General features: G+C 44.9%; 1 pseudogene; it reads left to right on the top strand.

Moving 5' to 3' along the window:
* Positions 1 to 36,247: 36,247 nt before the first annotated feature.
* Positions 36,248 to 36,363, top strand: LOC120615693 (uncharacterized; annotated as a pseudogene).
* Positions 36,364 to 72,089: the final 35,726 nt, after the last annotated feature.

The following is a 72,089-nucleotide window of genomic DNA, read 5'->3' as shown; positions in this document are numbered from 1 at the left end:
CTTATGAAAGATATTTTCACCTTTTACTTATGTATATTTTCTAATATTTTAATAAATTAAACCTATGTACTTTATCAATATATTTTAAAAGCCAATGGAAAATAAATAAATATGAAGAAGGCAGTGCCAATCAATGTCTGTCTCTAGCCCCTCTTCTAAGCTTATCGTTCTTGACTCATAAGCTGGGTGTTCACGGAACAGAGCTGTAGGCTCTGTCAGCTTACCTGGGTTTCAAGTTCAGAGCAGAAACTGAAATAAAGTAGAAATGTAAGGTTCTTTATTATTGGGGAGGCAGTGAAAGCTCTTGTAAACCTGTAATTTCTTTTTTTTTTCCCTTCTCTACCCTAGCTTCAAAAAATCTAGTAGAATGTCTGAGTAACACTGGCATTCAGAGAGTTTGCCCTCCATTCAAGGCCAAAGGCAATAGGTAAAGCTAGGGGGCTAGATTCCTAGGCCTGTGAATGCTCCAGCTGGGGCCACAGAGTATGGTCTTTACAGGTGTCTGGAAAGGGGAAGGAGCTTTCTCTGGCCATTCTCCTTGGAAATTCTTTACAATGTCTCAAAGAAAAATGACTCAATCAGAGTCAGTGGCTGGGATATCTGGACTTTTTTTCAGCACAGGGAAGGGATTTAGCCCAAGTGAGCTAGCTGTGTGTCTCTCTTGGTCTAATTCCTGGGAACAAAAACATTGATGTCAACAGATTCCAGGGATTGAAAAGCCACTATAGGGACAAGTGTGGGGCTCCAAGATTGGCTCTTAGGTGACCAAAGTCAAATAAACCTCCCTGCCACCATTACCTACACTTCTCCCCTATAATTCTTGCTAGCAACACTGTGTCAATTTGAACAATTGGATGAGGAAAGAACATGAAGGGATAGGGTATGAAGTCTCTACTTAGACATACTATGGGTAGCCCAAACCCAGCACATTTAGGATTAGACTCGCCTATCCCAACCCCTACTTCTCCTTCATTGTTCTTTTTTAAACCATTCACCCAAACTAGAAACCTTAAGGTCCTCCCTCATCACCCCTAGAAACCCTTGTTTCAGATCTTATTTGAGATTCACTTAAATCTATGTCTTCTGTTTCCTCATGGCCTTCCTCATTGACTTGCCATACTGACCTTCCAACCTTCCCCTCACACACACCCATCTGTCATGCTGGCCCCAAGAAATCTCATTGTGTCAACTTCATCCCAAATGCCTGAAGGTCCCTCATGGCCAACAGGGTGATGATCAGCCCTCCCAGCACTGTTAGATTCCATGGACATCACCAGCCTCACTTCCTGCTTCCCCTGGCTGTGCACAGCAGCCAGTTTCTCTCCAACACTGGAGAGAGCTGTAGGATTTGGCACCTCTATGCTCTGGTGTGCACGCTTTCCTTTCCCTGGATTCCACCCTCTCCACCTCCTTCAACACCTGGCATAGAAACCTCGTCTTCTAAGAAGCCTTTCCTTTCCCTGGTCATTGCTCTTGCTATGCTTCCACAAGACTTTGCACATATCTGTTTTTACTGTTAATCATTTACTATGTATAAAATATCATGCTAAGTACTTTAAATAGCTCTTCTAATTTAATACCCACAACAATCCTGAAAGGCAGACACCATCATCATCCACATTTTATTGATGGATAAATAAGCATAAGTTAACTGATCCAAAGTGTGAGATCCATACATAATAGATTTTAATGCAAGTCTATGTGAGCTGCTTTCATAGCATCCGTCTGTCTTCATCCGTAGGCTATGAGCTTCTTGAAGATGGAGATCAGTGGTGCTTCACAGAGAAGCTCAATCCTTATTTATGAAGATAGCAGCAATCCCATTTTCTTTACCATGGGTTAGTGAATAGGCTTAAGCAGTGTATGAGGAGTCTTCAGTCTTCTTTTCTTAAATGCCACCTGAGATAATTCATTGCAAATATTAAAGCATATTGAGTCTTCATTATGGGGCTGCTCGCAAAGTTGAGCAAACATAATTCCTATTTTCAAGGAGCTCATGTCAAATAATAATCTAGCTAGAGAGTTGCTGGAGAAGTGGGGCCGATACCCAATGCTGCCAAGGAGAAAAGCCTTCATTGTGTGTTAGGAATGATAGCAGGAATGGAGGCAGGAATGTGCCAAAGGCTACTGTCAGGGTCAGAAACCACTCTCACCTTACCCTGTTCTCCTGTCCCTTTAGAAATGGGTCTTTCCTGCCCTGCAGAAGATTCAACACTCTTGAGCACATACCCAAGGGATTCTGTGGCCATGGCAAGTCAACAATAATTGCTGCTCTGTGTGTAGCAGTCTGAAACAGGAAGTCAGGCACATTCAGGCACAGTGTGGAGGGTGAGAGCTTTGGAGCAAGACTAGCCTGGTGTGAGACTCGGATCCCTGCTTCCCTGCTCTGTGACCTTGGCAAGTTAATTACCCCCTCTGGAACTTCATTTCACCTTTTCTAAAATGAATAGTATAATAATGTACTCCTTCCATAGGGCTTTTGGAAGATTAAAGAGGTGTTATGTGTAAACTGAATAGAATAGTCTCAAGAGCCACCCTAGCATGTGGCATTTTTGTCCTTGATATCAGGCGCTGTGAAATGGGGCAGTGCGCTACAGTGAAGGGAATTAGAAGAAGGTTTTCATGGTATAATAGTTGTACTCTTTAATTCTCAGAATAGGATCAACTCTTTCCCACGTTTGCCTTCACATTATATTAAAATCTAGGAATCTCTGTGGCTCTCAGTTCTCATGCCCACTCCCCAGTATAGAGGAGCACATGGCTGCTCAAAACCAGAGACATAAAGACCAGGATGAAAATTGCCAGGCACAGTTGTGTGGCCTGCAGATTCCTGGAGGACAGAGTGAGAAGGGCTCAGCTCAGACTGTCTCTTCTTCTATGTCCTCCCTGCCCCACCAGAAAGGGTGGAAGTTCTGTCCTCTGGCGATAACATCTGGACTTATCCCCATCTCAATACTTTGTACATTGAATTGTCATTCTCTTTGCCTGCCACTGGTCCATGAGCTCTTTAAATCTAAGGACTATGTGGTCTCTGATTAGCATTAGCTTTGACCATGGTGCCAGAAAAATAGTAAACAAACACTCAATAAATATTAGATGAATGAAGAATGAAGAATGAATGAATGAATGAGTGAATTTTCAGGGTAAAATTGGAAAGATGAGGAGTGGGGCCACAACAGAGAGAAAATGCTAGTGATGAGAGCTCCTTCATTCAAAACGGCAACACACATCTAAGTGTGGAGCATGGCAGTTTGGGGAGGGAGTGAGCATACTTGCAGTTCTTGGAACAGTCACTAAAGAAATGTTAAGTCTAGTGTTTTGTTGATTAATATCTAAATATAATTCATTTCTAGTTGTGTTTAAAATATGCGTTTGCAAGTACCAATTTAACAGAAATATTAAATAAAGTCGAATGTTTACAAAATCTTTTAGCTGGACCCTTTGGGTCAGAATTTTTAGGAGACTCTGGGAAAATCTATAGCTCAATCCCTTGAGAGTCTGAGAAATGGCTCCATTTAAACAGGGAGAGGCAGAGATCACTAGTAACTATTGCAATAATGCCGCTCTCTGTGCTGAAGGACCTTGCCTTAGAGAACACCCCAAGGCTTTTCTTGGAGACCAAGAGACTGGACAACAACATAGGCCCAAATATTTGTGAATTGCCCTGCAATTTAACTCTGAGGAAGAAGGGGCATGCATGCTTGTGCCATCTGCCAGGTAAGAAAAGTGAGGATCCGTGAGATTTAAGTGCCAGCTACTGCAAGACTAGACACCTAACTCCAAATCAAGGACCCTCCACGCCCCCACCCCCACCCCAGCCTCAGTATGACTGCAGAGACCAGTTAGGTTGCTGGGTGTTTTCTAAGTGTGTCAGGGCCTGCCTGGAAAGGGAAACCATAGGAAGCCTCTTTTCATTTTTCTCCACTTCTCTCTGGCCCTCTATGGGTAGAACCAAACAGGCTGATGATAACAAAGGAGCCCCAGCAAACAGCAAAGGGCAGAGAGCAGTGAGAAACAGATACCAGACCCCATAACCAGCACAGGAGGCAGAGGGGCCACGGGTTGGAGAGGTGAAAGGGAGAACAGCAATAGCTCCCCAAAGCTCATGAGAAGATGGGGCTTCCCTGGTGGCTGGAGGAGGTGAAGTAAAGTTCATCTTGGACAGTGCACACTCTCCAGGAAGGAGGGAGCCAACGGCAACCCTCAAAGGCCAAGAGAAAAGGTCTAGGTAAGGGAGCAGTGCAGAAGCTTCCAGAAAGGCAGACCTTCCAGGTAAAGTACCTGTCTGAAGCTGGCCAGGGCCCTGCATCCACCCTCAGAGCCCAAGACCACCCACCTGGGCACAGCCTGTGGCCCAGTGAATCCTCTCACCTTCAGTAAAGGGTTTTGTCAAGAAGATTTTTATTTATTCACTCAACCAACATTTATGAAATGCCCACTCTGGCCAGTCAGAGACTGGCCTGAGAGATGTGGCCAGTGACAACTGCCTGCACAAGGGAGGAGAGTGCTATGTTAATGGATGCAGCTGGTGCCAGTGGATCCCAGCCCTGTGGACTGGCAGTGAAGGCAGTGAGCCTGGGGGAGGTGTGCTGGGCCAGTGGAGAGTCCTCCCCAGGGATCCAGAGGACGTCTGCGAGGACACGGCAATAGGGCCTTCCTACTGCCCAGGCCTTCCTAACGTCCCAGTCATCTGCAGCTCGAGCATGGCCTGGCTGAGGTCCTGATGACACGGAGCCCAAAGAGAGAGTGAGCTCTTCCCAGGCCTTCCCTGGGCTCAGTTCACCAACTCTCATAGGCTGCTGCGCTGCAGAGAAACAAAAACCTCGAAAAAAAAAAAAGTTTTTTTTTAAGGAAGAGGAGGAGGGGATAAAAAATAGCACACAATTAGGGAGCCGCTGAACTTCTGTGCAAACTAATGAATAAACCAGCCCTTGACAACTTCCCCCAACTGCTGCCGACAGGATAATTGTGCCTAATTTCTTAATTTTAATGCCGTTGTTGCATTTGGCTTCTGCTAATGAGATGTAAATATGTGTTGCCAGTTTGTGGATTTGTTTAATTGCAGGGTAGCTAAACTGCGATTGGCCAGAGGTTAGTCTTTTATTTATTTATTTTTATTTTCATATGCCCTCAAATGGTGCAGAAAATAAAGCTAGGGAGGGGCAATGCTGGTGTCTGCCGCCTTTCCTGTCCTCTCTTCCTTAGGAGGTAGAAAGACAGTGCCTCCTGAGGGGTGGTGGTTTGGTATATGGGGAGGAGGATGAAGAGGAGGGCTCACCAGGCCACTGTGCCCTCATTGGCCACACTGATCTGAACAAGGCCTGTCTAGTCACTGATGGAAAAGGAGCCTTGTGGCTGGACCATGTTGTGCTCAGGGGCGGAGGCAGGATTCATTCCAGAGAGGAGTGAGCATTGTGGACATTGTGGGAATGTCCACGCCTCATGGAGCGATGCTGCGGTGACTGAGAGCTGGGAACATTCCAGGAAGCACCTCGCTCTATCCTCACCATGGCCCTGAAAGGAAGGGCTTGCCCTTATCCCCACCTAACAGGTGGGGTAAAACTCTCAGAGAGGCCCGAAACTTGCTCAAAGTCACAGAACAAATCAATGCCAACGGTTGAACCTGGCATGGTCGGACAGTAACATTCATGCTCTCTCCTGGGCCACTTTTCCCCTCTACTCGTCAACCCATCTCTGCTCCCTGTGCTGAAACCCACAGAAATGGATGCCTGGTCCTGGACACTTCACCACTGGAACTGTCATGGCCAGAATCTGAGGAGCCAGAGAATGTTCCCCCGGTTCCCCAGGCTTAGAGGCCATTTAGTCTACTTTTCTAGTTTCTCCCATGGCAGGGATGTACCTGGTCATCTGACAGCTGGGACTTCTCTCTGCATCTACCATGTCCCAAAAGGAGCAGGTCGCCTGCAGCTGCCATGCCTGTGCTTACATCCTTCATGGGTAGGGAAATTTTCCATTATGTCTGACTTGAGTCCTTAATCCATGGTTTTGAAGTAGAACCTCTTTTCCATCCTCTCTCCAGAACAGTCCTTCAGATACTTGAATGAAGACACAGTGCCTCCTCAGCCTTCTCTTCATGGGGACAAACAACCTTGATTGCTTTCAGCCCCGCCTTTTCATCTAGGTTCTTTTGCCACCCCCTGCTGATGCCACTTGAATCTCGTCAAAGCTGGAGACTCCTGACTGACTAGAAAACACACTTTATTTAGTCAGAGTCAGAAAAGCAAAAATATTCTATTACTTTTTGGTCTTAACAAAGAGTCATGCTTAGAAACTGGCAATATGCCTCTCTGGAGCCTTCTCCCTGCCTAATCACTTCAGCTCTCTACCCCCACCCCACGCTTCTAGTCAAGCCTTGCACTGTCAGACCACTTTGCTCTCTTTTGGGGAAAGGAACTGATAAACCAATTCCTCCTTGTGTATTATTTCTTTCAGAGGTATCTACATTTAGACTGAACAGCTTTACAAATCAAAGAAATGAATATCTAAAAGCAGAATTTCCTAGTCAAATAAGAATAACAAAATTAATTTTACAACAAGAAAATTCAAAGAAATTTCATGTCAGGGAGGGGCACAAGCACAGACCCACCAGTAAGGATGGCTCTGTCCACATGCCAAGCAAATACCTGTGTTTTCTCTTTGGGGAACCTTTTTTCTACTTCTATGATTTACCTCATGTGAGCTCTTCACTATTTGCTTTTCTTCTTTATTTCATAAAAGCATCCAGGAGAAGTGAAAAGTCATGAGAGCATCCTCTAGTCCCTGATGAGATGGCTAATAGAAGTATGAAGATAAGCACATCAGGACATTTTTTAAAGACAAAAGGGCCCAGCATTGGAGAAAAAAGCCATCTGGTCACCCTCCCATCTGAAGTCTGAATATTTCACTACACATTGCAGGCAAGTGCTTACCAGCCTGTGCTTGAATCCTTCTAACAACCCACTTCTTCCCCCTGTAGTTCCTTCCATCCACAAGCTTAGGATTTCTTTCATTACCTTAGCTGGAAATGGGTCTCCCAGTGGCTCACAGTAGGTTCTGGCCCTCCCTTCAGAAGCAGCCATGTGGCCAAGTGGGAAGAACAGGAGTCATGAGGCCTGGATTTGCCCTTCTCAGCAGCTGTGTGCACTCTGGCACTCACTGGTGTTGGTCTGCCTCCCTTTCTAACTTCATGATATGGATTATCTGTGAATGATAATCTCCATCTGCAAGTGGTGATTGTGAGGATAAAATGAGATTGTGTTTGTAAAATGCCTGGCCTATGGAGGAGGGCAATTAGTGTTCAATCTAATTCTCAACATAAGGCCTCTTGAATTGTGTGGACAGCATAATACCCTCACCTCCATTCCACTGAGCCAAGCTTCATGTGAAATGATTCCATGCCTTGTCACAGTTTCACTTTCCTCATGAGAATACTATGGGAATAAACTTACTCATTCCTCCTTTCTGACACTGTAGTGTGACATACAGTGTCAAATACAATCATAAACTTGGCAGGTTTGCAAAGGGCTATACTACAGTTAAATATTATTTCTTTGAGTTTTCATTCTCTCTCTATTTCTCTTTAATCTTGCCATTCCCCCTTCTCTCCTTCTTTCTTCAGCTACCCCATCCATTCCTACCAGTCCTGTCTCTTTTCTCTTCTCTCTCCAATGCCCTCTACAACAAGAGTCCCCAAACCCCAGGCCATGGACCCGTACGGGTCCATGGCCTGTTAGGAACCGGACTGCACAGCCAGAGTCGAGCAGCAGGCAAATAAAAGAAGCTTCATCTGTATTTGTAGCTGCTCCCCAGTGCTAGCATCACTGCCTCGGCTCCACCTCAGATCATCAGGCATTAGATTCTCATAGGAGCAGTGGTCTCTGGTGCCAAAAAGGTTGAGGACCACTACTCTACAGCTCCACTGGGCTCTTCACCCAACTGCTTGCTAGGGATTGAAGCAGAATCTGGAGGCAGATTCAGGGGCTCCTCTTCCAGCCTCTAAGAGAATACATAGCTGTTCATTTCCAAACACATTTGGTGGAAAAACTATATCAGTCTTAGTTGAGTAATAATAATAGAAAACAATATGTATGCTAATAAGAAAGCCAGTTAAACACTGTAAGCAAGATGATCTTCTTTAACCAGCCAGGCAGATGATGAGACAGTTCTGATGTAATTAATGATTTCATCCATCTCACCAAAAAACTGCATCTCCTTTGATTGGGTATCTGGACACTGTAACCCCATTATCCCAGCTTTTAGCAAAAGAACTTGGCTGGAAATCTACTCCATTCATAAGTCCTCCTGACAGACATAAGAAGTAAGATGTGGAGGAGCACCCTATTTTTTCTATTCTCTGGAAACAATGATCTGCAACCTGAGATGCTCGTTAAAATTACAGGGAAATTGTCTACAGCCATGCCACCTGAATAAGCCCGATCCCATCTGACCTCAGAAGTTCAGCAGGGTCGGCCCTGGTTAGTACCAGAGAGACCATCTAGGAAGACCAGGTGCTATAGGCGTAAAAAATTTTAAAAATAAGGGATTGTAAACCGACAAGGTCCTTGCAATCTGTGAGGTCAACCAAGGGTTGCCTTACCTAAAAAAAAAAAAAAATTACAGGGAAATCTTTCCATGCTAACACCTGGGTCTTATGCTAGATCAATTACATTCGTCTTTAGGCTTCCTGTCTGGGTATTGTTGTTTGTGACTGAGAATTTATAAGAAAAACTACACAACACTTAGATGGCTCTCTGAGAAGAGGGCTGTGGTTCTGGGTCCATGAGACACTGGATACCAGAACAAGTTTTTCCCATGACTTTCTGGAGCCAGCTGGTGCCCTGGAAGAGACCATGTGCCCTGGGATCCTGTACATGAAGCTGCAGAGCCAGGTAGACAGCCCCTAACTAGGCTCAGCCCAGAGGATGGCTCATCTTCCCTGGAAAATGATAAATCAGGTTCAGGCATCTGGGCCACACTGGCTCGCAGCAGGACTACACCAACAGCCAGCCTCGGGATGAGAACAACACAGAATCAGTGTTCAACAGCAGTATCACGTGGCGGTGGATGCAGGACATCAGAGATCATGCCTTCATTCTAACAGCTGTGTACGGAAGCAGAACTGAATCCCCTGTGAGCTTCAAATGCCCTATAAAATTCTCAGACAATTCACAAAGAAAGCCTCAGAAAAGTAAATAATAACTGACTTTCCTACCAATAATATTCCAAGTGTCAATATTTGATTGGAATAATGAATTAGCTGTATCTGTATTTGCACCTTGAGTTTGCAGAGCATCTCATACAAATTACACAAAAAGAACTAGCACAGCCCAGCTCCATGTAATTTAGTATTTAACCTTGCCTGTGGCTTCCACAAAATCAACTATGTTTCAGGGCAGTAAATCTCAAAGTTTTTGACCGCAGTTGTGTCATTCCTGCCCTCTATTCCCACTTGGTTAGTTCTGATGTCAATAGAGGCCATCGGCATGTCCTTCTTCACAGAAACTTACATCTGGGCTTGGGGACTATTAACAATGGCATCCTGGCCTGCAGCCTTCCCTGCTCTGTTCCTTTCCCTCCCCAGACCATAGCACTTTGAGAGGCCAGGCAAGAGCTGCAGGAGCTGATAGAGTCAGATGTCCAATCCAGCCATGGTTTCCCCAGTTACCTGTGCTTCTATGAAGTGAGTCCCCTCGATTCTCTGGGCGACAGTTCCCCCATCTATTAGAAAAAGAAGGTAATGTGATATGATCTAAATAGAAGCCTCATTAACCCGAATTGTCTGTGGTTCGTCATGAGAAGTGCTAATAACAGGGTTGGAAAGAACCACATCAGGGTCCATTTCTCCATTCTTGTGTTTGCACCATACTATCCCGAATATTTAATCACTTCTCCTGGTTTCTAAAACTTTCATGCAAATGAGCTTTCTAAAATTCTCATACATTTATTTCTCCAAAATCTTGGTCTCATTGGTCCAGCCTCTACACAGACCTGACATATCGAAAAACAAATGACAATTATAATCTATTGACCCAAACTTCCACCAGCAAAATAACCTAAAGGCTGTTAAAATTTTCATCATGTCAATCCCTGTGTGTTGAGCTTTCCTATGAACTGTGCTCCCCATCCTTTCCCTGGATGATGGGATCTTGAGAAGTACTGAAATGAGGGAGTGCCTGTAGTTGGAGCTGGGGACATGGCACCGTGTACCACACAACAGAGGTTTTGCAGCAGAAGGATAGCAATTGCAGTTCAGGTCCAGGTAGGCAATTCCAAATCAAGTAGCCAGTGATATGAAATTGGGCATACTAGATAGAAAAGGCTGTTCAAGTAGCAGACAAGCAAGTAAGAGTTGATGAAGACTAGGAAAGAAAGAGATTACAAACGAACAATGGAGCATAGAACCGGGATCTTTGCTTTGACTGCAGTGGCTGTGGAGGCATTTTCTCTGGTCCCTGAGGCATTTAAAGGGGAGATACCAGAATGGACTCTGGGTGTGTTGGGCATAGACTTACTTTTTTTTTTTTAATTATCAGAGAAGAAAGCTTTGTCTTAGATACAAGCCCCAGTCTACCTAGACAGCCTGAACCTCAGTCCCGTGGTTAACACAGAAGAACTCTCCTCCACAGGAAAGCCATGTATTTGTCGTACTAAGTACCCACAAATTCAAGCCAGTGTCAGATATAAGCACCACTGTTCGCCTCTAATCAAAAGTGCTGGAATTTCAGTGTATTAAAGTGATGTATGAGCCCTGAACACCTATCACTGGAACCATTAGCTGCATCCATGGAAACCCTCCTTGTCACTCATTCCCTAGGCCTAGGGGAAGGAAGGTTCACTCTAGGGAAAAGGGAGAGGCATATGGTCAGGTTTTCCTAGCTGACATTTTTAATAAACATTTTTGTTGTATTTATTTTTTAATTAATAGACTTTTTGAGCAGCTTTTAGGCTTATAAAAAAAATGAACAGAAAATAGACAGTTCTCATGTATGCCTTCACCATCCTTACTAGTTTGTCCTTTTATTAACATCTTGCATAAATGTGGTATATTCGTTACAAATGATGCCAAAAAGGATACATTATTATTAACTAGAAGTCTATAGTTTACATTAAGGGTCACTCTTGGTATTGTACATTCTATGGGTTTTGACAAATGTATCATACAGAATAATGTCACTTCCATAAAAATCCCGTGGGCTCAACCAATTCATTCCTTCATCCATCCTCCCAAGCATCTGGCAGCCAATGAACTTTTCGCTATTTCTGTAGTGTTTTCTTTTCCAAAATGTCATATAGTTGGAATCCTACATCGTTGCTACATTATTTACCATTACATGTATGTCATACTTTTTATAATTGTCCCACAGTTCTCGGATATTCTGTTCTGTCTTTTTCACTTTTTCTTTGTTTTTTGGTTTGGTGTTTTTTTTTTTTTTTTTTTCAGTTTCTCAGTTCTGGATGCATCTATTGACATTTCCTCAAATTCATTGATATTTTGCTTAGCCGTGTCCAGTTTACCGATGAGTCCTTCAAAGGCATTCTTCATTTCTCTTACAATGTTTTTGATTTCTAGCATTTCCTTTTGATTCTTTCTTAGATTTTCCATATTTGTTCTTTCATTACCCATCTGTTCTTGCACGTTATTCAATGTTGTATTATTAGAACTATTTGCATATTAGTAAATTTTAAATTTCTGGTCTGATATTCAAGTCTAGTTTTGATGCTTTTTCTGCCTCCTCAGACTTTGTTTTTGTCTTAGTATTCCTTTCAATTCTTTATTAACAGCTAGATACAATGTACTGGGTAAAGAATTGAGGAAAGTAGGCCTCTAATGTTAGGTTTTATGTTCTTCTGACTAAGGGTTAAATAATGTTTACTGTTTGATATTGCTGCAGATATAAGAAGCTAAGGTTTCTTCTGGTGGCCTTGTTCTAATATTTCCCTGTTTCTTTAGATTCCCCTAGAAAATACTTCTTAAATAGAATCTGACCCATGTCGTTCTTCTAGCTGTGACCCCTGACTTTCTACAGGAACCCTACTGAGTTGATGGTGAGGTATGGAGTGAGGCAGCATTCTACAGCCTTATGATTAGGTTTCAGTCTTTTAGGGATCTGTGTCCTTGGACAGTGACCTTCACAATTGCTTCTTGGTTTTGTTTTGTTTTGTTTTGTCCCCTTGGATGAGACAGGAAGACAGGAGGGCCTGGATTTAGATATTTTTCTACCCCACATGGAAGGTGTAACAGAGCTGGAGTTGGATATTTCTCTTCTTCTAGATCAATTAGGCTCTGATAACACCCTAGCTGGTTAGGCTCTGGTGAAACCCTACTTGGTTAGGCTCTGGTAAAACCCCACTTGGTTAGGCTCTGATAAAACTGTTTCTATTGCGGGAAGGCCTTATTAAGAATAGAGTTCTCTGGGTGGCTTTCAAAATGGCTACATTTCCCCTCTCCCTACCAGAAGCACAATAAGGCTTTTCTTCCATCTTCACTGTGAAAACCTGGTAGGATCTTCTACGTGAGACTCACAAAAATGTGTGCTTCCCTAAAACAAGGACCCTGGAGTTTTTAATTTTTAGCGTCCACACAGAGCCTTCCACAACTCATCAATTGCAGTTTAGGTTTTTCTGCTCTTGTATTATGGCTCCTGCAGAGGTTCTGCCCATGGGTTTCTGCTGCAGGAAGATGTGATCCTCTGGATCTGCCTGTCTGTCTCTCTAAGTATTAGGGTAGCAGTTTGGCCTGTGACCTCAATTCTTTTGATGGACCTTAAAAGAGTTGTTGATTTTCAATTTGTTTAATTTTTTGTTGTTGTAAGGATAGACATTATCATTTCTAAGTGCCTTACATGCCAGACCAGTAAACAGAAGTCCTTTGATAATGTTTTAACTTTAGAATAGTTTTAGATATACAGATAACTTGTGAAAAGAGCACAGAGAGTTCTCATATATCCCATATATATTTTTTTATTTTTAACATCAAATGTTATATGTCATATTTGTCAATAATATTCCTATTATACTATCTTATCTTGTATTTTGTATTTGTCACAACTAATGATCCAATATAGATGTGTTGTTGTTGTTATTATTAATTAAATTTCTTTGCTTATTTATGTTTTCTTACTTTTTCCTAATGATCTATTTCTGTTCCAGGAGCACTTTACCTATTGCCTATGATGGTATCTCAGATTTCTCTTATTTTTTATTACCCTGACAGTTTTGAAGAGTATAATTAATGTATTTTGTATAATGACTATCAAATGCGGTTTGTCTGGTGATTTTCTGATGATTACACTGGAGTAATGGAGCTTTTTGAGGAAGATCGTGGAGGTAAAATGCCATGCCCATCACATTATGGCAGTTATACATACTGCCAACATAACTTGTCATTGTTGATGTTAAATTGGACACTGGCTTGAGGCAGTATTGGTCAAGTTTCTCCACTGTGGAGCTATTTTCATCTCCCTGCCCTCTTTGAAAGAAAGTCAGTACTCGGCAGGACTTTTAACTGAGGATTCTCAGAGAGGACTCCCTTACCCGTTTTCCACAAGAGAAGGTATACCAGCAGCCAACATGCTTTCATTCACCCTCTCATGTCTTCCTTCTTTCATTCAATCATACATTTATTCAATGGACACTTATCTGGTGTCCACTGCATGCCAGACCCACGATAGGCCTTATCAAGTGCAGAACAAAGCAGACCAGGTCCTTTATCTAGTGGGAAGACAGGTACTAAACAAGCAAGCACAAAATAAACTCAAATCACAGTGGTCATGAGTAGTGATGCAGAGAACAAGAGGCTGTGGGAGAAACGAAGGGGGATCTAAGCTAGATGGGTTGGGCAGGAAAGTCTGTCTGTGACCCAGAGTATGCCAGGGATGTAAGCAGGCGAGCAGAGCAGAGGCTGAGAGCTGTGCTCAAGCAGAGGACTAGCACATGCAAAGGCCTGAGGATGGGAGATGAAAGTAGCTAAACCAGTGTTGCTTTCACTGTTTTTTTCCATCAGACTTTACTCAAGGTCAGATGCCATGTCTTCTCCTCTGTGTCTTTACTTAATACAGAGCCTAATTCTGTTGATGGACAGAATCAGGGTAGTTATGGAGATTTGCACAGTTTGTTTGGGGGCCATTAAATAATCCTGTGGGCTTGCATCTCTGAAAAAGTTGTGTTTACGAAGAGGGAGGGGTAGAGGGTCTCACTGCTGGAGAGAAAAGGTAGTTGGCAGTCAGCAAGGACACAGGCACCCACAAATGAGGCAATGAAACAAGGTCCAGGAGCAGATGAGAATGTGCTTTGAGAGAAATAGGTCAGATTTCAGATTCCTGAGCTCACCTTTCAGCCTTCTAGAACTTGACAGAGCTGCAGTTTAACAGAGCAAAGGACAAGCAGATGTTATCTAGATGTGCTTAGCTTCCAGGCACACAGTCCTTGTAGGTAGCAATGCAGATGCCCTGGGCTTGCTGTGTCTATATCTGCAGTCCTGCCTCTGATATGCTCATGGAAACCAGAGCAGCTGTGAGTGGGTGAAAAGAGTTGGGAGAGAAGAAAGAAGTAGAGACTTTCCAGTGCCTGAGCCTTGTATAATTAAAGCCAACTTCCCTCCAGCTGGGACCAAATGAGGTGTGTGGACTTCTGATTCAGTTCACAGTGAAGTTAATAGAGGGAGGGGGATAGAGAGAGAACTTTCAGCATTGAGTCCTTTGTAATCAGGCCTCAGGCTCCTCTCCTACCCCATTCAACCTCCTTACCCTTCTGACCACCTCGGCCACTTTGCAGTGCTCCCTTCTTTACATTCATAAACACACACATACACACACATGCATACACACTCACACGTGCACAAGCACATACTCATATATACATGCTCACACACACACACACATACACACACATCTGGACTGGCTCCTCCTCGTACTCTCTATGCAGCCTTTAGTCTTTGGCCCAGGTGTCATTCAAACCTCTCCTCAACATATATGGATCCTGCCTTCTCCAGACCTATGACAAGTGGTGGCCATGCATTGTTTGCTTCCTGTGTCTTGGACCTGGCAATCCCAAGATTGGTCATTGTTCTATTTCACAGATGAGGACACTCTCAGAATAGTCAAGTGATTTAGGCCAGAGAATGAGAGGACTGCAATGCAGAACAAGTCTATCTCTTCCTAAAACCCACGTCTTTCTACTGCACTCATGAGGCCTCTCAGTGCAGTGAGAGAACAATTAGTAAAAGGGCACATTTCTTCTAGAGAAGAGAGGATTGGGATGAAGGAAATGATTGCCTTTGCTGTGCCAAGTCACAAGGTGACAGACAGCATGACAGTGCATGACCCAGAGCCAAGATGGGAGACTAGTGAGTGAATGGTGTCAGAGTTCAACAAGTCCCCGGGCTGGAACTGCCTACACCAGATCCCAGCTACTCCATGTATCTGCTGTGTGGCTGGAGCAAGCTGCTTAACATCTCTGTGCTCAAGACATGGGGATGCTCCCCACATAGTTTACTGATAAGAATTAAAGAAAGCCCTTGATGCAATGCCTGGCACAGGGAAAGTACTCGACGAGTGTTGGCTCTCACAGTTATTATCACATGTCCTCAGGCACCCAGCTGCAGGGAACTTCCTAGGGAGCTCTCCAGGCCAAAATGGTGCCGACATGAGGAGCCTTTCTGGTCAAGGTGGGCCACTAACACTGCACCCATCCATCTCTGAGCTGTCAGCATCTCCTAAATGCTAGCATAGCCCATCATCAGCACCACTGGGGAAATCCACTACTGGGTAGGCTTTCTGTTTTTTTTGTTTTGTTTTATTTTTAATAATAGCACACAATGAATGCAGGAATGAGTGCAAAGTACATTTCCACCTCGGATTCTTTAAGCCTCACTGTGAGCAGGCAGATCTCTTCATTAGCTCTCCTTTACAGAGCAAGAAGCTGAGGCTTGGAGAATTGACTAAGTGATTTTTAGAATTACGCAGCAAGAAAGAGTCTCCATTTGGACTGCTGCTTCCAAGGCTGAGAAGTGGGAGGTGAAGCAGTCACACTGGCTTTGGAGGGGAACAAACCTACTAGCCCTATTGCCTTAAGCAAGTCTGTTAACCTCAGTTTTCTCATCTGTGAACTGGGGCTAATGATCCCTCTCAAGGTTATTTTGAAGATTAAACTAGGCAATGTATATGACGTGCCTAGGACCTAAGAGGGCTCAGCCAGTGACACCATACTAGAGCTAACATGAAGGCTGACTCATGGGTCTCTGCCAACCTGAATCCCAACAGAGGGAATTATTTTAACTCCACCCTTGCTGGGCCCTCTCAAAGATGGCAGCTTTTTTACCCCTCCTTGAGCCCTCCTCCCTCCAATAAATGTTAATTATAAATGAAGCTTCTCTCCAGCAGCAGGGTTATAATTAATTTATGTTGGGATCATAATAGATTCCAACAGAAACTCTGTTTCATTGTACCCAACTGTACTCTGCCCGTTGTTTGCCGCAAGGCATAATTCCATAATTCCCTGTGAGAGCTGGCCTCTTGCATCAGCTTCCGGGAAGAGAAACCAATAGAAGGGAGAATGGAAGCAATAGGCTCTCTATCAGTAGAGATAATGGGAAGGTTCTCAATTCCCCACCCTTCCTTCCTGATAGCGTGATCCTCTTTAAGAAGGCCCCTGTGCAATGGGTCAGAATGGAAGGTGGGCTAATCACCATCCCTAAAGAGGAGAGAGACCCTGCCTGAGCTCCCAGACAAGGATTATGCTGGCTGCTACTATGTAAGGTCTTTCTAGGGAGCAGAGAGGGGAAAAAGGAAAGTTTTTTCACTTCAGAAGAGATTCCTGTCACTCCCAGATTGCAAGGATCTAAGGAATAATTGACTCAAAAGTAGAAATAGCAAACACAGTTTGTAAACAAGGAGGGGGAGGGTGGAGGGAGGGGAGTTGTGGCTGCTTACTAAGAGGGGTGTGGGCAGAGCAAGGATGGTTGGAATGAAAAGGCCAAAAATATTTGCTGGCCAGGTAGAGAGGGTCAGATCAGATATGCAAGTTCCTTGAGAGCCTGAGAGGGTCACGTTCTTTCTGACAGGCCCCCACAACCACCCCAGAGCTTTGTACAGGTGCTCCTCACCTTCCAGGAGCCTCCATTGAACTCATTAAATTCATTTTCTCTGAGCATTTCTGTACTGTTACCCACTCCTCAAACAGCACACCCAAATGTTGAGCCATTTTATCTTCATTTCATTATGCATTAATATACAAGTGTCCTTGAGCACCTAATGCCTTTTGTGCCTAGTCAAGGTGCCCTCAGCCCTGGTCGCCAGTTCCTTCAACCTCTAGTCTTCTTCAGGGACTTCATGTTTCTGAACTTGTTGCTCCTTTAACCCTAATTTAGGTGTCTTTAGAGCACCTCTCAATTTCTGGTGTTGTGGCCGCCAGCCCCCGAAAGACACACGGACCACCAGAAATCAGTGAGTTATAGAAAACACGCTCTTTATTCAGCCAGCTGGGTCTGCCAGGGGTACACAGACCCCAAATTAAGCAGCCCCGAAATGTAGAGGTACAGAGTTTTTAAGCCCTAAATCCCATTCCTCATTCTGTCTTAAACACAAAGGTCTATTTTTCTCCTATTCACTACCTGTCAACCTGCAGTTCAGGTGTGCAAGTGGGGGTACAGAAGCAGAAAGCTTATTGTTAGAATGTTATGTTCCCATGGGTGATAGCCTATGTTCCTATGGGTGATAGCTTATGTTCCCATGGGCGATAGCCAAGCAGTAATTTTCCAGCCAGCACATTCCCCACTGGTCTTAGCAGAAAGTCAAATCCTTGATTCTTCATGTGGAATTTGCTCATAGCTTCTATTTTGTAATACTAAAAGTTTAATAGAATTAATTCTCTTCCTTATATATGCAAACAAGAAATCGAGGAAACATGGGCCAAAAGTTAACAAGAAGAAGAGGAGGATTAAAGGTCCAGCTATAGCAGATAGAAGGGTTGTTAGCCGTGGGGACCAATTGAACATTCTATGAAACCAGTTATCTGATTCTAGTCTTTGTTTTTCCCTGGCATCTAATTTCTCTCTACTAGTCATAAGCTCTCTCTAATTGCTCCAGAGTTATTAGCAGAGAAGCAACAGGTTTCACCTAGAGCCATACATAACCTATCTTGTTCTAAGAATAATAAATATAAACCTCTTCTATTTTGGAGGACTACTTCTGCTAGTGAATCGACTTGAAGTTCTAGCCTGCTGAGCTCAGTTAAGTTTAAGGGAGTTTCTACCCCAACATAGTAAGGGGGTTTTTGGGTTTAGGCACAACCAGCAATCTTGTCCTATGTCTGGGGTGGTCTTATTTAAGACCTTGTGTATTGTTGTTAGCAAAGTTATTAATGCTCTTTCTGATTTTGGTTGTGGCTGGTCAAATGTCTAGGCTAAAGAGATAAAAAGGAAGAAACAAAGGTTTATACTTATATATGCTTAAGTCTTAGTCTTAAGAGTCCAGCTTTCTGAGCTGTCCACTCTCATGCTGCCTTCACGTGGGAGTGATGAATCCATGATGGGATGCCATCTACTTTAACTGCAGTGGGTGTCGTCAGGTAGACAGTGAAGAATCCTTTCCATTTGGGTTCTTGTCCCTTGGAAGTGAACTTCTGGATCCACACAGAGTCCCCAGGCTGAACCTGATGGGGAAGTCTGTCCCCTGGGGCTGAGTGGGCAGCACAAACTCCAGACCAAATCTCCTTCTGTACACTTTGAAGGGCCTGTAAAGATTTAAGTAAGACAAGGTTACGTAGTTCTGCCTTTTTCTCATCTTCTATTCTAGGTACTAAAGGTAGGGATTTTCCAAAGAAAATTTCAAATGGAGTGAATCCATTAATATATGGCATACACCTAGCTTGGAGAAGAGCAAAGGGGAGAAGTTTTACCCTGGTCCCACCGGTTTCTAATTTTAACTTGACTAATGTCTTTTTTAGGGTCTGATTCATTCACTCTACTTGGCCCGAACTTTTGGGGCCAGTAGGCGCAGTGGAGTTTACATTGCAAATTTAGGTAGCTAGCCAATTGTTGTGATACCTTTGCTATGAAGGCTGGCCCGTCATCCAACCCTAAAGTTCCAGGGAGACCAAATCGAGGGAGAATTTCTTGTAGTAGTTTCTTAGTAACTACTAAGGCAGTCTCTTTCCTGGTAGGGAAGGCCTCTACCCATCCTGAAAATGTGTCTATAAAAACAAGTAAATATTTGTAGCCGCCTCCCCCGCCCCCGTCACGGTCGGGGTTATCTCAGTGAAATCTACTTCCCAGTGGTCCCCCGGATAAGTTTCTCTTTCCCTATTCTTAGGTACTTCTATCTTCCCCTTCTTTGGATTAATTTGGGCACAAGCCCGGCATTGTGAGGCAATCTCCTCTGCAGTTCTTCTCCCTTTTAAACAGTGAAAGTAGGAGTCTAAAGCTTGGAGCATCTTAGTTCACCCTAGGTGTGTGGTCTGGTGTAGTTGGTGGAGGAGAGTCCTTCCAAGAGCCGTGAGAGCCCGATTTTTCCATCTAGGGTTGTCCACTACCCCTATTGGTTCCTAGCGGCTCCCTTATCTTGAAAATATATGTTCTCTTCTGTCGTGTAGGTCGGAGACGGAGGCAGTTCTGGGTAAGGGACAAGTCAGTAGATGTGGTGGGGGCCTCACTGGCCTTGTGGCCACTGTTGTCTCTGCCTTGGCTCGTCGGTTTCCCTCAGCCTCAGGACTATTCCCTTTTTGATGCCCTTTACAAAGAACAACAGCAAGAGTCTTAGGCATCTATATGGCTTCAAGTAAGGCTAAGATCTCCCCTTTGTTCTTGATGTCCTTCCCAGCTGAAGTCCGAAGCCTTCTTTCCTTGTAGATGGCTCCATGTACATGTGCAGTGGCAAAGGCGCATCGGCTGTCAGTGTATATTGTGACTGCTTTATCCTTTCCCCATCTTAGTGCCTCATTGAGGGCAATGAGTTCTGCCTTTTGAGCAGAAGTCCTTTGGGGAAGAGCCTGTGACCAGATGGTGCCAGTTAGAGTTAGGATCACTGCCCCAGCATACCGCCTTCCTTCCTGCATGAAGCTGCTCCCGTCTGTGAACAGAACTTCATTGGCTTCAGGCAGAGGGAAGTCTTTGAAGTCTGGCCGCGAGGAACACACAGCATCAGTGAAATCTATGCAGTCGTGAATGAGGGTCTCGGGGTCTGGGTCTGGCAACAGATTGGCTGGGTTGATGACAGTAGCTTTGGATTTAAGCCATACATTTGGGGTCATCCGGTGCCTCCCTGTTGTTGAACACCTTCTGGGCTATCTCAACAAGTTGGGACAGGTTCATCCCTGCAAAACCTTCTAATTTTTTGCAATTTACACCGGATATTAGGGGCTGCCTGAGTAGCAAACGCTATATTAATTGCCAGCTGGGCCTCAGAATCAATGGGGGTATATACCCGGTACGCCTCATTCAAGAAATGCTCCAAGGGATTCCCGAGGTCCCTGTATAACTTCAGTTACCTTAGAAAGGTTAGTTGGCTGATGAGCAGCCATCTTAATTCCCCCAATTAGAAACTGGTGGTACCAATCTAATGCCATTCTCCCTGTCTGAGAATTGTGTCCCCAGTCTGGGCAGGTGGAAGGAAATTCCTCCTCAATCTGTTCCCCTGCTTCCTCAACTCTCCTCCCTCCCGCAGCTGTCTTTTGTGCTTCACTCCGAATGCGTCCGTGTTCTTCCTCCGTGAAGGGGGTAATGAAAAGCTGTTGGCAATCGTCCCAGGTGAGGCAGTGAGTCTGAAAGACACTTTCTAAGAGTCCTATTAATGCCTGTGGTTTCTCAGAGAAAGGCGGATTCTGTGCCTTCCAGTTGTACAGGTCACTAGTCGAGAAAGGCATGTAAACCATAAAGGGCCTGTCTGTGTGATGCCCCTGGGGTGGTGCTTCTCGCAAGGGGAGGATGGCTAGGGTGGTGGTCTTGGCTGGTGCCCCACCCAGAGCGGGAGCAGAAGGCCCATAGGGGTTACCTGCCCGCGTCTGAGGAGGTGAGGCAGTGCTATTTGGCCTCTGTTGTCCTGGATGAACAGGGGAAGGTCACTGGCCTCCGGTGGAGATTGGAGGACTGAGGGACTGGGCTGTCTTGGAGATTCAGTTGCTGCATGTTTCGGCAGGCCCACAACTAAGACTCGCGCCCCTAGGGAAAGGGCACACAGGTGGAGCCAAGGAGGGGGTATCTGAACAAGGTTTAACCATTAATTGATATAGGGAAACTGATCGGGATATACCGGGTCTCCCGTGACATCTTCCAAACATTCCTCACTAAACCCCTGTCAAAAGAACCCTCCAGAAACTAGTTTACATTAAAAGACAGCCACTCAACTTTACACAATGTTTTTAGTCTGCCTGGAGAAAACTTTATGCCATAGTCAGCTCCTTCTACAAACCCTTCTTTGAAATGTCGCAGGAGACAACCCAAGGGTGTCTTCTGTGAACTCAGGCTTCCCCCCATCGCTTGCGCAGAAAACACAAAACAGACACTCAGACAAGAACAATCAGACACTCAGACAAGAACAATTACTGGGGTGTAGGTGGACCCAGAGAAGTCCACCACCTACAACCTAGACAAGATCAGCAACAATAAACAGAACCTGACAACAGGGCACAGGAGGCGGCGTTCCGCGGCCTGGCTATGGTCCGGGAGATATGACTGCGTCCAATCTCTCCACGGACCCCCACCGATCAGCAGAAACAGGAAGGTACCTTTTATCCAGATACCGAGGCCTCGGAGATTCCAGATTCCCGTCGGGACCAGGAACAAAGAGTGTGTCCTAAAGGTTGCGTCCTTGACAATTGTACTGACCTCTCACAGCATTCAAGGGCCCTGGAACGTCTCAGGGTGGCCACCCCTTTGAATCCGTAACAGGGACAGCAACCGCTTCGGAGGCCGATCCGGTCTTAGATCCCAGGGCCACTCCCTGAGATCTCGCTGGGGCCTCCAAATGTTGTGGCCGCCAGCCCCTGTAAGACACACGGACCACCAGAAATCAGTGAGTTATAGGAAATACGCTCTTTATTCAGCCAGCTGGGTCTGTCAGGGGTACGCAGACCCCAAATTAAGCAGCCTCGAAATGTAGAGGTACAGGGTTTTTAAGCCCTAAATCCCATTCCTCATTCTGTCTTAAACACAAAGGTCTATTTTTCTCCTATTCACTACCTGTCAACCTACAGGTCAGGTGTGCAAGCAGGAGTACAGAAGCAGAAAGCTTATTGTTAGAATGTTATGTTCCCATGGGTCATAGCCTATGTTCCTATGGGCAATAGCCTATGTTCCCATGGGCGATAGACAAGCAGTAATTTTCCAGCCAGCACACTGGTAGTTTAAAACATATTTTTGTTGTTGTTTTTATTTGGTTATGCCCCAGTAAAATGTCAGGTTTGGGGTTGTGGGCTTTTAAAAATATTTTAAACTACTGTATCCTCAAAACCTATAACAATGTCTGGAACATGGCAGGTTTTCAATAAATAGGTGTTGAATGAAGGAATGAGCAAAATAAAATGTGCTGTCCTCTTCTAATTTGTCTATAATAGAAGTAGTTATAAAACAACCCATGAATGTACACACATACACACACACACACACACACACACACACACATACCTCGACACGTGCATACACAGACGTGGTGTGTGAGGAGGTGAAGACACAGCAAGACGAAACTATCTTTTTGCTCAGGAAGCCACAGTCCAGGGGAAGAGAGGCCACACACTGAAAAGAGAAAGATGGTGGACAAATAAATCGATCTTCAAAGAACTGCAGATGAGTGCAGTCCAGCACCGAGGAGCTGGATACCTGAATACAGAGACTAGGTTGGTCAAGAGCTCCCTTGATCTACAATGAGGCCACCCCAACAATCCACAGCAAGGAAGCGGCTGCAGCAGCCACCAGGTCAGGTGTGTCCCAGAAAACAAGTAAGACCAGCCGGCCGGTGAGTGAAGGGATCAAGCGTGTAGGAATGAGGACCACTGACACCTGAGCTGCCCTTTAGGAAGTCACTGTCTCCTTATGCACTTTCCCAGTGTGGTGGGGTGTGGTGTTTCTGTAGCCCATTCACTAGGGTTGAAGGGGATAGAATGCCTAACACTTTCACTTTGGAAGTTCTGAATCTACTATTGGATCTGCTCCTAAACCTTGGACAAAATGAATGAACATCTCTGAGCCCAGTTTCCCTTGGTGACCTCATGACTCAGTTTTCAGAGGACCATCACGGTGGGCATCTGTTGCCCCAACATGTATATTAGTCACACCTCTTTTCATTTCATTAGTCTTAGTTTGGGCAATAAATCATATTGTCATTCTAACAGTTAAGTCCCTTTTAGAGTTTTATGAGAATTAAATGAGTTGATACATGTGATAGTGGCCAGCACACTGTCTGGCAATGAATCCCAGTGAATGTTCATGGGAACAATTAAATACAAACCATGCCTGCACCCTGCCTGCCCTGAGCCCCTGATCCCTGTACCGCTGCTGCCTCTGATCAGGGGCTGGGGCCCATTCTTGACACCTCCTCTCCCCTTCCACCCACCCCCTCTAGGATCTGCTCCTTTCACCTCCCTGCCTCTGCCTGTCCCCAGCTAAGTGATCCATGGACCACTGAAGGCCATGGCTCCCCGCAATGGATGCTCTCCTGTCCTGACCACACAGGTAATGGGCAAGCGAGGCCATTTAGGAAAGTGTTCCCTTATCTTACTTGGCAAAATCATCTTCCTCTTTTTAAAAAATGGTCAGCTGACCAATGTGGGAGCCATGACCACTCTTCAGAGCTTTTCCCAGGATTGATGGATGAAATGTCTGCTCTTTGCACAGAGAAATTTTACAGCAAGAACCTCTACCCCAGGTTTTGCCTGCCTCCCTGCAAGAAAGCTCGAACAATGGTAGAGGCTGAAAGGAAGGTTCTACAGCTGAGGTAAGAGCTATTCAGAGAGGAAATGGCTGGCACAAGGTCACAGAGCTCCAAGTGGTGTGGACAGGCTGGCACCCACATCTCCCTGTTCTATGAGCTTGTTACGTGAGCATGTGAGAAGTTGTGGGGCATCAGGAGGAGCGCTGAGTCGGGGTCCAGAGAAGAGACTGGACCTGAAGGAAAGGACACGCCCTGCTCTGTTAAGACTAGGAGCCAGCAACCTTCAGCTCTGCCTGGGTGGCACTTCTCCCCACAGCCCTTGTTCTAGGAGCTGGACCTTGAGCCCTGCCAGATTCTGCCCTGCCTCCATCCCTTGTGGCCAGGTAGAGGCAGCTGCCAGATTAGAAAGAAAACAAAAACTAAGATGCCTTGCAGTGTTAGGGACATACTTATGCTAAAACAGTGTGTGTTTACCTGAAATGCTCATTAACTGGGCATCCTGTGTTAAATATGACAGCCCTGCCTGCACAAGACTACTCTGCTCAGTGCTTGGAGTACAGTAGATGTTGCCAGGAGGTCTGCCCATGGGAAGCAGGGCCCAGCATCAGGGCCTCAAAGCCTAAAAAAAACCCTGACACAGACAAGCTCAGGCAGGACCTAAGCAGCTCTGGTAAGGAGTTTCCCAAAGCTCCAAGATGGCTACATCTCTAGCTCAGAGCCAAGTATCTGCTAGAAACAGAGGGACCTCATCAAAAGGGAGGGAATGTCTTTTGAAAGCAAGTACTGGAAAGCATTGTGCATCTTTTCCCAGAGACTGGCTCTGTCCTCCAGGCCTCCCTGGGAGGGAAGGGTTGGTAGAGTAAGTAGACTAGACTGAGAGGTAGGGGTGCAGACCAACCTTGCCCTGAGCTAAGCCATGCTTCTTGCTCTCCATGGGTTTCTTGAAAAATCATGGAACCTCTCAGCATCACACCTGGGCACAGTGTTCATGCACACAAGATGATCAATACCTGGAGTTGCACAAAAAAATTTCCAAATAAATAAATGGACTCAGCCCACAAAGGAATATTTATTTGATAGCCATACTTACATGCCCTCAATATGAATATGTACATCTTTCACTGATTCTGTTCATTTCTCAGCCATGGTCTCACTGAATCTGCCTCTTTCCCATTCTCTCCACTCTTTCATGTTAGCTAAACATGAGGCTTTCTAATTACGTCCATATCTTTTCACTTTCCTGTGACATTTGTCATCTCTCATCTCTGACGCTATGCTCTGATGTTCTCCTCCAACCTGTCGTCCACCATATTCAGTACGTTCCTCACTGTGTTAGTCAGCTTTTCTGCTTGCCCAATAGATTTTAATTTTAACAAAATGTTAATTTTGAAAAGTTCATTTCTTTGATCTTGTTTTTTTATCTTAACACTTGTTCCTCATTATGATTTTTTGTTTTTGTGCTTGTTTTTGTTTTTTATTACTTTTACCTCTAATCATTTTTATAGACTTTTTTGTGGTGTCATGGTGTCACACTTGGTGCTAAGGTTCCAGGACTTCTTTTTCTTAGATTACAGAGTCCGGTTCACAAAAGAACAATGGAATATGTTTGACGTTGTTATTATGAACTCTTAATCAGCAAGGACATTTTTCTTGATGAAAATTCTACATAACTTAAGTTTTTATTAACTTCTCCTGGCACTTGGGGTATCACAGAATTAGGATCAATTTTATGTTCACTGCCCAGCCTGGAGATCCCAGCCTATCTATACAGAATTACAAGTTCAATCCAATGCACAACAGAAGCTCATGTTACCAGTTACAAACAGGAGATTTTTCCACCCGAATCACAGCCAGAACTGTCCTCTTCCCTGCTCCCTGAGTGGTGGCAGATTTTCTACTCTCCTCTTCAGTGACAGTGCTTCCCTTGAGGGGAATTTGCCTTGCATGGGCTCAGATCCTGCTCTCCTGTCCCCATGTAGTTAGAACCCAAAGACTTCCACACACATGCACATATTCAAATGCATGCACACACACACAAGTTTACATCCATGCATTTGCAATATGTGTGTACACACACATGCATGCAAGCACTACACACATGCATGTACACAAATATGCACACATGCATATGTACACATGTACACACATAAGCACACACACAGTCACTGAAATGTTATCTCACACTATTTTATGCTGGTTTCTAGTGCCTTCTCACTACTGGAGAGATCACCAATTCAACAGTTCTGCAGGTTTGTATAAGAGGGACCCAGTTCTTGTTCCTACTTACCAGGTTCCAAAACCAGAAGCCATGTTGTGTCCAGTACGTGTGGTGTTTTCAGTGTCACCAGAGAAGGGCTTTGGCTCACCATGTTTCCCCAGGTCACTGACATCTGATGGGCACTGAAAAGACACATGGGCTCGGACCTCCCAACTTGCTGGAAGAGAGTGAAGACAGGGTCTATTGATCCACCCCAGATGGTGGGGCAGGTTGCTCACCGGTGGCTGGTCCTAATGCACTCCCACTGCACTCTTCTGCCCAGCCCACATCATAGGAAGGACATGGCTACAGGGGGCTGAGGCCACCTCCATCCCTCCTCCTAGTAGCTAGAAACTTTACCCTCTGGCCCTGGTCTCAATATCAGCCCCTCACATCCCTGGAAATGGAGAGCACTTCACCACAACAGAGCCAGCATAAGAGTTCTAGCCATCAGACAAAGCCAGATGACATGAGAGACTTATCATTACAGCACAGAGACTCAGGACCTACATCCTATCCCCCTCCCAGATGGCAGGGAAGGCCAGGCCCAGGGCAGGGTTAGAGTCCCTGAGAGAGTCTCTCCCCAAAGATCAACATCTCACTGTCCTGCTCCTCAGCCTATGGTAGTTCACTCACACCCAAGAGGTGGTCATTTCCTCAGCCCGACCACACAGGAGCCAGCTGGTGCTGCTTAACTCTCAGCCCCTTGCCCCACAGTAAAGATATCCTGAAAAAAATGAGGGCACAGTAGGCTTCCTACTACACTCAACTAGGATTATTTCCATTGCCCTAATGGGAGTGAGGCTGAGAGGAGGTAGCGGGTGGAACAAGAAGTTTGCTTTACCCAGCCTGGAGAAATCCTGGGACCACCTGAAGCTGACCATGCTGAATTCTCCCTGCAGCCCAGGCTCAGCACTGCCCACCGCCATATGCCCATACGCCTTCTTTTGTGCACAGCACAAACCTGCTCTGTCATTTATTCCAAAGGAGAGGAGAAAAGCCTGCCTGCCCCCTGCCTTTCTCCTTCCTCCTTCCTTTTTCCACCCATATGTTCATTCATCCATGGTTCATTCTTTCCATTAACCATTAATTTGTCAGACTCTTTGAAGCCTTTTCAGTGCCAAGCACTGTGCTGGGCACTAAGAAATGGCGTTAAGTCACAGTTTCAGCTATGAAGGTTTCAGTTCAGTGGATAAGTTGAACATATAAAAAGACAATTTACACAAAAGCAGCACAAGGCAGGAGAGGCCAGCTCCAAGCCTCTGGGAGGGATAACTAGAGGAGGCCCTGGGAAGTCAGGAAGACTCAGAGGGGTGGGGGATGGGGAGGGCCCCACAGCACCAAGGAGATTTGAACAGGCTCTACCTGTTTCCCAGAAGATGGTGGGAAGAGGAAGAGTCTTAAACACCAGTCAAGGTTGGTGGACTTGATCCCAGGAGCAATGAGGCCAAAAAAGGCTTTAAGCAGGGGCAAGTTGAGGGGAAGAGCAGGAGTTAAAGGCTGTGGGACTTGTCCTGGGCAGTGTAGTGAGGATCCAAACCAAGCCAGTGGGTGTGGGGATGAGCATGAGAATAGAGTAAACCTGAGTTAACAGAGCAACAGAACCTGTAGGACTCACCAACTTAGAATGTAGTGAGGAAAAGGCAGGTCTCCATCAGCCGGAGGTGGGTGGGGAGTAGGGGCCCAGGGCCAGCTAGTTCTAGGCAGCAGCCCAAACCAGCAAGTCCAGTGGAGTAGGGTCCACCCCTCCTGAACCTCCCCTCTCCGAGCCCCAGTGTGATTCGAGAACAGGACGAAACAGTCTCTCTCTGCAGAGTCTGCTCCTCTGCAGCCCCCAGGAAAGGAGGAGCGATGCAGGATGCAAGCAAGGCTCATCCATTATGAATTCCCCCTGGGGACTCGAGCACCTCCAAAGCCAATTGCATTATTTAAACCTGACTTAAATTTGGCCCAGAATAAAGAGATGTCTCTCTTGTTGATTGTCATCTCCTTCTCCCATGGCATCTTCCCCATTTTCTTAGAAGAGGAACAGTGTTTCCAGCACAGAATCAGTTCTCATGCACAGCCCCGTACCAAAGGCATCACCTTCCCTCTGCAGAGCTACCAAGTGAAGCTAGTCTTGCACCTCTCTCTTAAGCTCCCTAGTTCACAGGAAGGTATAGTACATTTTTCTGATGGCATTTGGGGGAAGAAAGTCTAATTATTTTGTTTCTTTGGCTGAACCACTCCAAGTTAGATCATCATGCAGGTCTCATGGAAGCTGCAAGTTTCATGGAAGCCATTGTGCAGAGGGACCGATGCAAGCAGCAGCTCAGATAGCTGAATACTGAAGAGACTGAGCTTATAGCCTGGAGGAAGAAGGAAGTAAGGACAGAGCAGCAAACTGGTTGCTATGGAGATGTTTTCTCAGCAAGTAGAATAGTTTGGGCTATCAATTGGAGCTAACCCTGAAGGATTTCACCATGAGAGAGAAAGGAAAAGCAGGCCCAGACACAGATACACCATATGAAGTCTGACCTTTACCTGGGAGGCTGGGGAGGGCAGATATGCAAGGAAAGATACCATGGCCTAGGGAGAGGGAGGAGGGAGAAAGAAGGAAGAAAGAGAAGGGGAAAGAAAGAAAAGCAGGAAGGGAGGGAAGTAGGGAGAGGGTGGGAAAGAGGGAAGGACGGGAAAGGCCTGCAATACTTCCTGGGTGTCTGTTTTGTGCCACACACTAATACCAGAGCACATTGTCTCCCATTTGACCTTCACCAAATCCCAGTGTAGAAGATGTCACTATCCTCCTTTTACAGATGAGGATACTTGATGAAGACCTTGAGAGACTAATCCAGAGTCTCAGATCAGTAATTGATGTGTTTAGAACTGAAATGCAGGTTTTTCAGACTCCAAAATCTATACTCATTTGCCCACTACAGGATCCTACTTAATCACTCCCATGACCCAGCTAATTTGGAAGTAGAAAATATGGGTCTCCAACCAGAGTCAAGAAGAGACCAACCCTCTTTTCCCAGCTGCTCTTCTGTCCAAACAGCCAACCATCTCCCACAGGCATCAGTATCTTAGGGTCTGCTCCCCTTGTTCTCCATCCACCACTCAGCCTGGGTGTCTATGTCTGTCTCATTTGCCTTTGCCTTAGCTCTTAATTCTCCTGGTCTCACTGCTCTGCTGCAGACCTGAATTCCTGCTTTCTCTAATCTCTCCCACCCTGTCCCCAAATCCCACCTAGTCCACCTCTAGGAACCTCCCGGATTCTGCATACCCTCAGTACTCTGGCTCTAAGAGAAGAACTCCAGGTACTCAACTCTTTTTTTTTTTTCCTCAGGGCTTCCACTAAGGACACCCAGAGTGAAGAGATCAGGTGCTCACATTTAAGGACCCAGAAGGACCAGCCAGCAGGTCAGGGGCTCCACACAGTAAGAGCAGCACTGATGTGCTGCTGTGGGCAGAGGCCTCTCCCCACACTCCTCAGGCAAGGGCTGGGCCTGTCTGGGACAGCCCTCCTGAGTCTGGAGCTGTAGGCTCCAGACCTCACAGGGCTTTCCCTTGCCTTGCTTCTGCATCCTGGTTGAAACTTTTAAAGCAATATCAGTTCCCCCAGAGTACCAGGACAAGGATAAATAAGTAATTAGTACTATTTTTCTAGGAAAAAGGTAGGCCATACTGGGTTCCCAAAGAATGGAAATCAAAAGGTACTGGAGCAGTTGCAGAGGTAGATACAGATAAAACTCTTTTTAGATACATCGTTGCTCCTATCAAAGCATTTGTTTCATACATGGAGTTTAAATTCTGATCAGGACCCAAGGCTTGAAATTTGGAGACTCTAGTTTCAAGGGACAGACACTTAAGCTACAGAGTGGCCATAAATTCTGGAAGCATAGGATAATAAATAGTTTTTTTGGTATTACATTACAACATATGATCTAGTTGGTGGCAGTATACAAGGGCTTTCAGATCTAGTGGGCATCTAGCCTTCTCCAGCTAGCTAGTGCATACCAGTCTGGGAAATTATCATCTACCAGCCCCTCACCACTCTGTCATAATGGATGGCACTCTACCCTGTTGGAAACATTTTGGTTGATCTCTTCCTAGTCTGCAGATTGCAAAAAAGAATAGTAATTGGTCACTTAACATGGTCAAATACAGCAAATAGATAACTGTTTTCAGAATTTATGGTCACCATATGTCTTAGTCAGCTCGGGCTACCTGAACAAAATACTATAGACTGGGTGGGTTAAACAACACACATTTATTTCTCATAGCCTGGGATGCTGGAAGTCCAAGATCAAGATGTCCAGCATACTCAGGTTCTGGTGAGAGCAACCCTTCCTGGCTTGCAGACAACTGCTTTCTCACTGTGTCTCCACCTGGTGGAGAGAAAGCTCTCTGGTATCTCTTCTTATAAATGCACTGCTCTCATCAGAAGAATCCCACCCTCATGATCTTATATCTAAGTTGAATTATCTCCCAATGGCCCATCTCCAAATACCATCCCTTTATAAGGTTCAAGCTTCAACATATGATTTTGGGGGAATACAATTCCTTCCATACTATTCCATCCCTGGCCCCACAAAATTTATGTCCTCACATGCAAAATACAAACATTTCATCTTGACAGTACCAAAAAATTTTAACTCATTCGAGCATCACCTCTAAAGTCTAAAGTCCAAAGTCTCATCTAAATATCATCTAAATCAGATACAGGTGAGGCTCAAGGTCACCTTAAGGCAAAATTCTCTATCTGTGAACTTCTGAAACCAGAAAATTTACATGCTGCCAAAATACAATGGTGGGACAGGCTTAGAATAGCTATTCTTATGCCAAAGGGAAGAAATTGAAAAGAAAAAAAAAATAGAATTTGTTCCAAATAAGTCCAAACCTTAACAAGGCAAATCCCATCAGATTTTAAGACATAAGAATAATATTATCTGGTTAAATGCCCTTCCTTCAAGGCATCACCCCCACAGCTTAGCAGGTTGGTCCCCCTTTGGCTCTGTGGAGCCCTGCCTACACTTTAGCTCTCTGCAAGGGCAGTGGCCCCATTCTTTGAAACTGAGGTAGAGAGAGCCTCATTCCCCAGGACTTGTGCTTGTGGTGGAGTGGAGGTCCTGGTGATCTCTGAATCACCTTCTCTTTTCTCGAAGGATAGCATACATTTGCAGTTGAATAGCTCTATGATCTCCATATTGTAGAATCTAAAAAGTCTGACAGTTTTCTTTTATTCCCTTCAGCTTTCTCTGTCCCCTTTACTTCAAATTGTCAGTGTCTTCGCTGGTATAATCCCATCTCTATTCTTGGCCTCTGCTGAGATGGCTGATTAAATTCATGAGTCATACCCATGATTTCTTTATCAAACAGTTGCTTAGCCATACCTTAGTGTTCTCTTCAGAACAATTCCCCGCCCCACCCCCCCAATATGGTGGGCTGAGAATTTTCCAAATCTCTAATTCTAGTTCCTTCTTGCTTAACAATTCTGTCTTTAAATTATCTCTCTCCTGTCACATGTCACTCTAAGCAGTCAGAAGGAATCAAGCTGCTCCTTCAACACTTTGCTGAGAAATCTCTTCAGTTAAATCAACTTCGCTTGCAAGTTCTACCATCCACAAAACTCTAGAACACAGTTCAGCCAAGCTATCTGCCACTTTATAATAAGGATCACCTTTTCACCACTTCTCAATAGCATGTTCATCTCAGGCTTCATCAGAATCACCTTAATGTCCATATTTCTTTCAACATTCTGTTCATGAGTATTTATATATTCTCTAAAAAGAAGTCTAGACAATAACTTTTTTTGGATATGAACCCAAAGGCACAGGCGACAAAAGCAAAAATAGACAGGTTTGCATCAAACTAAAAAGCTTCTGTACAGCAAAGGAAACATTCAACAGTAGAAAGAGATAACCTATAGAATGGGAGAAAGTATTTTCAGATTATATATCTGATAAAGAGTTAATGTCCAAAATATATAAGAAACTCAAACTACTCAACAGCAAGAAAACAACCCAATTGAAAAATGAGCAAAGTACCCGAATAGACATTTCTTAAATAAAGACATACAAATAGGTATGGGAAAAGATTCTCAATATCATTAATCATCAGGAAGATGCAAATCAAAACCACAATGAGGTATAACTTCATATTTATTAGACTAGCCATTATCAAAAGACAAGAAATAACAAGATTTGGTGACGATGTGAAGAAAAGGGAACTCTTGTGCACTGTTGATGGGAATGTAAATCGGTGCAGCCATTATGAAAAACAGCATAGAGGTTCCTTAAAAAAAGTAAAAATAAAACTACCGTAAGATCCAGAAATCACACTTCTGGATATATTTACAAAGGAAATAAAATCAGTTTCTCAAAAGGATAGCTGCACTCCAGTGTTCACTGCAGTATTATTCACAATAGTTAAGATATGGAATCTACCTAAGTGTCCATCAACAAATGAATGGATAAAGAAAATGTGCATATAGATACAATGGAATATTATTCAGCCTTATAAATGAAGGAAATCCTGTCATTGTGACAATGTGGGCCTGGAGGACATTATGCTAAGTGAAATAAGCCAGGCACAGAAACACAAATAGTACATAATCTCACTTACATGTGGAATCTAAAACAATGAATCTATAAAAACAGAGCAGGATGGTGGATACCAGGGGAGTGGAGATAAGGGAAATGGAGAGATGCTGGTCAAAGAGTACAAAGTTACAGATACATGGGATGAATAAGTTTAGGGATTTAATAAACAGCATAATGACTATAGTTAATAATAATGTATTGATACTGAAATACGATAAGAGAGTAGATTTAGGCGATCTCATCGCACAGGAAAAATGGTGCCTATGTGAGAAGATATATTGATTAGCTTGACTATGGTAATCATTTCACTATGTATATGTAAATCAAATCATGTTGTACACCTAAATTATATGCAATTTTTTAAAAATTATTTAAAAAGAAACTCTCCAAAAACATATAAGATAACAATTAAATTTGAATTACAGATAAATAACAAATAACATTTCAGTTAAAGTATATCCCATGCAGTATTTGGGATATACTTATACTAATAAATTACTTGCTGTTTATCTGAAATTCAAGTTTTCACATTTAAATTGTATCTATTGTATCTTGTGATTTTCCTGGCAGCCTGAGCCCTCTGAGCACTGCTGTTCAGTTTGGGCCCGCTTATGTGGGACTCCAAGCCATCGCATTCTATTTCTCTATTAATGGCCGCACTTCACTTGAAAAATAAATTTTTTTCTATTCTAGAATTTTCTTCTATTTCCTATATTCTGTGTCTCTCTTCCTCTTGACCAATGATTTTTTTTAATTTATTTATTTTAATTGGTTTCAAGTGTACAATACATTGGTTAGACATCTGTGTAGTTCATAAAATGATCCCCTCAATTGCTCCCTCCCTCCCCTCACCTTCCACTTAGCCAACATGTTAATGCTAACTGCATTCCCTCTGCCAGGCTTCCCATCCCCATGACTAGCCATCAGCTACTAATTTGTATTTCTTTAACCCTTCATCCCATTCTCCCGGCCCCCCAATCCTCCCTCCCCTCTGTCTGTCACCAAATTGTCCACTATATTTGTGAGTCTGTTTTTGATTAGTTTGTTCTTTTTATTCCTTAGATTCAGCCTATAAGTGAAATTATATAGTGTTTATCTTTCTCTGTCTGACTTAACTACCTTCTAGGTCCATCAAAGCAATATCTTTTTCCATCCCCTTCCTTTTAGCTTGTGTGCATCTTTTAATCTGAAGTGAGTCTCTTGTAGGCAGCATGTAGGGGGTCTTGTTTTCTTATCCATTCATCCATTCTATCTTTTAGTTGGAGCACTTAATTCTTTTCCATTTGAGGTACTTATAGGAATGTAGTTGTTACCATTCTTTATTCCTGTTTTTGATATGTGTTTTTTCTTCTCAAAGAAGTCCCTCCAACAGTTCCTGTAATACTGGTTTGGTGGTGATAAATTCCTTTAGCTTATTTTTGTCTGGGAAGTTCTTTATCTGTCCTTCAACTCTAAATGATAGCTTTGCTGGATAAAGTATTCTTGATTGTAGATCCTGGGTCTTCATTACATCGAATATTTTGTGCCAAGCCCTTCTGTCCTGCATAATTGCTATTGAGAAATCAGCTGTCAGTCTTATAAGAGTTCCCTTATAGGTAACTATCTGCTTTTCTTTTGCTGCTTTTAAGATTCTCTCTTTGTATTTAATCTTTGGCATTTTAATTATTATGTGTCTTGGTATAAGCCTCTTTGGATCCCTGTTTTTTGGGGTTCTCTGAGCTTCCTGGGGTTGTCCATTTCCTTCACCAGGTTAGGAAAGTTTTCCATCATTATTCCTTCAAATAGCTGTTCAACATCTTGTTTTCCTTCAAGTACGTTGATCACATGGATATTTTGACCTTTAATAGTGTTCCATATGCTCCTTAGGTTATTTTTATAGCCTTGTCATCTTTTTACTTGTCATTCTGACTGAGTCCTTGGCTTTCCTGTCCTCTAGATAAGTCACTTGATCTTCTTCTTTATTCACTTTGTTTATTCCATTTAATATATTTCTCATCTGAGATAATGTGTTCTTCATTTCAGACTGGTTTCCTTTTATAATTTCCATTTCCATTTTTATGTTTTTTATCTCTTTGTTGAAGTTCCCACTGAATTTATCTATACTTTCCAAAAGTTCACTGAGCATCTTTATAACCAGTGTTTTGAACTCTACATCTGTCAGGTTACTTGACTCCATTACTCCTGGATCTCTGTTCTGTTCTCTCATATGGTTTCTGCTTCTTTGTCTTCTGATTTTGGCTCTTTCTATGTCTATTTCTATGTAATAAGCAAAGCTTCTAAGTCTCCTGGTCTTATTAGTGTGCCTTTGTGAACTAAGTGTCTAGTGGCACAGTTCTGAGAGGGGTTCAGCTGCAGGCCAAATTTAGCCCAAGTCTCTGCCCCTCCAGGGCCACCTATTAAGATTCAGCAAGCAATCCACAGATGCTATGCTTATAGTTGCCTCAAAAGGCCACTCCAGAAACTGAGGCCAGGTGCCACTAGTGTGAGTCTAGGCGCTGCTCAGCAAGGAGCACTTGACTCGCTGAGGATACACCTGGATGTGGCTTGAATGGGGGCTGTGAGTTGGGGAGGCTTAGTTTCAGGGAATCCTCTGGGTGGAGCAACCTGTGTTATCCAGTTTGATGAGTTCACAGCTATGGCTATGCTGTGTCTGTGCACTGGGAGCGGGGAGGGCTGAACAGGGATCAATGGATACCGCCAGCACTTCTGTACAGAGCGAGTCTCCCCTCGACCCTCACACCAACAATGTCTCCCTGTAAGTCACTGGTGCACCCTGCACGCAGCCAAATTGGCACTGGTGCTCAGAGCAAGCAGGTCCGTCACCATGAAAATCCGATCGTGGACATGGCCCCTTTAAGAGGTGTCTGCCACTGCTGCTGCCACAGCCTTCGTCTCACTCAGCTGCTCATGACTGGACAGCCTCGTGTCCTCACCCCGTTCTACCTTCTGCTGTTGCAGGGTGATTTCTTAAATTTCTCCCTAGTTGTATGACATGTTCATCTAGATCCCAGGTGATTTTTCCTTGCTGTTGGCTTCTTGTTGCCATCACAACTTTGATTTGGTTGCCAGAGGGATGAACAGAGCCTCTATCATCTACGCCATTTTTTTCCCTCCGGCAAATGATGCTTTGCTTAAAAATCACACTTAGTAAAGTGACAAGAAACTTTTCCTCTGAATATTTTATATTCACCAAAGAAAACACAAAATAATTTAAACAAGGTTATAAAAAAGTGTCAATTCATTTCGAAAAGTATTCTACTCAACAAAATAATAAACCCAATTCAAAAGCGGGCAAAGTAACCATTGAGTAACCATTTTTGTGAAGAAGATATGCAAATAGCCAAAAAGCACATGGACAAAATTCAACATCACTAGTAATTAGAGAAATGCAAATCAAAACCACAGTAAAAAGATATGACTTTACATCCATTAGGATGAATATTATCAAAAAACAGAAGCTAATGGATGTGGTTCCATGGTGTAGCAGTTGGCACGTCTGCTTTACATGCAGATGGTCCCAGGTTCGTGCCCCAGTGGAGCCACGGTCCATGATCTACAACCATGCCACCCTGAACAAGCCCTATGTCTGATCTTGGAAGCTAAGCAGGGTCGGGCCTGGTTAGTACTTGGATGGGAGACCACCTAGGAAGACCAGGTGCTATAGGTATAAATAATAAATAAAAATAAATTTTAAAAAAAAAACAGAAGCTAATAAATGTTGGTGAGGATGTGGAAAAATTGGAAACCTTTGTGCGTGGCTAGTGAGAATGTAAAATAATACAACTGCTATGAAACATAACATCACACTTCCTCAAAATTTAAATGTAGAATTTTCATTCAAACCAGCAATTCCGCTTCTAGATATATACCCAAAAGAATTGAAAGTAGGAACTTGAACAGATATTTATATACCCATGTTCATAACAGCATATTCACAATAGCCAAAAAATGGAAGCAACCCAAATTTCTTTCAGATAAATGGATAAACAAAATGCGATATATGCATACAATGGAATATTATTCCTCCTTAAAAAAGAAAATTCTGACACATGCTGCAACATGAATGAACCTTGAGGACAATATGCTAACTGAAATAAGCCAATCAAAAAAGACAAATATTGTGTGATTCCACTTATATGGGGTTCCTAGAGAAATCAGATCCATAAAGATAGAACATAGAATGGTGGTTGCCAGGGGATATGGAAGGGAGGTTATCATTTAATGGAGACAGAGTTCCAGTTTGGAAAGATGAAAAGAGTTCTGGAGATAGATGGTGGTAATATTTTCAGAAAAATGTGACTGTACTTAATGTCACTGAATTCTATACTTAAAAATATTTAAAATGGTAAATTTTATGTGATCTATATTTTATCACAATAAAAAATTAAAAAGAAGTATTTTACTTACCTCAATGCCTTTGAACTATATCAATGCAAATATTTTGCACTCTCTCCAAATCTGGCCACATATTACTTTTTCTGTTCAGTTAATCATAAGTCTTATACACAGGTCCTCATCTATGTGTTCAATTTGCAAAATACATCTCCATATAGTAATGTGGTGTTTTATACATATTTAAGTCATTGATTAAAAGCAGAAAAAGGATGATGCCTCCTCAGACTGCATTTGCAGAACACGTTGCCTGAGGTAGAATAACAGCCCCTGTCCTGGTCAGATACAACCAGACTGCTCTGTCCCAGCATCAGACCATCACACTGGGCAGGAAGGGTCTGAAAATCACTTCTGATTGATCCTAGGGAAAGGTAAGCTAGGCTTGGCATGATTCATGTGGAATCATACCAAGGAATTCAGTGGTCTTAGAGCATATGAAGAGTTGATGTGAAGAAAAGAGATTGAATCCTTTGGACATTTCTTCGAAGGACCAGTGGGTACCTGTCAGTAAGGTGTATGGAAATAATAGGCTTCTTTGTGAGTAGCGAGCCCCCTGCCTCTGGGATGCCAAAGTTCAAAGAGAGATGCTAGGGAAGGGTTCTTGCTTTGGACGAGAGTTTGGGATAGACACCTTCTCAGTCTCTTTGGAAACATACATTCCAGGACATGATTTATTGAACACTTCCTATGCTATCTGACATCACCTTGTGTGTTCATTTATTTTTCAGGTACCTAAAGTTAAACACAGCGTCTCCTATTTCTTTGTCCTCATCCTACAGCTCCTAGTACAGGAGTATTCAGTGCATGCAGGTCAGCGATCCCTACTACTCACCCTCCAGCAATCAAAAGTATTTTCTAGGCCCTGCCTGGTGCCTAGTACTGTGCCAGGTGTTCTGGTACAAACAGGCACATAAGATATGATCCCATTCCCAGTGGAATTGATGTGCAAATGAGAAAATTCTTAGGAAAAAGTCTGGCACAAGGTTGGTGCTCAAGAATTATATGTTAGTTGGATTTATTGTGTAAACCCTTAGGCCCAAGCATTATAGGATTCTCAAGAAAGTCAAAGGGACCCAATGTGAGCTGCGTTAGTCAGGACAGGTTTCAAGGAAGAAATGAGACCTGAGCTGGGCCTGGAAAAATAAGAATGAAGGAACTGATTCAATAATTGGCAACCTCAGGAAAGTGATATTAATTCCTATATTATAGTTAAGAAACTGAGACTTAAAGAGGTATGTGACTTACCAATGGACACACAGCGAGCTTGCGAGCAAGCTCAGATTAGGCCTGTGTTGAATCCCAAAGCCCCATATGGCAGCCACTACACAGTTGGCCTTTCCCCAGCTGGGGGCAGGCAAGAGTAGTCAGAGCTGAGTGAAGTTACTCGAGGGGAGGAGATGGAGTGACAGTCCAAGAGAGAAGGCAGTCCTCAGCTGGGGGCCTTGAGAACCAGGCAGAGGGGTGGTACCATCAGCAGTAGTAGCCACCATCAGGTAGGTTCCCAAGAAGGGGCTCAGTCAGGCAACAGGATTATCCCACACAGAGCATCCTTCTACTAGACTGGCCTCCTGTGGTGTCCTTGTGCAGAGCATGTCCCCCATATCAGAGCCAGAACATCCCAGAATGGACTGTGCAGACAAGTTGTTTGTCTCTCTCAAAATAGAAACAAGAGAACCACTTATCAGCTCTCACACAGGGACAATGCATCCAGGAGAAAATCCCACAGATTTTGGCAACAGTTATGTTTCCTCAGTCTGACAACTTCAAGATGCATGAAAGACTTTATCCATCAGGCCCCAAAACTAATCTGCCTTCTCCCCACCCTCATCCATCACCATCCCCCACAATCCATCAAACACCGGTCCCTACTTCCCTCCAATGTGCTCCTATCAGACAAAGCTGTGATCGCTGATCAGGCTGGAAGGGAGAGACAAAAGTAGCCAGGTCTTTCTGAAGTCTCAGAGATTAGGAGCCCTGCAGGCCCTGGAGCCAGCTTGCTGACCTGATCTTTAATTCTGGCTCCACCGCTTACCAGCTGTCTGATTTTGGTCCAGTTCCCACCACCAATCTGAGTTTCAAGGTTCTTGCCTTCAGAGGTGAGTGATGGTACTGTGTGGGAAACCAGGGGAAGAAATGAGGCGCATATGGGAAGTACCTAGCCAAGAGTCCAACCTATAGTAAAGTGAATGTAAACAGCCCTCACTTACAGAGCACTGGAAGAGTCTCTGGCCTTGTGACAAGCTCTCCAAAGTACATGCTCCCAACTTCCTTTCCTGTTGATGCATCTCCTCAAAGGAGTTTGGGGTCTCCTTGTCCATTACCCCAGAGGCTTCAAACTCACCTGCCCTGCTTTTGCCCCTGAGAAGCTTTTTCCTGGGTGAGCCAGCCTGGCCTGCCTCCCATGCACTGCAATCACCCGTGTGCATGCTACTGCCCAGCACTGCACTGCACTGTCTCTAAGCACCTTGCTCATTCTTTAGCTCAGTTAGTTCTCACAGCAGGCTTCTTATAGATGAGGACCCTATCATCACAGACTTTAAGTGACGTGTCCCAGATTACACATGTAAGTGACAGTGCCTGGATTCAAACCCAACCCTATGAGAGCCCACATGATGAACTCTGAAAAGTGTTCCTCAGAACAGTCTGCTGCCCCAGCACCAAGTTGATGTGGCTTACCCTTGCCCCACACCTTCACTACAATGACCCATTACCAAGCACATCTTGCCCTCTTAGCACAGGTGGCTGCCTGGTGAGGGACAGGGAACTGACTGGCCACCAGATTGGCTCTAGTGTGAGGACCTCTCTGGAGGAGGGTTCACAGGATTGTTCCTTAACATGGAGTTAAAAGCATTTCCAAGCAAGACCAGCCCCCAGGGGCATCAGGGAGCAGGAGGAGTAGGAATAGGGAGCGGTGAGATATTACAGGGGCCACTCACAGCCTGTAAAGGCAGGTTGGCAGTCTTCCTCAGCCGCCTATGTTACATGGGGAACATGCAAATCTCTGCACACATCGCCTCGCCACTAATCCTAAATGAAAAGCTCAGAACGGTTCTCAACAGGTAGACAGCTCTTAAGTCCCTTCTTGGGGAAATAAAAAGTTTATTATGTTCAGATTCCCAAAACCCTGGGCTCCAAGACGTGAATCAATCTGTTTATCAGGTGGTGAAAGGCCTTCTGGGTCAAAGAGAGTGTACTTCCTAGCCCTGCGTACCTCTCACCCTGGGAAACCTGCAGTGGTCTTCTCGGGTGGCCAAAGCCAGTGGGAGTGCAAGTGCATGGGGGAGAGACCCTTGGAGCAGAGCACTGGGGAGGCTCAAAAGTCTAGTAGCAGAGGGAGCAGCTCCAGGTACTGGTTAGCACCAGACACATGTGGCCAGGGCTCGGTGCGCAAACCACATACACACACAGACGTGCATGCCTGTTTCACTAGCACCATGACCAAGATCACAGGGGGAGTTGTGCCTGAAGCACACACCTGTGCACACATGGGAGCCCCAAATAGAAATGCTCACACCCTTTCCTCATTTATGAACCTGTCACAGTGACAGCCTTGTGATGCCCTATCCACTTAACCCAGATTCCTTCATCAGTGTCCCTGCTCCTTAAATGGATGCCTATTTCTCTCACACTATTTTTCTTTTTATACATCAGTAAATTTTCTAGGTCCACAATAAAGAGCAGAAAGCTCTTGGCTCTGATCTGGGTGTGACAGTGCGTATGCTTAGTGCATGTGTGTGTGTGTGTGTGTGTGTGCACGCACTTGCCCACGCATGCTCGTGTGTATATGAGTATATGTCTGTGAGAGTGTACCTATATGTGTGTGTGAGTGTGCCTGTTTGTGTAAACATACTCCAGTTTCATGCCACTACATCTGTTCTTCCTGGTACTAACCTAGATATTACCTATTCATGAAGACTGAAATCCGAACCTTGCACCTTAGAGACAATTAACCCAATCTCCTTGTGTTACAGAGAAGGAAACTGAGTCTTAGAGAGGGAAAGCTGGTCCAGGTTCCAAAGCCAGTGAGCACAGGGGTTGGTGGAGAGCTCTTCCTGCCCAGCCAGGCAAGCACTGCCCTCCCAGTCCTGCCCCTCCCCACTTTGGCTTCTCCCTTGCCTAGAGGCAGAGCTGTCTCCTGGTCTCTGCCTCAAACTGGGCCCTGCAGTAACAGTAAAATGGGAGAAGTAGACATGTGTGCTCATTACTGTTGACAAGAACTAGACCAAGTCAGCATTTTAGACAGATGGGATAGAGACGGGATGGGTACTCTGAATGGGAAAGCCAACTCCACAGCAAAGAATGTGGGAAACGAAACTATGCAGGATGGGAGGGTCTGGCAGAGATGCTCAGCATGACGACAAGGGTGACCAGGGAGAGAAGGAAAGTGAGGCGAGGCCCACAAACCCACAGCAGGCCCCACAGCAACCACGGGGAGAAGTAGCCTAGAGAGTATGACTATGACAATGTGAAGCTAGAGAGGCGACACGATAAATCAGGTGAGGGTGGGAAAGGCGTAGAAAACTTTATAATAAGAAGACATAGGAAAGGAAATGTGAGCGAGAAAGGGCTCCAGTAAAACTGATACAGCCAATGGATACCACGGCAACCCTGAAGAGCCATGAGGAACGCATCGCCTGTCGAGGATTGGCCCATTAGTTCCACGTGCTCACAGTGCATAGCTCCTCACAAGCACTCTGCTGGGTGCTTGCAGTCTGGCTCTGCTCCAACAGTACCCCAGAACTACAGGGCTCAGGAGCGGACAGTGTATGACTCTTATCTCAAGAGGGACTCTTAACTGGAAATGGAAGCCTCTACCCTCTATAAAGGAAAGACCCTCTCCAGCCTCACAACTCTCAGAGAAATCGAGTTTGGTTTCAGGGATTCAAGATAAACCACCCTGCCTACCCTAGCTCTGCAGCTTTGCTCTGTGTTTTTGACTCAAAAAGCCTGGTTCTCCCAAATACCTGCTGCTGTAGCCCATTGCTGGCTTGTTAGCCTACATGCTATTATCACAGGCAAAAGGCTGCTTTAAAAATGAGGTCTCATCTGCAAGTGGGCAGGACTGATGGATCTTCCAAAGTACGTGTGGCTTCCACAAATGAGCCAGGTCTTAACATAGTTGGAGAGAGAGATACGGGTATGTAGGTAGGTAGGTAGGTAGGTAGGTAGATAGGTAGATAGGTAGATAGGTAAGTAGGAAGAGAGAGAGAAAGAATAGGTATCTTAACGAAGAAAAATAGCTACATAAAAAGTTCTAAAAATCAGTGGAAACATAAGAAATAAATGGAAAAAAATTAAAATGGGCATGAAAATAAGTGTAAAGAATAAATTTTTATAACTAGGTGAGACTAGATAAATGACAGTTATTTGGCAGTAGACACCAGGCCTAGATAACGAGAGATGGATGGATAATGGAGCTCTCCTCTGTGGGGTCTGTCCTATGAGCAAACTCTGCACTAGCACTTTACATACCTCATCCAATTTAATCCTCACAAGCCTGTGAGGAGATACTCTCATTATCCCATTTCTCAACTGAGGAAACTGAGGCACAGAGAGATTAAGTAATTTGCTCTGAATTATACAACCTGTGAAAAGAAGAGATGAGATCTGAGTCCAGGTCTGTTTGAAATGAAAGCCGACATTCTCCACCGTTTTGCTGCGCCCCCTCTCCCTGGGGTGGAAATGGATGTGGGCAGATGATGGAAATCTCTACAAGCCACAGAAGCACAACTGCATCGCATTGATCTGATTCTCTCACTCTCCTGACCTCAGGCCTCCTAATTAAGCCAGAACCTTGACAGAAGTCCTCCAATCCTTGTGTCCCAATTCTTGAGAGAAACTGATGCCACTTAAACAATGAATTTTGCAAGACCGAGAAAAGTCAGTTTCTAAAAGTCTCACACAGGCATTCTTTTACCAAAATGACTCTTCTTCAAAATCTCACCTTTCTTCCATCTCAAATCACATCTTCAGAGAATTTCCTCCTGATCTCAATAGAGCTAGTTGCTTTTGCTGTGACAGATTCCAGCAACAATCAATGCCAGAGAGACAGGCATGAGGTTTCCTTGGGGCTGTATTTCAGCTTGCCTTTCTCAAATCAGCATCCCAAAGATGTTCCAGGGATGAGAGAAAGAAGCCAGGTTTGAGGCAGCAACTGTCTGCTCTGCTCTGGTCAGCAGCTGTCAGGAGAAAGCCTAGGACCTCTCCCCATGCCTGGGAAGGCCATGCTTCTAGCCCTACCTAAGGCAGAATTCAGACCTTAGAAGGTGCCCTGATTCTTTCAGTTGCAAGTGGGCCAAAGGGTGTTTACTTTGCCTTTAAATCTTGCTTGAAATTATAGATTTAAAAAAAAAACATGGAAAACAAGAGCTAGAAGGAAGCTTAAATCCTAGCATTAGGAGTCAACCTCTTAGCTATGTAACTGGGGAAACTGAGGCTCAGTGGCTTATGGAAGATAACCTATGGTGCCCCACCTGGTGAGACTGGGTCCTGCCATCATCTTCATTGCCTTGCGTTGCTCCCCAACAGCCTTAAACTATTTATTCAAAGTCTCATAATTTACTTTAATATGAGCTTGAAAAAATCATAATGAAGGAAGTAAATTTTCCTTAAACCCAACATATAAAGCACTTTCCAGCTTCTCTCTGGACTACCTGCTCTGACGCAGAGCAAACTGCTGCAGATAACAAAGAGCCACATCCCTTCCCCCGACCCAAGCTCGCCCAGGGAACCCCTGTGGAAGGGCAATTTAGCCTCTGAATACTCAGACCTCAAGGTATCAAGCAGGATGCCAGTGCGGCTGGTGGGAGCACCGTTACTGCTGCTAAGAATGTAATAATAAATTCAGTTTTCAAATCTCTAGGCTGTTCATTTCTAAATTTTATCATTCGGCCTTAGAAATCATCACAGATCTAGACAACAATTTAGTACACAGCAATTACTCAGTGTAGCTCTGGGAAAATAACTGTGATGCCTTGCCATACCATGCACGGTTGAGAAGCAGGCATGGACCCTGGTGAGCAGAGTAAGATGGGAAGTCAGGAGACAGCATGGTGTTGTCATTTAACCTTCATGACAACACTTTGAAGTGGATACCACTGTCCCTGTTTCACAGATGACAAAATTGAGGCTTAAGAAAAATATGTTATTTGCCTAAAGATATACAGATCATGCCAATGACACTGGCTTAGAACCCATCATCCTGATTCCAATATGCTCTCTCCCACCTGCTCTTTGGAGCACCCAGGGGGAAGGTCATGCAGTGCCCTGGTTAAGACTGGCTGGATGTGAATCCTGCTCTGCCTCTTTGGACTGTATGTACTTGAGCCAGTTGATTAAGTGCTCTATGCCTCAGTTTTCCCATCTCTAAAGTGGTAATAATAACAGTGCCTGGCCCAGATGGGTGTTATAATAATTCTACATTTGGAAGGATATTTGGCACTTGTAAGCTCTGTACAAGTGTTATCCCTTGTTAGTATTCTCTCTGCATCTCTTCTCCACACTTCCCATGGCAATGTCACGGAAATCAGGCCCTCGGTGTGCTTACCCTCAGGTGCAAGAGCCTCTACTGCCCCTAGGGAACTGGGTGTATGACAAATTAGTTTGTCTTCTGAAAGGGAGGATATGAACCTTCTAAGCAAGGAGGGTTGCTCCGGGCAGAAGTCATGCATGGTAACAGGCAGGGAGTCCCCCAAAATTAATTGCTTACCACATGTCACCACTGATGACAAATTTACAATTACTGTCTTTCTGGTAAGAAAAACATCCCACCTCTCCAAGCTCTTGTCACCACAGTCTCTAGCCTGATTTAAGCAGGTCTGGGGGGCAGTGTCTTCCAGTTCCAAAGGACAAAATGACCCCACCAGAGGAGAAGACCCTGGGCCTTAAGTGACTGACTGGCTTTTTTGTCTGTTTAAATCAGTGAGGTGGGACGGGCCATGCATTGACATCCTCCCACTAGGATCTCTGAATTGGATGGATGCTGGAGTGGAAGCAAAACTAAGAAGGAGGACATTTAGCTATGAGGACAGATCTGGGAGCTGACCTTGCATGCTCTCTTACCTGGCCTCAGCCTTTTTTCTTTAAGGCTAATCAAAGCAAACTTGGGAAATGGACTAGAATAAAAATTGGGTCCCCCTCTGGATTTTCTGAAGGCGAGGACAGTCCCTGACAGGAGACTCAGGTGTTCACCTCTGAACTGAGCTGGTGTCAGTGCTGCAGGGAAACGTCAGGAGGCTCCTGCTTCTCTCTGGAAGCTGAATGCTTACTCATTCATTTGTTCTTGACATTAAAAGAGTACTTGCAAATATCAACCATATTATTTTGACTTTTCCTATTCCCTCTATAAAGGTAGTATGGACTAATAGGGGAAAAAAAAAAGGTACAATTGGAACCAGTGGCCTGGACAATCTGGACCCAGAAACTGTCTTTGTGGGCCTCCTCTCTTCTATTATGTTACTTCCTAATAGTTGGGGACATGGTGGAGGGGAAGATGTGCAAGTGAGACCAAGAGAACTGAGAGGGCTTCAGTGAGTCAAGTTCTTAGGGGAAAGAGGACGCAGGCAGTTCTGGAGCTCCAGTGTGTACTCCCACCAGACAGAAGGCACCGTGGTCCCAGGGCTGAAACCTACATGCTGAGTCAGGGCCCTGAGCATCTGCTGACACTGGAAGTGCTCTGCGATAATTACCCTCCAAGTGCCAGGTTATTTCTGTCCTTTGCAGGAGGACAGACCAGGAGGGGGTAGAGCCCAGAAATAGAAAAAGCAATTAGCAGGCAGGCTTCTCAGGGCATAATTACTGTGTGCGAATTAGGACCTGGCCAGGTAAACCTCAGCCTAGTTCTGGGCATGTGGGAGGTGGGGGCATCAGAGCAACCTCCCCATTCCCTTACCCAGTGTACAGACGGAACCACCAGCTTCAAGGGCATCTTCTCCTCACAGGACCCTTTTGGACTCAGAGAGCCTGGAGTGCCTGAGGATTTCCACACCTGGCACATACTCCATGATTCCCACGATGGGCCTGAAGGTCTGGGAAGCCCTAGAGTGCATGTCGAATACACAGCAGCCAGACCAGGTGCTGTGCGCTTAAAACGAACGGCCTAGGCTTCAGGCCCTAGAAACAGGTCTGGGACTGGGTCTAGGACTGAGTCAGAAGACAGGTTCCAGCTTTAGTTTATTCCTGAGCTCTATGACCTTAGGCAAGTCACTTACCTTCACTGAGGCTCAGTTTTCTTTGCAATGAAATCAGTAGCCTACATATCAGTGTTAGTTGATAACACTGCCTAACAAACAACTACGTCTCAGAGCCTTACTGTAATGAATGTGTAATCCTCTCAAGCCAGGACTACTGTGAGTCCAAGCAGCAGTCCAGAGCAGCAGTCCAGAGCAATTCATGCTGCATCTAGCAAGGTGGCCTGCCATCTTTACACAAGTCTCCACATTTACTGTGCCCGGGAAAGACAGGGACTTAAGCAAAGCTTTTCACAGCCTCAGACCAGAAGCAACACACTTCACTTCTGCTACCATTTCGTTGGTCAGAATTAGCCACATGGCCCTGCCCATCTGCAAGGAGACCTGAAAGTCGGTCTCCTGTACTCTCTGGAAGGAAAAGGGAACCAGTTCTGAATGTTCATCACAGATAGGCTATCATTGTCACTAAGAATTTGTGAAAGTCTGAAGGGAATGGTCCATATCTCCACCAGAAAGCGATATTCTACTTGCTACTGCTTTCTTCCTATGTCAAGTGCCTGTTTGCAGTTCCTGTTAGATTCAGGGCTAAAATGCTTCTGAGGTAGAGAAGTCAGTCACCTGCGTTTAAGCAGATACTCGCGCTGAGCAGAGGCAAAGGAAGGAGATGAAGCCCAGAGCTTCATAACCTCTGCCCTCAGGTGTTAACTCTCTAGCTAAGGAAAAAGATGAAATAGAGAAAGTTCACATTAGTGTTGCACAGTGTATGCTCACAAGTGCTGCAGGAACATAGTGAATCAGGTGAGACTTCCTGGAGGCACATACCTGCAGAGTAAGTCTGATTTTCTCAGGTTCCAAACCTTCCTGGAGCCTCACTGCTGGTCCAGCACTGCCCTTCACTCCAAGCCCAGCTCTTGCCCTTGCTTCTGAGCCTTGAAAGCAGCGAAGTGCCAGCCTGCTCAGTAATCTGGGTCCTTTCACTGGAACCAAGCAGGGGGAAAGTAGAATCACCCACCTGGACTGGGAGTCCTGCCCACTCCTTCCAGCCCCCTGGTCCCTCTGCTCTTGGTGAATGGGAAGGAGCAGAGGGGAGGAGGCGGGTGTAGGAGAACACTGAATTCTGTATGGACTTGGGCCATCTCGGAACATATTTAAGCTCAGGTCCTCATAACGACAGGTGGGATGTCACCAGGACTATAAAGGTGTTCACACTGCCTGGCACCTGCACACAGAAGCTTTTTCACGCCTTTTCTGCCAGTCCGATCCAGGGCCAGCCCAGAGTCCTTCGCCCCTCTTTGTAGCCATGTAGATGTTCCACAACTCTGTCGTACCTTCCTCATTGGAAATTCAACACCACTTCACTGGAGCTTTGTGCCCAAGTTGGTGGTCATGAGCCCCTAGTCCTCTGCACCCCTTTCCAAGGAAGTGGAACTCCATTTGCTGCATATGTGTCTTGGGCCAACCCTAAACTCCTGCCCTGCTCACATTCTCTGGGGCCCACAAGCTTCTCAGTAGCATCTCTAATTCCTCCTTCAACAAAATATAATATTGTTCTCACAACACAAGTAGCAGAGAGGCAGCATGTTGCAAGGGCTCAAATTGGAGCTGGAAAGAGAAAATCTGTGTTCTTTGGTTCTGGGCCTGTGTCTGCCGCTTTAGTGAGACCTTAACTTAAGTAAGTAACTTAACATCCTCAAATGTGAAAGGGGAGGGCTCGCCATCTTGCCTATCTCACAGATTGGCTTTGAGCAGGGAGTGTGGTGATATAATAGAAAATCACTCTGTGTTCCTCAGTCTCTAAGCCTTAAAGACAGGTCCTTATCCCAGGCCCCAAAGTAAGTGGAATAAAGGAGATTCAGAAGAAGACCTGCCTAGCCACAGTCAAGTAAGTGCAATGTGGGGTATTCAGGCACCCAAGGCCTTTCTTCTTCCCCATTCACTAGCCAGTCTCAGATAAGCTCTGTCTACTCATCCACCCACCAGACGGGCAGGGCTCACCAGCTCCAGGCACAGCCCTATAGCACCAGCCCACGTCAAGAGCCCCATGCCTGGAGCTGTAGACACTGAGAATAATGGAGTGTCATGTTTGTCTAATGGATTTATCACTACTTACGAATGCAGCTTCATCAACAAAAGCAGGTGAAAATCGATTTTGAGGCAGCTAAGTGAGCTGCACTTTCCCTCACAGCTTGGCGTGTATTGATAGTCTTTTGTCCACTTGGTGTTTTGCACCCAGTGCAGAACTAAAAGCAGGAATAAAAATGCCAACAGTCCTTTGACTCCTGTTCAGGGCAGGGTGCAGGAGCTAAGTGCTCCCATCCAGCATTCCACTGTCCCATGCTGGAGCAGCAGATGACCTGGAGTGGTTTCTTCGCTCCAAAGGGCAGCTCCTCTCTGCACTGTACAGGGTTCCCACTGATACAGGCAGACAGACCATCACCAAGAGCCTGGGAAAGGCCACACCTCCTGCACTGGTCCGGAGCAAGGAGAGGGGTTTTCTTCTGCGTGTGTGCATGCATGCACATGTGTGGCCTGTCTGTCTGTTTGTTTGTTGTTTTGGTTTGTTTTCTGGCTGGAAATTAGCTGATTGGATTAGAAGAAGAGTAGGAAATGGATTTTAGAGAGGTGTTGGATGTTTCTGAGCAAATCTATGTTAAGATATGGAAGTGAAATGGGGCAGGCAAATTGTGATGCCTTAGCAGTTGTTCCAAATTTTCATTCATTGAAGTGTATTCTCTGGACCTGCCCGGCTTACCACTGGACTCTGTCTGCAGAGGTAAGTGGGGAAAACAAGGAACCAACCAGCTGGAATAAGCTGCAGATGGCAAGTGCTGAAAATGCTTCCAAACAATTTTATGTGTATATTAATTGTATTAGTTTGGGCCGCTATAACAGAATACCATAGGCTGGGTGCCTTAAACAACAGACATTTATTTCTCGCAGTTCTGGAAACTGAAAGTCCTAGATAAGGGTTCCAGCAGAGCTCTCTTCTGCATTTGCAGACTGCCATCTTCTTGCTGTGTCCTCACAAGGCAGAGACCCAGACCATCTCTCAAGTCTCTTCTTATAAGGCACAAATTCCATCCTGGGGGCCTCATGCTCATGACCTAATCACCTCCCAAGACCCCACCTCAAAATAGTGGGGATTAGGACTTCAGCAGGCGAATTTGGGGAGACACAAACACACACAGTCCATAGCATTAATCAGATTCTGGGGGAAAATGGAGGAAAAGGTGAGCATGGAGGGGGCTTCCTCATCTGTTTTCTATTTAAAGAGAACCCACCGTGTGCCAAGCATGTCACATGTGTCACTTCGAATTCTTACAATGACCCTCAAGACAGGTGTTATTTACCCATTTTAGAGATAACAAAACAGAAGAAACAACTTCACCAGATCACACAAAAAGCAAGAAACTAAATTGGGATTTAAGTACAAGTTCATCTAGTACCAAAACTCAAGCTCTTTGTACATTGGAGAACAGATGGCAGTAACGTCCCATCTTACAATTAAGAAGATTCTGTGATTTCTCAGTATAGGCCAAAAGTTCTCACACTTTAGCATGTATCAGAATCTCCTGGTGGGCTTGCCAGTCCCACCTCAGGAGTTTCTTCTCAGGTAGGTCTAGAATTGGGGAAGAGAATATGCACTTCTAACAAGTCTCTGGGTAGTGCTGATGCTGCTGTTCCATGGATCACACTTTGACAGCCGCCACTCTAGATGATGTATCCTGGTGCTAGAGAACCCAGGAGAGTCAAATGGCTAGTCAGTAAAGCTGCCGTGGAAAGCTCGTTGGGATCACAAGACACTAACAGACCCTATCACTCCAAGAGACACTGCCAGCTTTCCTGGGGGAGGAGAAGGCTTAGAGCCACTGGCATTCCTAAAGCACAGAAGAACCGCGGCATCCACCACTTGACTCTAGCTGTTCCTTCAGCCGCTCCTTCATTGTTCTTAATTAACGTTTGATTCCTTCCAGATGGTGAAGCACTCTCAGCAAGATGAGAATTGTCTCAGTCTCCCTTCTTCTTGCATTCTTCTGATGGAAGCAGGATGAAAAGTGTGGTTATTTAAACAGATTCGAGAGATCCACTGTTAGTTGTGTGGAAGGCAGATATTAGTCCCCGGTAATGTCCTGTATTTCTGGGATTATGTTACCCAAAATCATGTGTGAATTTTTGGATGGATATACATACACTTAAGTTGTGCCTGAAATACAAAGGAGGTATGGTAGATAGTATTCTCATTTTATGGATGCAGAATTGAAGGTCCAGAGGGTTTTTCCAGGTCCTATAACCACAGAAGTACTACTAATAATAATAATTGCTATTCATCACTGAGTGCTTCCTATTCTCTAAAGCACACACACATTTACCACATTTAACTCTCATACAACCCTTCGAGTTACTCATCACAACTAACATTTAACAAATACATATGGTAGACCTGACACTATTCTAAGTCCTTTACCTGTATTACCTCATTTAATCCTCATAACTGCTTGACGAGGTAGCTCCTATTAACACTTTCATTTTGGGAAACAGGAAACCGGGTACAGAGAAATGAAGGTACTGTGCCCAAAGTCACACACTTAGTAAAGGGTAGGGTCTTGTTTTGATCCTAGATTCTGAGCTCTATTCAGCCTCCTAAGGCAGGGACTCTTACACTGCATTTTGCTGACGGCTCTGAGGGGATAACAGAGACCAAACAGGAAATCAGAGCAGCAGGCACAAACTGAAGGCCATCTCACCTCAGAGGCAAGTCAAGTCAGAACTCCAGGCCTCTACACTCCTAAGCTGGTTTCTGTTCGCTAGCAAATTCTGAGCAGGATTGCCCCTCTCAGATTCTAAAGCCACCATCAGAGATGATACCACCTGACACTCCCAGCATCCTAATTAGAAATGCAAAACTGTCAATCTTATATCTGACCTCAAAGAACAGGGGATATTTTCCAAGAGCACAAAACTTAAAGCAGGATTGGAGAGAAAGACTCCAAATCCATCAATGTCATTAGTTCCAATGTTCTCAGTTTTACCCTCGTTGGGGCATCCCACCAAGCATGTCTCACCTAGCCCCTGCCCTGGCTTCAACAGGCCCTCCATCTCCAAGGTTTGTTCTCTCTCTCTCTCTCTCTCTCTTTCTCTCCCCACCCCATCCACCTCATGCACACACACACACACACACACGCACGCACATGCACGCACACACAGACTTCTCAGAGCCTCTGTCACAAAACTATTTTTGTTGCCTTTGAGTTGCTATGGCATCTCACTAATATAAATATGCATTCAGCCCTGTGACATCTTTTCTTTTTTGGTCTGTGGAAGAGTGAGGGTGGAAATGAAGACGGGATGCAGGCAAGGGGCTGGCAGGCAGCCCAGAGGAGCAGGTAGAGGCTTATGTGGGAGGGCGACGAGGATTCCTGGCAGCATCTATCCGTCTTGAAGTTCCCTCTCTGCCCAGGATTGCCATGCACTAGGGCCAACATGCTCTTTTTCCTTCCATCATCGAGTGTGCAGAGAGAGAACCTGAACCTCATCCTGAAAGGAGAGAGCCAAAAAGACCTGCCCTTGTCCTTCTTCAGGCTCTTGAGCCCCAGCCTCACTCCATTGCCTGTGGGGCACTGGGTCCTTGGAAGATGAAGGTGGGCCGGCTGCTGACAGAAGGACCAGGGGCCAATCTCTTTCCTGCCACCCAAGGGGTGTGATGCCAGAAGGGACGGAGGAGGTGCTGTATGCTTTGGCATGGGCTCCTGGTTCACCTCGTTCTCAAACGAGCTGCTTTCCTGAGAATGCTTGTTTCTCGAACGCCCTGTAGAATAAGATTCATATCTGTTCATCAGTAGGAGGACAAGGTGATCTGAAAACCTTCCTGCAGAGGCTTAGGGAGCCCTAGAACATTAAGACTTCAATATCACCAACCTGACTGCCAGCTACTCCTGAGAGAAGAAGCAGACTGGGGCGTGGGGGCTGGCATGACCCTATCTGTGGGGGTGACAGAAAGCTGCTGGACAGAGATGGGGTCAGAACAGACAGGAGCAAACAGGAGCAAAATTGTGGATTGTTTTTGTTTGTTTGTTCATTTTTGGTGAGACTTCAGAAGACACAATGAAAGCCAGTTGTTGGAGGATTCAAGAAGACAGATATTGACTCATGAAAGGAAGCATGCTTTTACATTGAAATTAGAACCTGCTTCCCCAGAAAACAGTGAGAAACCTGTCACTCAAATGTTCAAGCCCAGACTGGGCATGACCAGCCCAGGAGCTGAGAATGGGAGGGGATGCCTACACCAGGGGTAGCTTGCTCTGGACCTTCCACACTGAGGCTGAGCTCCTCACACTTCGTTCCCTGGGAATCCCACACCTTGACTCTGGCTGATCAGTTCGGAAATATTTACAGAGGACCACCAAGTGCCCAGAACAAACATAAACAGCTCTCGAACTCAGGGAACATCTAAGAAAGCTGAGAGAGATTATATATCCATGGGACATTTCAGCCGAAGGTAGCAAAGCCCCAGCGGGCATGCCTGTTGTGCAAATTACAAGCCACACAACACTGGGACAGCACATGGGTGTCTGCTGTGAGTGAGGGCACATCCTCATACCCAGCCAAAAACACCAGGCCTGCCTGTGGGTGGTGAGAGGATCAGAGACGAGGGCAGAAAAAGGCAGGTACAGGCCATGGGCTGGTGGGCAGAGGGAGTATGAACAGTCATCCTGATCCTGTTTAGGGGCTTCTGGGCAAGAGCCCAACTGTGGCTCCTGGGACAGAGATGCAGGAACATCTCTGGGCAAAGTAATTCTTCACCCCTGAGACATCTATAGTTCCAATGGCCTCCCTTGCAGGAAGTTAAGACAATGACGCAAGTGACTTCCATTGCCCTTCCCAGCCAGAAACACCTCACAGGCCTTTGGGGCTTACTGTTTTCTGTCTTGGGTGATAATTGTCTGTGCAAGTGTCTGACCCCTCGAACCTGACCATGAGTTCCTCAAGAGCAGAATTCACCTTTTACCCACTCTGTCACACCCATCCCAACCAAACACTACTTTTACACACACACACACACACACACACACACACACACTGCATGCCATGCACATAATATTTATTATTAACAAATAAATTAATATATTTTTCTAGAAATATTTTTCAAAGGGGTAGAGTAGGGGTCTAAGCCCTTGAAATCTGGCCAGTGGCCTAACTTAATGAAATGACACCCCAAATCCACATTATGGAAAGCATGGATTTAGAACCATAAATAACTCTGAAAACAGAAAAGCTTAAGGAATTTGAGGTTTTACTCAGTGAAGGATGGGGAGGTGCCTGATACAAGTCTTGACACCTACACAGTGATCTCTAAGTGCTGGCTATTGTCAATATTATGTTAGGTCTTCGGTCCTCACCATATATACAGCCACACTCACACATTCACATGCACACATACTCTCACACCCATACACTGCTCACACACGCATACACCACTCACACACACACACTTCTCACACATACACATGTATGGGCACACACACACACTCTTAATGAGTCCTCCCATCTCTCACCCAAAGGCCTTCTCCGGCCTTTCTCTTCTCACCCTAGAAGGATAGAGAAGCCCAATTATTGATTCCATGAGGGCCTGTCAGGGTCTTATCCTATGCCCTGTTCACTGTCCCTTCACCATCCAAGACCTACTTCTGATGACAAGTGTCTTGGCATCCTTATTGTCAAGTTGTTGTCTTGACACTCCCAATGCAGTATATTTGACTTGGCTCTTCTTTGAAAGAGAGCCTTCTGTATAGAGTACCAGGGGTGAGAATGGGCATGGAGCACCTCAGTAGCAGCAAGATCAAGACTAGGACCATGGTCTTAGCATTAAGCTTTCCCCTGGGCTGATATATGGATGACTCCTTGGGCTCCAGGGCTTTCTAGATTCATTAGTTTATGAGTCTGTTTCTCGACTCAGCTTTTCCCCTAAGATAGGTGAAGAGGCAGCCTGGGTCTCAGAGACACCCAAGGAAACAGCAGCAGCAAATGTCTCTGGATTCTTCTTATACTCCTGCTCAGATGCCCCCACTGTCTGCACTAGCATAGTCCGTGGTTTTCAAATCTGTATGAAACCAGCTAGCAGCCTGGGAGTAGGCACTAATTTACACTTTTCTGTGCACAAACTGGGCACTTAGTACCTATATGCAGAAAGGAATAAAAGCAAGAAGAGAGGAAAACTGACTGAGGGAAAGAGCACATGTTTGTGGATAACAGAGTCTGAGTCGCTTCTGGTTTGCCACCTGAGAACTGACTCCAATGTCTCAGTCTCCTCATCTCAAAAATAGAGCTTCTGTCTCTCAGGACAAATGTAAGGATTTGGATAAGTGTCAATTAGTGTAAATGTGGTTGGCATACTGTGGAGTAATGCTTAAGCATCAAGGAATGTTTCTGGTAAAGTTCCTCCAGTCTGAACACTCAGCAGCGAGGGATGAGGACACCTGTTTGCACAAATGCTTGCCAATGATGTATTTCCCAACTTTTGATCTTTAGCAATCTGCTGAGTGAAAAATGGCATCTCAGGAAAGTTTTAATCTGCATTGCTCTTAAGTCTGTAAAGATGAACATCTATTCATATTTGAGAGCTACCTGTACTTCCTTTTCTATGAATTGTCTCTTCATTACCTTGGCCCATTTTTTTCTCTTGAGTTTTTGGTTTTATTTTGTAGGAGCTCTTTATATATTAGAGAAGTTGTCCTTAGTCTGGGATCAAACATTTTCATTGCAAACATTTTGCTCACTTTATTGTTTGTTGTTTGGCTTTGCTTATGATGGATTTTGCCATGTAGAATTTTTCAACTTTTTATGTAGTCAAATTACCAAGATTTTATTTCATGATTTCTCAATGTATGTGTGTGTTTTTCCCTATCATAGTTAGAAAGGCCTTTCCCACTGTCAGACTATAAATTATTCTCCTATGTTTTAATTTTTCTAAGTATTGTTTGGCTCAGTTTTTTGTTAACCTTTAAATTTCTGATCCACTTGGAATATACCTTAGTTTAAGATGTCCATTAATATCCTAGTTATGAATTCAACAGTATTTTCTAAAATAGCTACTTTATTATTCCAACACCATTTATTGAATAACCCATTTCCCCACTAATATAAGAAGATCTGAGAAATCATCAGTAACTACTCTAAATTCCCTTATGTATCTGCTTGTATTTTTGGACCCTATCTTCTGTATCATTGATTAGAGTAACTGTCCATGCACCAGTACCACACTGCTTTGTTCATTGTAGCTATAAAATATAGCTATCACACTCATCTACTCTGACACACATTTGTTTGAAATTTTCTGAGCTATTCTTGCTTGTTTATTTTTCTATCTGAATTTTCGCGTCAGCTTATCCCATTCCAAACAAATTATTTTGCTCTTTATTTGGGAATCAAATCATATTTATATATTGACAGCATCCCTTGTTTTATTGCATTCTTCTTTATTGCACGACACAAATGTTGCCTGTTTTACAGCACGAAGGCAAGACCCTCCACGGGCACAAAGATTATGACTCACTTCATTGCAATGCTCACTCTATTTGCAGTAGCCTGGGACCAAACCCACAAAATCGATGGGAAAGAAATGAGGTATTCACACTGAGGCTTACAATGTATATCATTTAGGATACATATTCAACTGCTAATAGACCTAAACACATCGGCTTAACCATTTATGGATACAAGGTTTAAAAGTCATCTACTTTAAAACTACCCAGGACTTAAATTATTTCTTTCTTCTCTATCATTCTTGGTGCTGGCTTTCATCCTCAAGGTCAGCATAGCTAAAGGTTTCATGGTGGCAGCTGAAGCTGTAGACAATATGTCCCTCTTCCAGGAAGGAGATGGTGAAAGATGAAATGGACACTTGTCAACTATCTGCCTCTTCCCTTTTTAAGGAGTTTTCTTGGAAGTTCACTCAACAAGCTTCACTAACATATTAAAAGTATAGTGTTTCTTGAGAGCCATAAAATGTAGTCTTTTTAACTAGGCACACTGTCCCAAACAAAATTAGATTTCTATTACTCAGGATAAAGCAGTAAATTGCAGAAACAGCCTACAAACCCTGCCACCTCGTGTCCCAGAACACAAGGAGCCTGTCCTTTTGTTCAAGTCCACCCTGTCTTTCACTCACTCTCACCTGGGTCTCGTTAACATTACAACACTAAAACTGCTCTTTTCAATGTCATCAAAAGCTACCATCTTTCTTGATCCCATGATCCATTTTTACTCTTTATCTTATGCAGCCATTCAGCAACATTTGGCCAATAGATCATTCTCTCTTTTTAAAACATTCCCCTCATTTAACCCTGGGGCATACTCCCTGCTTTCCTTCTACCTACCCAGCCGCCTCTCCTGCTCTTCTTGGCTCAGACCTCTTCTCTTTGCTGTGTGTGATCACTCCCTACCAAGTACGTGCACTCCTGTGACTGTATATGTGTGAGAAGTACTTCTCAAATGGAAATGCCTAGCCTTGTTCACCTGTTAGAATTGCTAAAGTTATTTAAGCTAGCACTGCCGAGTGTGAGCAAGGATGCAGAGTAGCTAGAACACTCATGCACTGATGATGAGAAAGTGGAGCAACCACTAGAAACTGCTTATCATTTTCTTACAAAGTGAAACATACACTTACCCTATGGCCCAGAATTCCCACTTCTGGTTATTCACTCAACAGAAATGAAGACACATAAAAACTCTGTGTGACTGTTTATAACAGCTTTATTCATAATTCCCAAAAATGTGGGGAAAATTCTCTAATGCTTGACTATAGGTGAATGAACAAATTGATTTACATCTATACAATGAAATATTATTCAGCAATAAAAAGAAATGAACTAATGATGCACACAACATGGAATAATTTCAAATACATCATGCTGAATGAAAGAAACTAGACTCACAATACCACATAACATACGATTTTATTTCTCTGATTCCATTTGTCTGACACTCTTGAAAAGGTAAAACTACAGAAACATAAAATAGAACAGTAACTTCCAGGTGCTGGATGGGGAGAGAGGAATGTCTACCAAGGAGCACAAAGAAACATTTTGAGGTGATGGAAATATTCTATATTGTGATTGGTTAATATTCTATATCTTGACTGGCAGTGGTGCTTACATGACTGAATGCATCTGGCAAAATTCATACACCTGTCTATCTAAAAGGATGAATTTTACTACATGAAGTATACATTAATAACTCTGACTTTTGAAAAATGTATTCAGCCACATCTGCTTTCCTGACCTCCATACTTAAGTATCTCCTCTTGGAGAAAAACAAAAGCACTCCATGTATGGTCTTCTCCATTTCATTAAATGGTACTTTTATTCATGGAGTTACTTTGGGGGGAAAAGCAAACCTTGGCAACCTCCTCGACTACCCTTTACCTCATACTTCATGCTGATCCTCACTCTCATGGCTCTACCTTGTCCTGACATGACTATTTCTCATGACTGGCCTTGAGACCATAAAACAGGTCACCAACACATCTCAACTGCCTTGCAGGTGCTTTTCCTACAAAAGCTTATGGTCTATTCTTCATAGAGCTCATGTTTGTTTTGTTTTGTCTTTTACAAAACATAAATAAGATCATGTTTATTATGTGCTCAAAATCATCCAGTAGCTTTTCCACATGCTTTGCATAAAGCCAATGTCCTGCCCAGCCCTGCCTGACTGGTCCACCTCCTTCTGTGACTTCACATCCTACCACCTAACCCAGAAGCCTGCATATTTCTCTCAAATGCCCTGTCTAGTCAAACCCATGCACTATTTCTTCTTCTTCTTATGTGCTTACCCCCCGGGCACATATGTGGCCACGTGCTATATGTTCACCTTATTTAGCTCTCAACACAAATGTCATCTCAACAAGGCCATCTCAGCAGCCACTCTTGATTTCTTACTTTAATTTTTCCCCTAAATCTTATCACTTACTGAGATTATCTCTGGTTATTGTCTCTCTTTCTACCAATACGTGAGCTCATTTATAGCAAATATTACTGAATGCATGAATGACTGTGTGGCCTCCGTAAACCTTATTGTTTCTGCCAACTTTAAAGTGCTGTGCTTCTGAGTTGAATCTTCAGAACCCTAATTGTGCATCTTCCTTAGGACAGCACATCCTCATAGAGCCCTTCCTCTTTCACAATTACAGCCTCACCTTTAGAGGAGATGCCCTGGCTCCTTTTTCCCAGCCTCTGATCATGACGTCCCCACCACCCACCCCAGCACTCACTCAGCAGCACATTCATAGGCATGCAGTCCAATACTGAGCTACAGAAACTGGGTTCCTCAGCTAAAACAGACTGCTTAATGAGTCGCACTTTTCCAAACCCAGTCTATTCTCCTTAAACCCTGCTTATCATATCCATCCCTGGGCTCACCTTCCAAGGATATTTTGAGAGAATTGACACAGACTAAGGAGAATATAACTGTGCAGAAAACTGGCTCAGCCTGGAGTCCTCAGCGCTTGCCAGCCCACTCCATCCCCCCACCCTCCACCCTCGCCCCCACCCTCCCCGCAGCAGGGGTCCCATAGATGCTGGTTGAGCCTGTCTCTGTGAAGCCAGGGACCAGGTCCCAGCACTCAGCCAGAGATTCTGCAGTTTCCCAGGAGGGGAGTAGGTCTGTAGAAGCAAGCTGCTCAGTTTCCCAGGACTGCCGGGTCTCAGAGTCACACCCAAGTGCCCCAGAGGCAGGCAGGCTAAGGCCTCTGTGAGAGTTCCTGGGAAGACATGTGCTCTATCTCCATGTTGTTTTGTTTACTCATTTATTAATTCAGACAACAAATATTTGTTTTACTACTATGGACAGATTCAGGCCAGTATAAGGGTAAGAAAAAAAACACCAAGCATCAAGCATCAAAAAGCACAGTCACCCTGTGCATCCCTAGCCAACATTTTCTCCTAAAACACAGGAGTCATCGTCCACACAGCCCAACGTGGGCCTGTTTCCTCTGTCCTCCAGAAGGTCTAAAGCTTAGCTGGCCACTTTTCTCTCCTCTGCACTGCGAGAGCCTGGATGTGAAAACTCCTCTGCTCCCTCTCACAGTAATGAGGGTGACACAAAAGAGCCATGGTGAAACCAAGGGCGGTATTGTGATGCGAGACCACCAACGATAACAGGAACAAGAGACAGCCAGGCTTCCTGCCTCCTCCTCACCCCATACTGGAGACCTTCTCTCCCTAGTCTTGCACTGAACTGCAACTCCCCGTACACTCAGTAAATTGGAGGGAGGATTTCTTCTCATTTGGCTCTCGGCTGCCCTTCACCCCTGTCCTGCCATCTCTCTCCATCAATGTGCCTGTCAGTACCCTGGGGTGATGAACCAGCAGGTGTCCAAACTTGCATGTTCATTTAATACACTGAATAAAACATTACTCACAGATTAACTGAGAAGTTTTAAGTGAATGACCATTTTCATCTGTTTTAAATTTTCATGGGTACTTTTCTGAAGAACAAGTACATTGTTAATAATTGAGGAGAATGAGCCCTTGTTAATCTCTGTGTATTTTAATAAGGTCCTACTGTGTCCCAGCCATTTATATTTAAAACAGCTTCATTTTTCCCTAAACTTGTTTCCTTTGAGGAGAGTCCTGGTGGGGCAGGTGACAGGGCTGTTGTCCTCATGTCTAGAAGGAACACTGGGGGCTGGTCTTAGGGTTTCAGGATGAAATCAGGGAGGTCGTGGGGAGGGAGATGGTACCAGAGCAGGTCACAGTGGGGCGATGCTCACCCAGCACCAGCTGGGTGACAAGACAGGGCTGAGGGGCTGCTGCAGAGAAGTGGTCAGATGATCTAATCAGAAGAAAGAGAGGACCAAGCATAGAGTAAAGAGAGCTGAGGGAAGGGAGAAGGAAGGTCTGGTCAGTTTCATTCCTTGTTAGCTGGAGTGAGGCTCGCTGTGCTCTGAAGCTCTGACACCATCTCTGAGATGCACATCCAAACAAAGTGGAATTTTTAAAAAAAGCTACCATGTCTCTGCATGTGTTATGTGTGAAGCACCATTCTTTAAGCCCTGTGCACAAGCACGTTATCTCATTTAATCCTCACAACAATACCAAAGGTGCATGCTAATATTATTCCCATTTCACACATATGAAAAAATGAGGCCACAGACAGGTAAAGCAATTTTGCTTTGGGTTATACATTTAATTAGCAGCACAGCTAAGATTAGAATGCTGGTCTGCTTAGCTTTAAAATCTATGCTTTTAACCACTATGCACTGCTGGGAAGACGACCTGCCAAAAACCTGTCCTGGTGATAAGTCTATTATTTCTGTTCCTAGAGTCTGGCTCTCCTCAGGCACTAATCTCCCAAGTCTGTCCTGGGTCTACGCTGTCCTCCCTCACCCCACACAGCTCCCCATCACCTGCTGTGGCATGAGTGTGTCCTGACCTGGCCCACTCCCATTAGACGCTCCATCTGGCATGGAAGGCAGATGGCAGAGAGGCAAAAGAGGAGGGCTTGGTTTGGACGGCACAGCTTCGGCCTGGATAGAAAGCCACTCGAGTGAGTGATTTCATGCAACAACCTGTTAAAACACACTGTGAGTGGAGCTTAAAACAGCTCTGCAGTAAAGCCTTATCTACTGGAAAAATCAGCTTTTCACATTTATAGGCAGGAAAGCAATGGCCCACTGGCAAGAGGAGATTGGCTGAAGGCTCCCTGGATTGGGGTGCAGGCGAACAAGGCACTTTCAAGTCACACAAAGCACAGGTAGGTCTCAGGGCAAAGTGTAGGCTCACACCTTGACCCTCCAGAGCAGAATATTAACTCATGGCTTATATTTGGGGCCGTGTCATGTCCAGTAGCTCTTACATGCCATTTGTGGAAAAGTAAATCCCTGGGTTTTTCCAGGACACCAGGAAAATCTTCTCTCAACCTGAAAAAAAATGTCTGTCCCATCACACTGTCCTATTGAGGACTTTTTTCCCTGCACAAGTGCATCAGGGGCAAAGGAAATTGCCATCACTAAGTTTCATTCCTGTTTTATAGCTTTTCACATATCAGGGTCCTCTCCATATTTTCTATCATTTACTTGGTAAAGCAAAAGGATCTAACAACTAGAAAATAAAATGCATCTCACTAACATCTCTGAAACAAACGCCAGTGCAGCCCACACGTAATCCAGAAGAATCCACAAGCAGTCGATGCGATGCTAGCTCGGTGACTGGGAGAACAATTCTGTTCTCTGAGCTTTACTTATGGCGCACATATCACATATGTATTAGATGTGTGCTGAAGGAGTGTCGGGCTCCTTCTCAGCCTTGAGTTGCATCCCCCACTTCCCTTAAGTTAGTCTCACGTTGCCAAGCAAGAATGAGAAAACGCAAATCTACTTCGAGACATATGCAGAGCTCCTAGCACAGCCTGGCATGCATTCAGCACTGAGTAAATAACTTGTGTATTCTTGTTACTATCTTTATCTTCTGCATAGCACGCCAAACTTTATTAGCTCAGCCTCATTTTGTAGAGCCTCAGAGAGATTCAGTGACTTGTCCATGACCAGTGTCTTTTACTTGGATCCTAAGCAACTACAACTCACCTGAGCCTTTCCCCACACCACTCCATACCCCTGGTTGGGAGGAACACACCTGATGTCCATGTCTGGTCATTCCTACTATGTCTCATTTGGCTGGGGGAAGCTTCTGCAAGCCCTCCTGTTATGGGCTAAATTGTGCATCCCCTCAAATTCATATGTTGAAGCTTCCAACCCCTAGTGCCTCAGAATATGACTGTATTTGGAGAAAGGGTCTTTTAAAAGTAATTAAGGTAAATGAGGTCATTAGGGTGGGCTTTAATCCCATATGACTGTTGTCCTAATCCAACATGACTGATGATAAGAAGAGATTGGACACAGACACACACAGAGGAAAGGCCATGCGAGGATACAGGGAGGCGATGGCCCGAACAAGACAAGGGGAGAGGTCTCGGGAGAAACTGAACTTGCCAACACCTCGATCTCAGACTTTCAGCTTCCAGACTGTGAGAGAATAAATTTCTGTGGTTTAAGACCCCCACTCTGTGGTGCTTTGCACCCAGAGCTGACTGATACACCTTTAGTGTACATTCAGGAAGCAGGGGTGCAGCTCCTCTGCCCACTCGCGGCTACTCCCTCCACATCCACCCACAGCTCCATCTTTCTTCACTTTTGCCGCCACCCTTCTCTTCCCCACTAAAAATAATCTTTCTAATTGTCTATTTAAGTTCAACAATAGGCCTCCTCTGACGACTCTAACTTGTTTGGGAGTCCCTTGACCCAACCTTCTATAATGCCACATCTTTATGTGTGTTCATGTGTGCATATGTGTGTATGTGTGTGTGTATTTAAGTATCTCTTGGACCCCTATTAATAGTGTAAACTCCCTGAGGTCAGGGATCATATCTAGACTCATGTCAAGGCTAAATAGGACTTCAGGGACTATTTAGTCTATGCTCTCGATTTTACAAATGAAAAAACCATGTCAAGAAGGAGGAAGTGAATATCCTGGTCAGGGACAAATTGAGACTGACTGCCAGGCCCCGAGCTATCCCACCAGACCACAAGCCTGTTCTTTGGCTCTTTAAGGTGACCCAGGAGCCCTGTGGATAGCTCCGTCCCCTGTGGTTTATCAGTAGGGTGTCTGAGACGTGCTCAGACACTGCTCCTTCCCTCTCTTTTCGTTTCCCCAGGTGTCTCATCTTTCTCTTCTGTAGCTCTCTCACAAAGACAAGGTAATCGCCAGCGTCGGCAGCACGTGTACAGGTACACACAGGAGCACAAGACAATGAGACTTCTCTCTTGGGTACACTGATGCCCCCTCATGAGTACACATTCATGAATACATGAGAACCTACAGTGGCATGTCTCACATTTATAAGTTTATGCATAGTTATTCGTCTCCCCTACTAGACTGACAGGGTCATAAGAACAAAGAAAATGTCTGGTCTATCCTCAGGGGTCCAGTAGGTCTCCAATAAACATGTGTTTCATGAGTAAATATGTATGTTTACATGTAGGCACATGGGTACACACGGTGTCTCACAGAACACACGCAGTCGTGCACACTGTTACTTCCACCCTGCACAGAAAGGAACAGGGCAGAGGTACCCATGGGCTTTCACGTGGTGACTGGGCTCCCTGGCCATGAAATGAGGTGAAGCTCTTGTGGAACCCGACAGCCTTGGGCTGCTCAGAAAGCATGTTCGAGCAGGCCTGCTATTTTTCCATCTCTGCTGCCTGGAGTGAGCTATAGAGATGACCTGTGGGGAGCTGAGAGCCAGCTGCGAACTGACAATCAAGACGCAGATGGCAGTCAGGGGACAGCAGTAATAGAATTGCATCCAGCTGGGGGCCTGGCCTCAGAATGGCCAACGCCAGGATCCAGGCAGTGTGGAGCTCCAGAAGCCTCAAAGACTCTCAGTGAAGAAGACTCAAACACAACTGCTCCTGGAATGGTGTCTCTGTGACTTTAAACACCCAGGGCTCAGAGCCCAGCCCAGAAATAGTCACAGGGCAAAACCTGGTGGTTGCTTCTCCCTCCTCCACTTTTGGAAGATGCCTTGTTGTTAGAAAGTAAATGGGGAGGCAGGATCAGCCAACTGCTCAAGCCCTTGAATGGCCAGAGCCCCGGAATGAGTGGTCTTTAGTCAGTACCCCTGGCACTCTGGCCAGACCAACACCAGCTTCGTCAGAGGCCCCAGGTGGAGAGGGAGGTGTCCATGTGCTCAGATGGCTCGTTTCAGGCCTGCAGTACAGATCTGTGAGTGCTAAGGCAACTGTGGGTATCATGCTTACCCTGGAAGATGACACTGTGATCCCTCACTCAGCCTAGGACTGTGATCCACTCCCCAGATAACCAAGCTCCCTCCCAGCTAAATGCAGAAGATAGATGGACCCACCTCCTGCTGGACCCTGCAAAAATGAGGTAAAGTGTAGAGAATGAGCTCTCTGCCACTAGAAGCGTGGGAGCAAAAGCAAAGACTCACACCCCCAAGTCCATTTCAATTAATTCATTACATGCACACACACACACACACACACACACATGCACATATACACTGAGCACCTACTCAGTGCCAGGCCCACAAAAAGGGGTGAGAGTTGGGATGCACTTGTCATCCTGCCCCTGAAATCAAGGAGCTTACAGTTTTGCCCCCTTAAACCCATTCTTCACATAGATACCACAGTAACTTTTTTAAACTAAAAGCATATATCCCTTTAAATCTTTCAGTAGCTTCTCAAATTCTGTTTCCTGCTGGGGAGGCCCTAATAGCCTGGCACCTGCTCACCTCTAGCAGTGTCACCTTACCTGCCACACCACACCAAGGCCACACTGGTTCCTTCTCTCTTAGTCCAAGCTCATGTCCACCTGGGACCTCTGCACGAGCTGCTTCTTCCTTGGCAGGCAGGGCTCAGCTGACATGGTCCTCTCCAGAGCCCTCCCCTGGATGCCCTTGTGAAGTAGCTAAGTGCAGTGACCACTCAGCTGTACTTTCCTTCTTTCATTCTTTTATCTGTCCACTGTCTTAGTCAGCTTAGCTTCCATAACAAAATGCCACAGACTGGAAGACTTAAATTACAGAAATTTATTTCTCATAGTTCTAGAGTCTAGAAGTCAAAGATCAAGGTACCATCAGGGTCAGTTCCTGGTGAGGGATCGCTTTCTAGGTTGTCCTCACATGGCCTTTCCTCAGTGCATATGTAGAGAAAGAGGGGGGGAGAGAGATCAACCCCTAGTGTCTCTTCCTCTTCTTACAAGGACACAATCCTATCGGATTAGGGACCTGCCCTTAGGATCTTATTTAACTTTAATTACCTCCCTAAAAACCTTATCTCCAGATGTAGTCATATTGGGGATTAGGGCTTCAATGTGAATGTTGAAGGCACACAATTAAGTCCATAACGTTTACTCAATAAATATTTATTCAGTATCTACTGCACATTGTTCACTGTTCTAGGCACTGACATGCAATAGTAAACAAAATGGACAAAGATCCTGCCTTCATAGAAATTGCATTCTTATCAGGTAGAGACGGTCCACAAAAATAAGCAAGTAAATCATTGCATTTCAGAGAGTGGTGAGTGCTCTGGAGAACAACACAAGAGAAAAAAGAAAAGAAGAAAGGCAGTCCCTAGAGCCAGGGAGGATGGCATTTAACAAAGACATTGAAGTGGTTCTTACACTGCTCACAGATATCCCACTCTCGCTCCTCCTCCGCAGAGAGCTGGATCGCTCTTCTCCACCCAGGTGACATTAGGGGTGGCTGTGTGACTTAAACTAGCCAAGGAAGTGGCCAGAGTCAGCTGTTATTGCACTGCTTCCTCCTGTCCTCTGCAATGTCCCAGAGGGTGGCCCGGTCAGCCAGACTGTCAGGATAAGTTACATGGAGCAGAGACTCTAGTTGGCCTGAGAGACATGTAATATAAGGGAGAAATACCTTTGTTATTTTTAAGTAACTGAGAAATAGGATTTTTTGCCACTGCAGCATAATATGTCAGCCCTTTCTGACTGGCACAGACCTAAAGGAAGTGGGAAATCAGCCATGTAGACACAGGGGAAAAATAACCCAGGCAAAGGGTACAGCAAGTGCAAAGGCCCTGGGGAGAAGCATGCTCTGCATGTTCAAAGAAAATAAAAGGGCCATATGGTTGGAATAGAGTGAGCAAGGGCAGAGGGCAAGAGATATGGGGGTCCTGAGAGTCACTACAAGATCATAACATTGAGTGACAGGGAAGCCACTAGAGCGTTTTGAGGAGAGACATGACATTTGATGTATTTTTAAAGGATCCCTCTGGCTGCAGAAGAGATAGTGAAAGGCAAAAGCAGCGGTCAGGAAACCTTTAGGGAACGTCTAAGGGAGAGGTTGTAGCAGTTCAGACCAGGCTAACAGCAGTGGAGGGGATGAAACTTAGATTCCGAAAGTATTTTGAAGGTAACATGGACAAAATTCTTTGATGTGGCATGAGAGAGAAAGGAATCAAGAGTAGCTGCTGTGCGTTTGGCCTGGGCAACTGGAAGGATAGAATGATCATTTCCTGAATGGAGAAGTCTGTGGAAGGGATAGACCTATGGGCAGAGAGCAGGAGCTCTGTTTCGGATCGACCTTTAGAGAGCGATAGGATGGACTCAGGGGCCTTCAACAAATGAGGCCCACTCCAACCCTGACCAGGAAGCTTACAGGGGATAGGGGTGGAAGGAGCCAGCAGGGCAAGACACTGCCCAGACCCAGAGGAGGCTCCTAGGCATGGAAATAAGTGGCTGGTGCAGCATCTTGGTGCTTCTGGTGCAGATGCCACACCAGACTGGAACAGATAGGGGGTGGAGGAGGTTTAGCTCATTCTTTCTCTGTGTCCTCTGACAGGCTGTCTAAAATGACTGAAGCGTCTCCAGTCTGGAGGGTACCAGCCAAATTCTCACCCCATTACAGAGTGCAGCAAAGAGAGTTGTAATGAGCCCATGGGCTGCAAAGCAGGTGCAGGGCAGAAAAGGCCTCACAAAGCTGGTAGACCCACCAGACACATGTCCACCATGCAGTGTCCAGGAAATAGATGGAGGATGTGAGGTCTCCCCACTGAGGGGTAAGGGATGAAGATGGAGATAATAAGACACCAATGATATATAACTAGCTACAGCCAACCAGCTAGCAAAGGGGCAGAATGCATGTGCACCTGCCCCATACATGCCCAGGACTCCTGGAACTCAAGAAGTTTGAGTCGGTGGTTAACCTTTCTCAAGACAGACACAATAATGAACTTGTGATTGGACCAAGTTGAGGATTTCTATTGTTTCTTCTCCCCTTCCATGCCAGAAACTGGACAAGAAAACGTTTACTCAATTATCTCTCTCTCTCTCCCAATCCCTCCCTCTCTGCTCCCCTTCCCTTTCCTTCCTCCCTTCACTCTTCTTCCTCCCTTCACTCCTTGCCACAAATATTTATTGAGTATCTTACAAGTGCCAGGTATTAGACATGTCAGATTAAGGATGCAAAGCTATTCAAACATGGTCCCTTCCTGAGTGATGCTTCAGTTCAGGCTGGGAGATGAGCATATAGGTGGCAGTCCCAGTGCACAAGCTTGGGTGATAGTACACAGGAAGTTACAGTCATCTCTGACTTGGAAAGAGGACTACAAAGGCTTTAGGAAAGAGATCATACCTTTGGGCACCCCATACTGCCTGTGTGCCAGGCCTGGACACAGCCAGAGCTGGACAGGGGGTCAGCAGATGCTTTCTCACCCATGACTGTGCCCATTCCTGGTGCTAGAGCAAATTTATCAAGAATTTTTCCCATCATGCAGGGTGAGAATGATTTTGTCCAGCTGTGCAGGCAAACTGTCTGGATCTCAATTTGTTGCTGTTGGAATACAGGCAACAGGTGAAAATTATCTCCAGCCCAGGGCTACTCTCCCTTTGGGCCATTTAGTCTCTCTTCCTCCCAGCCCTTCAAAGGACCCACATCCTCCCGCTGCTGCCTCTGAATTCCCAGGACCACTCACCAGGGTCCCCTTCTGGCTTTACTCTTCATTGCACTGCCACCCAAGCCCACCACTTCCCAGATTCCCTGTGTCTGTCAGGGTGTAGATAAGAACTTAACATCACCATGGACTCCTCTCCATCCTCCCCACCCCACCCACACACACTGCAAATAGTGGCCAAAACCAAATAGAATTCTTCTTGGAAGAAGGACTGGAAGAAATGAAGAAAGGGAGGGAAGGAGGGAGGGAGCAAGGAAGAGTTCAAGCTTTGGATGATGCAATGCTTAAGAGTAAGGCCTTGAGATCAGGTTACCTGGATACAAACATGCTATTTTGGCTCTTTTTCCCACTGTAAGACTTGGACCACTCTATCTCATTTTCATCATCCAAAATTAGGTTAATAATTAACACCTCCCTCATAAGGACTGCTTTCAAGATCAATAATATCTTATAAACAATAACCCCTATATAGTCCCTCATTGATGATTAGGAAATTTCACTGGATGTTACAATGTCATTTGAGCCAGATGGGTTTGAATCTATGTTCTGCTAATCGGTGAGCTCTGAACAAGTTTCTGGAATTCTGTGCATTTCAGTTTTCTCCTCTGTAAAAGGAGCGATAAAAATTTATTAGAATGTAAGGTCTCTGAAAATGCAGATTGTGCCTCTCCCCTGAGTGTATCATTGAAGCATCAGATGCATATTAGTTGAAAGAATGAATGACAGAATCAACTACTCCTCACTGGCCAATTGCTAAAATTAGTTACCAGTGTATAATTCCTGAACACAGTGGGCACTCAGAAAGTGCTCTCTGAGAGTATTTCTTTTCTGACAGCCACTTATGGGGCAAGGGCTTCACTGCAACCAGACAGTCCTAAGAGCCCCAGGACTGTTGTCTGTGCGTTCTCATCAGCCTGTTCCTATCTTACACCACCAGATCTGCTTTTCAAAGCACGAATAATTCGCCTGTTCAGAAACCCTCAATGTCCTCACTAGAAGTGCAAGACTCCTGAGTAAGACTCTGTCCCTAACCTCTTCATGTAGAAATCCTTCATACAGTCGGATTGAATTTTCTTAGGCCGCCAGTTCCTCTGGAAATACACCGAGCACATGTGCGCCCGTGCACACACACGCACACATGCGTGCATCTCACCTCCCCCAGTAGAAATCCTGCCCGTCCTTCAAGACCTTTCCCAGATGCTCAGTCCTCACCTTTAACCACCCTCCTCCAAACTTCCCTATTCTGTATTCCACACCCCTTTCTTTCAGGGTTACTCTTAATTGGGTGCTGTCAGTAGGAACAGCGATTGTCTTTCCATAGAACCAATTTCAGAGCAGAATAAATTGTGGGTTGAATTCATCAAGTAATTTTAACTCTCCTGTCCATCTGGACAATGTTCTTCTCTAGTCAAGCTGAATGAATATGTCATTCCCTCAACGTCTCAGTCTACGTTTCCGATGGCAGCTCACTTCTATTCAGCAAGCGCCTGTGTGCTAATGGCATTATGGACTCCTCCTTCAGGATAATGCACCAATATACTAGCAGAGACTTTCAAGATTTTAATCCACATATGTTAGACAGAATTTCCAGCCATAGGAGGAGACACTGGGGAGAGAGGAGCTTCCAAGATCCCCTGAAATTCTGCCACATGTGGGTGCAGCCACTCACTGGGACTGGCCTTTGGGGAAGACCTCCTGGTAGCCTCAGACATTTACTGCATAAGGTTGGCCAGAAGGGAGCTGCCTCCCGGAGGGGTTTTAGCTGCTGGACCAGTCCCCAAGTCCCTAAGCCCAGAACACGGCATGTTTCCTGTTGGCCAGATGGAAACGGGGTTAGGGTTCTTCCCAGGACTTTATTTCTCCATTTTTGTTTCCTGACCTTGCCCCAGCCAGAGAGAGATGTAGCCTCATCAAGGTGGGGGATGTGCATTTGCCCCCAACACAGGAATTCTCCGCAGCAGAATCACCCTATTTGGGGGAGCCAGACGGAGAATGACTTACCCCAGACCAAAAATCCTTAGCTCACTCAGCACAGCCCTTGCCAGACAGAAACATTTTGCAGCCTTTTCCAGACATGCCCTGCTCTGTTCTGCAGATCCTGCCGCCCCTGGAATTTAGAAGAGAAACTAATTCACAGTAGTAGTAGTAGATGAACTACTCATTCACATTATGTTCTGACCACAATTATGTGAAATGGGCACCATTATCCTTATTTCAAAGACGAGAAATTTGAGGCTTAGATCAGTTAATTAGTATGCTCAAGGTCTCATAGTCAGGAACTATCGGAACTAAGTTTGAACTGTCTTCTTCCCACCACACCATGCTGCCCTTTCCCCACCTGTTCACCTGGGAGAATGCTGCTCATGACCTTACCCACCCCAGTGGCACCCTCGGTGATGGCTTAGCATCTCTCCTCTCTTTCCTGACGTGGTGCTCTCTTCACATGCTGTCACAGCCTTTCCCTCCTTAAATGAATGTATTTACATGTCCTCCTTTGCCACCAGAAGGAGCTCTTGGATGTCAGGACCTATAGCTTACAGATTACTTTTTGCCCAAGCTGAAAAGAGTGACTGACCCATAAAAAGTGCTCAAAGTCAATGCAGTGAACATTGCAGACTTGTCCTCTTGGAGTTGAGTGCTAGTTTTACCATGCTGAGCCAATAAGAGACAAAGCCCCAGGTCTCTCAGTTCAATCTCTGTTCAAGACCCACACTCTTAAGATCTTGAATTTGAGGTTGTTTGATGGACAGTTCTGCTCAAGCTCCCTCTGTTGGTGCATGTTTTTTTGGTCACATTTTCTTTTTAAAAACATCAATAAATTGTTTGTGATGACTTTAATGGAGATTAAATTACTAGAACCAGGTTCTTCCTCATTATGGAGTTGAACTATTCTCCATATTTACTATACAAAGTAACACAGGCCATAAAAGCATGGTATTAGAGGTCCAGCAATTGAATTCAAAGTTGGTTCAGAATTATAAAACACATGCCTGAATGCCATCAGAGCCCCAAACTCAAGCGTGGAAGGAAAGGGGAAGGCCGAAGGTTATGACAATTTCTTCTCCAGTGGCTGGTGTCAGCGGGAAAAGAAAAGAGTAGAAGAGAGGTTGACAAGCTCGCAAGACTGTCTGGGTGGCACCTGATGTTACTGGGAGCTGTCAACATCTAGAGAGCACACAGGCTTCATTAATCCTAGCAAAGGGCAGCTCGAATGGCTGGTAGCTCCTCTCACTTCTCAGTTCCCCTGTGTGTCTTGACATTCGCCAGAGTTTCATTACCATTAACAGCTCTGCAAATTGCACCATCAGCAAAATGCCCAGAAAGTTAATAAACAGCTCCACAAGCAAATCCTTGTAGAAGACTCATCTCTCTGTCTCCTAATAAAAGGTGCAACTCCCTGGCTTTTCTACCAGTTTCCGGGTGTAAGAGGCAAGTTTATCCTGATGCCCAGCTAAGAATTCAAATACTGAGCCATCATCTCTCTAGCCTGGCGGGGAGATTGTTAAGTCTGAAGCCAGAAGACCTGTGTTCTCTCCCAGGCTCTGATGCCTACTAGCTATACGACCTTGAAAAACTCAATTAACCCCTCTCCATTTCCTCTTCTGTAAAATGGGAACAATGATAGTATCTACTTCACAGTGTTGTTATAAGGATCAAATGAGACGATCTATGTAAATTAATTAGTAAAGCGATGGCACAAAAATAATGACTCTAAAACAGGATAACTATCGTCATCGCTATCTGCCATGTGTGCATTATTATATTGACTAAGCCCATGTCACAGGGTATTGTGAGGTTCCAATTAGTGCTCTGAAACTAAAAATACAGATATGAGAAACTATCATCATTATTATTGAACCAGTCTTTCCCATTCCCTGGGGTCTAAAAGATCCTCCTTCTCAAATGCTCCCTCCATCTGTCTGTTCTCTCTGCCCTTCATTTCCATGTTTGCTGAGACCCCTCCCCTTGGTTCTAGTCCAAATCTTGGAAGCTGCCAATGCCTGCTGGATGCCCCTGGCACTTTCCACAGTAATGTTCTCCTGGACACTGGAGGATGGAACATTTTGACAAAGTGATCCATAAACCAGCTGTGTCCTGATTGCTGCTGGGTCCAGATGGGATCAAACAATCGTGTGACCATGTGGTCCACTTAGGGGAGCCTAGGCCACCTGGAGGCCAGGGAAACAAACAGGAGCACATCATCGGCTCACAACTCTCCCCAACAAAGGGGCAGAGATTCGGTAGCCCAGGGGCAGAGAGGAATTTGGCTCAGTCTCAAAATAAATAACTGAATAAAAATCCACAGGCCCCTGGAAACTCACTGCC

The sequence above is a fragment of the Pteropus medius genome, unplaced genomic scaffold (genome assembly GCF_902729225.1).
Source record: "Pteropus medius unplaced genomic scaffold, Ma_sr-lr_union100, whole genome shotgun sequence".
Taxonomy (NCBI): domain Eukaryota; kingdom Metazoa; phylum Chordata; class Mammalia; order Chiroptera; family Pteropodidae; genus Pteropus; species Pteropus medius.
This window is presented reverse-complemented; position numbering and strand designations above follow the sequence as displayed.